The 62,528-nt window shown below is 56.4% G+C and overlaps 2 protein-coding genes across 8 annotated transcripts in view; one reads left to right on the top strand and one right to left on the bottom strand.

The window, feature by feature from the left end:
- The first annotated feature begins 2,553 nt into the window (after positions 1–2,553).
- On the top strand, positions 2,554–49,892 carry SUMF1 (sulfatase modifying factor 1). 7 transcript variants are annotated; one of them, XM_037049544.1, is made up of 10 exons: positions 2,557–2,835; positions 10,885–10,900; positions 11,475–11,632; positions 14,398–14,472; positions 26,740–26,822; positions 28,820–28,942; positions 29,619–29,733; positions 34,717–34,830; positions 38,206–38,265; positions 48,942–49,158. In XM_037049544.1, exons 1-10 carry the CDS (start codon positions 2,587–2,589, stop codon positions 49,050–49,052), a joined length of 1,104 nt encoding a protein of 367 aa, XP_036905439.1. In that variant the 5' UTR covers positions 2,557–2,586; the 3' UTR covers positions 49,053–49,158. The 7 variants fall into 7 exon arrangements, with proteins under 7 accessions (XP_036905443.1, XP_036905442.1, XP_036905440.1 ...); XM_037049547.1 differs by lacking the exon at positions 14,398–14,472 and having other exon boundaries at positions 2,556–2,835; XM_037049545.1 differs by lacking the exons at positions 11,475–11,632; positions 48,942–49,158 and adding an exon at positions 42,883–43,626 and having other exon boundaries at positions 2,556–2,835; positions 10,885–11,058.
- A 5,543-nt stretch (positions 49,893–55,435) lies between these two features.
- The window catches only part of LOC118989405 (histone-lysine N-methyltransferase SETMAR), a 9,069-nt gene continuing 1,976 nt past the window's right edge, over positions 55,436–62,528 (bottom strand). The window contains exon 3 of the mRNA XM_037049542.1: positions 55,436–59,614. Within this exon, the coding sequence (XP_036905437.1) occupies positions 58,742–59,614 (873 nt within the window). The 3' untranslated portion in view covers positions 55,436–58,741. The remainder of the gene's footprint in view (positions 59,615–62,528) is intronic.

Below are 62,528 nucleotides of genomic sequence, written 5' to 3'. Positions count from 1 at the left end.
CTGTTATTGTTATGTAACAATCTCTATAAAAACAAAGCTTAAATCAAACTGGGAGTTGGGTCAGACCCACAGAGGCTGGCTGTTCTCGGGCATCCAGTTGGGTGTCTGACTCTTCATTCGTCCCCTTCACCGTCCATCCTTCGGGGACCCTGAGACCTGCCGAGGCTGGCCCCTGGCAGTTCTGCATTACATGGGCCCTAATTTGTGTGGAGTCGAGTGCTGAGCTGTACCTTTCATTCCTACCACAGGCCTCCTCACTTAGGAATTTCTCATAGATTTGTTTCTCTGTACGCACTGATTGGTGACCCATAAGAATCTATGTAGTGGACTGAGAGAGAAGGCTGAGGCTTCCTGGAGAATTGACAATTGCTAATAACAGCAGGCATTTTTGAGGTATTGTGAAATGCTAAGCCCTGCACATACTTTATCTCATTTAATCCTCATAAAATCTCTAGGCAGGTGCTATTATCATCTTTATTTCACACACGAAGAAATAGAGGCTCAGAAGGTGAAGTGATATGCCCAGGTCATACCTCTTGTAAGTGGTCAGATTTGAACACAGCTCTTTCTGTATTATTTTCTCAACAATTTGCTTCCCTTTATGAGAAAGAGATCATGATTACTGCCATTCATTCATTTACCCATTAACTCAATCATCACACACTGAGCGTTGATTACGTCTCAGGTCTCGACCTAAGTTTGCTGATTTGGGGTGAACAAACAGGCAGGGGCCTTGGGTTCACCGAGCTTACTGTTTAACAGTGTAGCAGGGCCACACATCAGAGGAGTTCGGGTCTTGGATGGGAGCAGACACAGCAGGTGCAGACACTGAACTTTTGCAGAGACTAGCGAAGATTATCTTTGACCTAGACCAGGGGTGTCAAACTCATTTTCACTCGAGGCCACGTCAGCCTCGCGGTTGCTTTCGAAGGGCTGGATGTCATTTTAGGACTGTGTGAATGTAACTACTCCTTAACAGTTAAATGAGAGCTCAGCGCTGCTGTTGGGGAGAAACAAGGTGCCGAGCTGGATAAAACAAGGCGGAGGGCGAGATTCGGCCCTTGGGCCTTGTGTTTGCTACCTGTGATGTAGACCGTAGAATCTCCAGTAAATGTGTAAAATCTGGGTTAAACCTTGGCACAGGGTTTTTGCCAAGTGCCTGTGATCTCAAATGAGAAAATATGTGAAAGTTCTTGGTGGACTATAAAATAGTCAATATGAAGGAAATGTTTACAATTTTTTTCATTTTAAAAAAATTCAGGTATAACTGATTTATAACATTGTATTAGACTAAGGTATACAAAATCATCATTATATTTGTATGTATTGCAAAATGATCACCACCAGATTTTTCTTTACATTAAAAAATTCAAACATAAAATTCAAACATAAACTAGGGAAATAGTACAATAAACGCTCGAATACCCATAAACAAGCTCCAACAATGATCAACTGATGGTCAATTGTGTCTCATTTCTAACCAATTCCCTACATCACCCATATTTCAGGAAGCAAATCCTTGAGAGCGTATATTTTATCCATATATATATATATATTTCGATTCCTATATCCCAAAGAAAGAGATTCCTATTAAAAAACCGTAATAACACAATCATTCTTAAAAAATTAAAATCGAAATTGACAGTAATTCCTCAATCTTATCAAATATCTTAATTTGAATCAGTTTCCCTGGTTATCCTAAAAATGTTGAGGTCGATAGGTTTGAATCAGTGTTAAATAAGGTTCATATATTGCAGGTGACTGAGATGTTTTTAATCTATACATTTCTGCCTTTTTCTTTTTGCTTTCATCTTGCTTTCTTCCCCCTGAAGAAACTGGATTCTATAAAGCAGCAGTTCTCAGACTTCAGTGAGCACGGGTGTGATTAGAGTCACCTGTAGAACTCGTTGAAGGCCCTGTCCCGGGGATTCTGATGGAGAATTGCATTTCCAACAAGCTCCCAAGTGCTCCAGCTGGTCTGAGACCACGCCTTGCAAGTCCCTGCCCTCACGTCCCATAGTCTGGATTCCTCAAACTGTATCCCTCGGTGACATGCCCTTCAACGTGGTCATCTTCCATTCTCCTGCTCAGGGAAGTTCATTTAATTGCTAACAGTATACAGCACGATGGTTACAACTCAGGGCTTGGAGCTTTATGTTAGAGACGCCGAGACCGTAGTTTAAACCTCGTTTTTGATACTTCTTTGCCATGTGACCTTGGGCAAGTCACTTAATTGCTCTGTGTAAGATGTCAGGGTCGTTGTGGGGATTACATGCGTTTTCAAAAAGTGAAGGGCTTACTTGGCATGATGCCTGGCACATAGCAAATGCTAAATTAAAGTCATGGCAGTGTTTTCAACCAAGAAATAATCATGGGCTCATAGTCAGTGGAAGGCCAGGAGTTTGTAGGGTTTTGTCAGGTTGTTAACATCGGCAGAGCCAGGGAGGAGAGCAGCCAAAGTGAAGTCCCTGGAGAGAGGCGGAGAGAGGGTGAGAAAGTCACGTCCAAGGCGTGTCCGTGCGGGGCTCGGCCCCTTTAAGGAGGGCGGCCACGTGACCCATAAGGTCACATGGCTCGCGGGACAAGATGGCTGCGCCCAAGTTGGGGTCGCTGGGTGGGCGCCGTGCTGTGCTCGCGCTGCTAGTCTTGCTGCCGCTGCTCGTGCTGCGGGCGGCGGGCGAAGAGGCTGGCGCGGGCTCCTGCGGCTGCGGCGCCCCCCAGCGGCCCGGGGCCCCCAGCAGCTCGGCGGCCGCGCACCGGTACTCGCGAGAGGCGAACGCCCCGGACCCGGACCCAGGCCCGGGCCCCGGACATCGGCCGCAAGCGCCCGCCAAGGTGCGCTCTCCGTCCGGGGAGGCGGTGTGGAGGGGGCGCCCCGCGGTGCTGCAGGGAGGGCCTAGTCTGGGCCAGGGGTTGGCAGGAAGGCAGGTCACGGTGACAGCCACACCCCAGGGCGCGCACCAGCCGATCCGGTCTCAGGACGAGTCCTCCCTCCCCGGCCCCCTGGGTCTGGGGCGCTGGCATCCTTCTGAGCGCTGGGAAGTTTGCCTGCAGGACAGTTGTGCCCCATTCTTGCCGCTTACCTGCCACTTCTCCCCCTTCACCCTATCCTGTTAATGCGTTCTCAGACTTTCAAGTCACGTCGGTGGGGATTTAAACCAGCGTTCCACGTCTCTCTCAGCTCCTCCCGTGTGCTTATGGGGAGCCTCTTCCAGAAGATTGGGCTTCTAGAGGGCAAGGACGTGTCGCGTCCTCCCGTGGGCTCTGGCGCTGCAGCACAGGGGCAGGGTTCTGTCAATGGCAGGTTCTTTCTCACTGCTCCTGGTGGGTGACTTGCGCAGGGCCCACACGTGTTAGGTGCTACTAGGAGACAGAAGTGACATTAACGACGATTACTTCCTTCCTGCCGTCTGCCAGTTACTTCGCGCAAGGGCAAGGTTGTGGAGGCAGCTTCAGGGACTAGGACCAGGCCCTCTGACTCCGGAGGAAGGGCGCCTTCCTGTGTTTACCCAGGGCCACACCCTTTCTCCGTTTTCCATCCCACTGTTCTTTCCTCCCGGCTCATTTGGACCGATTTGCAGGCCTTACTCGACCGTCTCCCCTTCCTGCTACAGCGGCACGGGCTTACTCTGAGCTAACAGTTAGTAACTCAAGGTGCTTGTCTGTCAGTGTCTCTCCCCAGCCAGGCAGTGAGGGCGCTGGGATCAGGACCGTATTCGGGTCTCAGGTATAGAGTGCTAGGAGGCTGGTAGCTTCTCCTTGTTCTCCGTCCTGTATATTTATTGGCCTTTTAAGTTTTTCTTCCCGTTCCTCAGAGGATGACCTGCTTTGTTAGTGTTTAGCTTTTGAGCGGTGGGGAGCCCTGGCTTCTGCCAAGGGTGTGGCTATAATTGACTTCAGTTCCTCTCTCGCTTGCATGCTACGTCATCACCAATTTCTCCCTCCTAAGGAAAAAGCCCTGTGTCTGTTTATCTGCCTTGCCACTAACAGCGGCTGTCTTATTTGCAGGTGCCCATTGGTCTGTCTTGAAATTTCCCTTAGAGCCTCTGGCCAGTACTGAACATGGCTCTCATTTAAGTGCTCCATCTCCCTATCAGTTCCACACTTACAAGATGCACGACTTTCATCTCTCTAGGGTGGTTTCGTGTCCCGGCTGGGTATTGCGTGGGTCATCTTTGGCTACTTCTTGCATTCACTTTCCATACCCTGCAGGCATCTCAAGCTGTTAATGTACTCGAGGTTGCCGATAACACAGTGCGCGAGCCTTCAAGGATGTGCGACCTAACGATTGTACCTGAAGCAGCCTCCTCATCAGGACAGGGTTCCACAGGTGGCAGTGCTTCGTGTCTCTGTTTCCCTCGGGTTTGGATATTTTAGTTTGTGTGCAGATGACATGGGTCTCATTCCGACTCTTAGCCATTTTTTCTAAATTCAGAAAGTGCAGCGTTGTGGGACAGGTGCTGGTTGTCTTGATGGCCCTTTTTTCTTTTCCTTTTTTAAAAAAGACTTTAAAAAAACAGTTTTAGGTTCACAACAAAATCGAAAGGAAGGCACAACAATTTCCCACATACACCCTGTCCACACACGTGCTCCCCCACGGTCAGCATCCGCCACCAGAATGGTGCATGTCCCCACTGACGACTCTACATCGACACATAGTCATCACCCAAGGCCCACAGTTGTCTGTAGGGTTCGCTCTTGGCGTTTCACATTCGGTGGGTTTGGACGATGTGTCTCAGTCATCGTAGTGTCCTACAGAGTCTCTTCGTTGCCCTAAAAATCTCCCGTGACCCACCTGGCTACCCCTCCCTCTTCTCCCCGTTGGCAACTACGTGGATCTTTCTGTCATCGTCGTTCTGCCTTTTCCAAGGTGTTGTATGGTGGGAATCACACAGTGTGCAGGCTTTTCACCTTGGTTTCTTTCACTCAATAATATGAATTTAAAGTTCTACCATGTCATATTATTATTATTCATAATAATATGAATTTAAAGTTCATATGTTTCTTTGCTGAATACTATTCCATTGTATTATGTACCACAGCTCATTCATTTGCTCCCTGAAGGCATCTTGCTTCTGAGTTCTGCCGGTTATGAGTAAAGCTGCTGTAAACACTCGTCATACGCAGGTTTTTGTGTGGATGGACTTGAGTTTTCAGCTCCGCAGGGTAAATGCCAAGGAGCCTGGTTGCTGGATCAAATGGCATGAGTGCGCTTCATTGGCGAGGAGGCTGCTGACCTGACTCGCGAAGGGGCTGAGCAGGTGCGTTCCTAGAGCCGCCTGTGAGAGCTCCTGGCGCCTGGCGCCTCGCGCCTCGCTGCTCACGCCTCGCTGTTCGGTGGTGTCGGCGCTCCGCACTTGGCACCGCTAGTGGGCAACCGTGAAGTGATATGTCGTTTGAATTTGCTCTCTTTTTTTGGTTGACATATGATGTGGAGTCCTTTGCCATCTGTAAGGGGAGGTGTTTATTAAGGTCTTTGGCCCTTTTCAAAATTGGGTCACGTGCTTCCTTACGGTTGCATTTTAAGAGCTCTTTGTGTATTTTGGTAATGGCCTTTATTGGGTGTGTCTTCAGCAAATGTTTTTTCCCCAGTCTGTGACTTGCCTTCTCACTCTCTTGTCATTATCTTTTAAAGAGAAGTGTTAAATTTTAGCGAGGTCCAGCTGAGCAATTTCTTTGGTGGATGGTGCCTTTGGTGCGTTATCTATAAACATTGCCGGTTTTCTCCTGTGGTATCTTCTGGGAGTTTTGCAGTCCTGCGTTGTGTATTTAGGTCTGCGAGTCAACTTCTGTGGAGGGCGTAAGGGCTGTGTCTGGATTCAGGTTTTTGCGTGGGGTGTTCCACCCCCGCGGTTGTGGAGACGGTCTTTGCACCATCGCATTGCCTGTTTGCCGTTGTTGTCGTTTTGTCAAAGACCAGCTGACTGTACTTCTGCGGGTCCGTTTCCGGGCTCTCCGCTCCGTTCCCTCGGTCTCCGGTCTCTTTTCGACACCACGCCGTTTTGGTTGCCATGGTTTGACAGCAGGTTTTGAGGCTGGGCTGTGTCCGTCCTCTGAAGTTCTTACTCTTCTTCAGTGCTGCATTGGCTCTTCGCCGTCATGTAAATTTTAGAATCGGTTTGTCGATAACCATACATAACTTTGTGGAATTTTGATTTAGATCATATTGAATTTATTTTTTTCTTTGTTTTCTGTTTACTACTTTAATTCAGCAGGTGTGTATTTGGCATGCATGAAGGTGTCCCATGTCCTGGGCATAAAGGCAATGAAAAGACCCTTGCCCTGCCCTCCAGGTCCCTGCCCTCTGGTGGACCTGTCCCCCCCACCCCCGACCCCCGTCCCCAGCTGTCATGGAACCCCGCTTTCCTGCGGTGGTGAAGTAGGAGGTGAGTGCACAGAGCGCTTGGAGGGGGGGACGCCTGCATTTCTTCCTGGAACTGCCAGGAAACGCCTCAGGGAAGAGGTCACTTTGGAGCTAGGCCTTGGAGGAGCTGTGTCCTGGGGCTGGGGATGGCCGAGCAGGTTGAAGGATGTTCCTAGAGGGAGACGGGATGGGCCCGAAGCAGGTGCCCAGTGTGCTCTGGCGGAGGCCAGTGTGGTATTGGGGGGTGTGGGGGGGAGGGGGAGAGATTTGTCACGCTTTCAATGTAACACTTTTCAGGTGTGTCTTTTTTTTGTAGGTTAATTTAATGAGCTTTTGGCAAGTTGAGGGACACAAGGAAATGAATAGACTTGGCTTTATCCTCGGGGGATTTACAGATCGACCTCAGAGTCAGGGCCGTACCAGTTGTCTGGGAAACAATGTAGGTGTTTTCAAATTTTAATTAAGTTCCCTGTGGTTAAAAAGTATACAGTTCCCTTTGAGAAAATGATCCTAACAATTTTCTACACAGCTTGTTTTGTGACAAGGTGTCAGAATGTTTCAATCTCCATGTATTTTTCTAAACAGTTGTTCGAAGGACATTAGGCTGTGATGATACGTGTGTGGGGTCTGTCTGTTTGGCCGAGCTCTGGCCCGGCTGCCTTAGAGGCGTCGGTGTGGGACTGAACACCCTCTCTGGGTGAAACCCTCCCTCCAGGAGGAAGAACTGGCTTTGCCACCCCACACATCCTGCAGCATCTGGTTGGCGTGCGATGGCACCTCGAGTCTTTGATGTGTGTTTGTGTGGCTGTGTGACATCTTCTTCTGCCTGGGGGGCGGGGCGCTTTCAGACCTGTTTTCATCTCTGCTCTCCAAGTGCCTTACACTTTTAGGCATTCCGTAACAATCCTCAAATGATCTGTTCCCTTTTTTGATGGATACACTATCAGGCACTTTTAAAAGAAACCTTTGCAAAATATTCTTTTGCTGTAGCTCACCCTCCCAAGATTCCAGTGAGAGATTATTCCCCCTTCACCGTAGAGGCAAGTGCGCCTTCCTGGGATTAGAAGTCCTGGGCTAGAGGAGAGTGTAAAGCCGTTCGGTGCCGTGAGGATGTGCGCAGGCGAGGAGGAGGGGCGCCTGCGTGGGCAGGTGGGCCGAGTTCCCCACGTTACCCACCGGCTGTCTCCTGAGCCTCCAGTGTTTAGGTTCCAGTTTGAGGAGAGGAGGGATGGGGCTGGGAGAGGAGCTACACAAGGGAGTCGCAGATAAATTCTCTCCGTTTCTGTGCCTAAGACAAAAGTCTGAGGAGCAAGTGCAAGGAAATACAGAAGGACTTTCTCAGAAACCAAGGTGGCGGAGGAGGGCACCCTGGGGGGCTCTGGTTGTTGGCAGTTCAGGAGTGGGGGGGTGGGGGGGTGCGGGGGGTGGTGGGGGTGGATCTGGACCTGGCCCCAGGCAGGTGTGGCCGGGGAGTCGGGGACTTGGGGCAGGGCCTCTCCAGCCTCCCTGGGCTCTCATCCTGCTGGCTTTGTTTTCAGGTGATGTCCCCCCTCCTACGGATTAAACATCTGGAAGGGGGAGAGGTCCCCTCCCCCAGTAGCTCCAGCAGAGGTGCTGAGACTACCCTTGGTTGGGTTTGGGCCTGGCCTCGTCACAGCTCTGGTGAGGACACTGTGATGGGCCAGGCCTCTGTCCCATGAGGTGGCCTCGAGCCACCGGCCTGAGCTGAGAGCCGTAGTTGGAGACGTGGTTCCCAGGGGGTGTCAGGGGCTGTGCAAAGGGAACACGTGCCAGGTGGGGAGGAACAATAGGTGCCCACTGCACCTGGCCAGAGTGTGCGGCCCAATATGGTTGTCGTTATTCTTGACGTCCCCTGAGCCTCTGGCCTCAGTGACAATGGCAGAAACCCGGAAACTGGGGCAGCAGTGGGCAGGGTTAACTGGCTCTCGGGGAGCAAAGGACCGTCTGAATGTGGCCCTTCAAGGCAGACCTGGTGCTGGTGGTTCGGCTTTGGGGCCGGTGAGAGAGTGGCCTCCTGGTGCTCCGGGTTCACCAGAAGGATGCTCTGCGTCTGCAGCATGGAACGCTTCGTCGGTGTGCCCTGGGGTTGCGGCCACGCAGAGCACCAGGCTCTTTTTATCTGTAGCCTCCAAAACAGAAATGTGGCCTGTTCATGGCCAGCGGCCTCTGACGGCGGATGGAGGAAGGGAGAGCGAGGCCGGGGTCCACAGCAGGAGTCGTGGCTGGCTCTGCACGGGGGTGCTCCCCTTGAGGGTGGAGAGGACAGAAACGAGGTTGCAGTCTGGCTTCATCAGGGACGTGCACTCAGGGCCACCTTGGGCTTGTCTGTGCACCGAGGGATGGCTGTCTGTCCCTGGACAGGACCTGCCTGTGTGCGGTGGGAAGCTCTCCTCCCGCCCAGCCCTCTATGAAACCTCTCGTCAGATTGTTTAAATAATCACTGTAGCCACACTGGAAGCTTTGGTGTGAAGCTTTCTGTCTGTCTGTCTGTCTGTCTCTCGCTCTGCAGGCCTGTGTACAGCTCTGGCCTCCATTCTGAGGACACAGCGGTCCTGGGTCCCGGGTGCCTGCGGAGGTGGTGAGCGGGCGGCGTGAGCCTGGTGCAGGCTCTGCGCCGGGTCTGGCGGACAGACCCCCTGTGCAGACGGGCTGTCGTGTTGGGGGCGGTGCTGCAGAAGAACGGGATTTTCAGATCATCATGTTGAATCATTCAGATGATAAGGTCTTTGTTATGTTCACATTGCTCTCAGTCAGTCGACAAAGAGGGTTTTTTGTTTTGTTTTGTTCTGTTTTCGGTGTCTGCCATGAACTGTGCACTGCCACGGGTCTGGAGGGAGAGACCTGAAAACTGCGTTTCTGGTTCCCAGGGGCCGGGCGCTAGGGAAGGTGAAAACACGTTGTTAAAGTGCCGTGTGCATGGTCCTTGTTAGGACAGACAGAGGGGTTTCTCAGAGGAGCCCACGTGGGGCCTCAGTCGCAGCTGGGAGGGAGGTGCTCGTGTTCACAGACGCTGGTTGCGGAAATGCTGGGGCTCAGTGGCCTTTCTTTGGGTGTGAGGGCGAGAGGGCAGGGGTGACGACTGTGTGTGACTTGCTCCAAGAGGCGGTGGGGTGCTTGGGGCATTTAGGTGGGAAGGTATTGATAGTATGACCACAGTGACCCTTAATCCATTGTTCCTTTTTGAATGGTCAGGGCACCTACCTGGCTTGGACAGAAAGCCCAGTGATAAGGGCGGGGGGATGGCGTGGCGTTTTCTGCTTATCTAACGACAGTTAGATAAGGGTCCCCTCGAATGACAGTGCGAGAGTTGCTCGTGTGTCTTCCCAGGCCTGAGTCTGCAGACCGAGGCAGATACAAAACGCGTGGCCGTGGCTCTGTGTCCCCCTCGCGCTCTGCCTGGGCGGGCTCGCTCCAGGTCGGCGTGTTAAACGCGTCACTTCCCTTGTTTTCTCACGGCCGCTTGCTCTTCCATTCCATGGATCGTGGGCGGCCCGCAGTTTCCTAAACCAGTCCACGACTGACGGACGTTCAGGTTACTTCTAATCTTTTCTGTTACAAACGGAGCTGCTGTCAGTTGTACTGGGTGCCGCAGACTGGAGTTGCAGAAAGTCCAGGAGGGCTTCTCTGTTGGGGGGGAGTAGTTGGGGGTTGATGGCTCAGGAGCAGGGAGTGGGCTGGGTGGGGGGGCCAGGCCACTGCAGCGTCTGGGACCAGAGGAGAGGGGCCGGCTGGAGGGGGGACGTCTGGGAGATCCCGTGGGCCTGGGTGCCCTCCGTCATGTTGGGATTAGGGGACAGGAGCGGTCAGGCACTGCCTCTCAGGACAAGTGATAGGACATTTGTACCCACATGTCGGTGAACGCAGCTCTGTGTCCATTGGGAAACGCAGGCGCGGCCTTGGAGGCAAAGACGGTGGAAGCACAGACGGGCTGTTGAAGGGACCCAAGGAATGGCAGTTAGAGTCCTAGAGAGGAATTAATTAGGGACAAGGACATAACAAGGACAAGACGTGGTCCCTTAGTATTTGCTTTAGATCATCTGTGGCGTTGATTTAAGACTTTTCCATTCCCCCTGGAGGCCCACGTTGATTCAGTGGGTTTTAAAAGAGGCTGCACGGGCGTTCCTTACTTTGGCTTTTAACCATAACCCAGAGAAGCGCGGTAACCGGCGCGCGCACGTGTGAAGCGGCGAGCCCTCCCTGCCCCTTCCCCGTCGGCAGGACCCGGCTGTCGGTGGGCTGGCGCATGTCACCAGGCCTGTTTCCACGGCAGGCTCTTGTGGGTCATGTAGGGTTTTGACCAAAGACGCCCCTTTTCTAAAGACTCTGCGCTTCCTCTTGTGACCGGTCCCTCACGCCCTGGGGGAGGACGCGGCTCCCTGGACAGGGAGTCCCATGTGGGGGCTTGCTGTCTCCTGGGTGCTGGCTGTGTGCTCGGCACTCCGCCCGTCACGCAGGGTCACACTGATGGCTGGACGCCCGCATGTCGCCTCTCACTGCAGATGGTCCTCGTTCCTGCCGGTGTTTTCACGATGGGCACAGACGACCCTCAGATTAAGCAGGACGGGGAGGCGCCCGCGCGGAGAGTCACCCTGGACGCCTTTTACATGGACGCCTACGAAGTCAGTAACGCGGACTTTGAGAAGTTCGTGAACGCCACTGGCTACCTGACCGAGGTAACGGGTCAGGTCAGGGTGGGGCGGGGGGGGGCCCTTTGTACCACTTCCTGCCACTCACCTGCATGTGCTGAGTCAGCACTTCGCATGCAGAACATCTAATTTAGGTCTCCCGGCACCTCCGTGCGGCAGGCTACTGTTTAGGTGGCAAACTGAGGCTTGGAGAGGTGGCGTGGCCTGAGGCGCAGGGCTGCGGAGCGGGGCGCGGGACCCCTGCCTGGCAGTGTGACTGACCCGTGTTGCTCACCGTTCCGCTCTGCTGTGTTGGTGCTTTAACGGGCCTGATGGTGCCACTGTCAGAGGCAGAGACACAGCTTCTTGGTTTTCTGCACCGGTGACTGGTGGGCTGCCGGGGGCAGGCAGTGTGGGCCTCCTGTGGCGGTCAGGGACCCAGGAGCCCAGCTCTCGGGGGGGGNCCGGTGTTTTCACGATGGGCACAGACGACCCTCAGATTAAGCAGGACGGGGAGGCGCCCGCGCGGAGAGTCACCCTGGACGCCTTTTACATGGACGCCTACGAAGTCAGTAACGCGGACTTTGAGAAGTTCGTGAACGCCACTGGCTACCTGACCGAGGTAACGGGTCAGGTCAGGGTGGGGCGGGGGGGGGCCCTTTGTACCACTTCCTGCCACTCACCTGCATGTGCTGAGTCAGCACTTCGCATGCAGAACATCTAATTTAGGTCTCCCGGCACCTCCGTGCGGCAGGCTACTGTTTAGGTGGCAAACTGAGGCTTGGAGAGGTGGCGTGGCCTGAGGCGCAGGGCTGCCGAGCGGGGCGCGGGACCCCTGCCTGGCAGTGTGACCGACCCGTGTTGCTCACCGTTCCGCTCTGCTGTGTTGGTGCTTTAACGGGCCCGATGGTGCCACTGTCAGAGGCAGAGACACAGCTTCTTGGTTTTCTGCACCGGTGACTGGTGGGCTGCTGGGGGCAGGCAGTGTGGGCCTCCTGTGGCGGTCAGGGACCCAGGAGCCCAGCTCTCGGGGCGGGGGGGGGGTGTTTGTTCTCCCCGGGCACAGGACGAGGGAGGCTGCGCGGTTGGAGCGTTCGGCGAGGGTCCGAACCACGCCTGTGCTGTAGGCTGCTGCTCTCCTCTTGCCAAAGGACTTTGCACGGCCCTCGGTCTGGGGAGTCCCTGGCCCTTCCCTCCCCCAAACCCAAAACATCTTTTTATTTTAATGGAAAAAGTAGCTGAGAGTGAGTGCTGGGGGCAGACAGCCTTCAGAGGGGGTCTTGTGCTGCCGCACTCCTCGGGGTTCCCCAACATGTGCGAGGTGGCTGTCTTTCTGTGCCTGTTTGTCCAACAGCGAGCAGAGTGGTCCCTCTTCTTTCTGTTTCCTAAGGATGCTCTCAGGTCAAGTTCATCCAAACTCTGATGAAGTCAGCAGATGGCTTCTGAGGACAGAAGCTCAGACCAGGGACCCCACGAAGATTGGGTGCACGGAGTGCAGGGCACCCAGGGGTGCGGGCGGGAGGATCGCATCCGGGCTCTTCTGCTCGCCCTCTACCTGGGGTTTGTGCTTGGGCTGCGAGGCAGACAGCCAGTGACAGGACCCGGGTCTCCTCACCGGCAGAGCCAGGCTCTCTGTCTCGGTGCTGCTGCCTTTGGGAGGGAGCGAAGCCGGAGGTCTGCCGCCAGCCGCCAGAGCAGCGTTAATGAGGTGCACGTGCCTGCCGCGCCGGCACACGTCGGTTTAACGTTTGACGTTGCAGTTGTGCCGATTTCGTTTGGTTCTGAGTAGGCGGGCCTCTCGGTGTCGCCACCTGCCAGAAGGCCCCGGGCACAGCGAGGGCAGCAGCCCTGGTCTGGGTGACGCGCCTCCTCTGCGTGCCACCTCACAGTGTCCCCGTTCCTCCGCCTCCCTTTACGCTGCTCTGCTTTTGTTCCCGAGTCGCTGCCCTGCTGCTCGGGCCTCTTTCCCCCGAAACCGCGATGCTCTCTCTTCTGTGGGCCCACGTTTCCCCTCTTCTTGGGATGTCCCAGCCCCTGCTGGTCCCTCGTTGTGCACAGTTGGTCCCCTCCGTGTGTCATCTCAGCTCCAGTGTCCTCGTTGCTCAGAGGCGTCCTCTGCTCGCGCTGCCCGAGGGGCCTTTTCTCTACCCTCTTTGCCTGACAAGGTCAAGTGAAGGTGTAGTTATTTCCTGTCTTTGTTTGCGTTGGTCTTTGTGTCCCCGTGTGAGCACTGTGAGGACGGGGACCATGTCTGTCTAGTGCTGACCCTGTGTCCCCCTCGTTGAGCTCAAAGCCAGCACGCGGTAGGACTCGGAAGGGTGGCGGTGAGTGAAGGTTTAGGCAGGCGTGGGGGCCCGGGGACCCAGGAGGAGGAACAGGGGGCAGGGAAACGGTGACCTCGCCCAGAAGGAGGCGTTGGGGGTGCTCATGAGGCCTGAAACACAGGGGCCCAGGGGCGGGCAGTGCCCCTCAGGGACGGGGCTGGCCTGGAGGTGGAGACCTGGAGTCAGTGCACAGGCGTTCATTTTAGGGCCGTGAGACGGAGAGGTTGTCCCAAGGTCCCTGTGGTGTCCCACGAGGTGGCCTCCTGGAGACAGTCGGTAGAATCACCTGTTGGGGGACCATTTTTGAATGTGGGTTCCTGGGCTCACCCCAGTCTCTAGAGCTGGGGGATGGGGGCAGTGACCTGTAACAAGCCAGCCAGGTCAGCTTGTGCACCAAGCTGGGGGGCTGTGGGGCACAGCAGGAAGAGCAGGGCTGGGGCATGTTTGGGGGGCTGTGGGGGAGCCTGCGCATATCAGGAGGTGAGCGGCAGAGTCAGATGTCGGGGGAGCCAGGCGGGGGTGCCCCGGAGAGCCAGTCTGCGCCCCATGGAGAGCCGGGGCTGAGGGCTCGAGGCAGTGACGTCGAATGGAGATAATGGGAACGCAGGTGTCCGCCTGGGGCTTGGCATTGGTGGGCCCAGCAGACACCTTCGTGGGGCCGGGAGGGGTCAGTGGCAGTGGGCAGTACGGTTTAACCCTTTCAGCAGGCTGTGGGCCGGGACGAGGGCAGCGGCCGGTCACGGAGTTGCATGTGCACAGATGCTGCTATGTGGCAGAGTCCCCATGGTGCTGGGGGGGGGGGTGTCTTTCCTTCCTTCTCAAAAGTGACTGTTGTCCCGTGGGCAGGTGCGTCGGCCAGATGTGTGGACGTGGTCCCTGTTGAGTGACTGTCCCTCCCTCTGCGGAAGCTGGACGCCTCCGAGGAATTTCTGCGTCCTCTGGGCAGCCAGCAGAGGGACTTGGGCATCTCTGGGCAGGAAGAGTCACTGAGGATGCAGAGACAGTGGCACCTGCGGAGCATGGCCCTGCAGCCTCTGCTGGACGCTGCCCCTTTTCCTTGCAGGCCGAGAAGTTTGGCGACTCCTTCGTCTTCGAGGGCATGCTGAGCAAGCAGGTGAAGACCGGCGTCCAGCAGGCAGTAAGTGGCGCCTCGCAGGCTCTCCTGGCCCTTCACGCCCCCACGCAAGGGGTTGGGTGAAGAGCCTTGGGCGAGTCCCCCCCTCCCCCGCACTGTGGACGTGCCCAGAAGGACCCGGGGCCCTGGGTGGTAGCGGGCGTGCTGGGTCTGACTGGGGGACCGCCCCGCGCACCTGAGCAGTTCCCTGTGGTGCAGAGGGGGGCCCAGCTGGGCTTGAGACAGGCCTGGGTGTCTTTTGCTCATGGTCTTGTCTGGAGTGGAGGGTTCATGTGGCCCTTTTGTAACCCTGTCCGGTAAAGTCGTGAGGTCGTCGGGTGCGGGGTGGAGAGAGCTCCCTGTGTGGTTGTGAGCTCCTGTGCACACAGCGTCACTCTTCCTGGGAGCTGAGCCCTGGACCTGGCCCTTCCCGGGCAAGCCCTGGGGGCAAGGGGTTGTCCGGAACCGGGGTTCTGTGTGTGTCCTCAAGGTCACCGTGGCAGCAGTAAGCCACACCTCTGCCAGTTCCTGCGTGGGAGCAGGCCCTGGGTTTCTGTGGAGGCAGTTGGCAGGGCTGTGCATGCATGTGGGTTCTCCCACTTCTCTCGAGGAGGTGAGACCGGGAGGGAGAGTGGGTGAGCTGGACGGCGAGCGCTCACGAGGCAGAGGCCCAGAGTGCCGGCAAGGGCGGGGCTGGGGACGGGGTGCCGTGGGTCAGCCACTCTCGGGCGAGGATGGCGACTCGGGCACCAGAGACGGGAACCCGGCCCATCTCCCTGGGCGGGGGTCTCCCTCTGGCCCGCAGCAGTGTCCTGACACTGTGTCCTGACGCACAGGCCCTTTCTCTTCGGATGAATGCAGTGCAGCATGGGGGGCGGGGCGGGGGGCAGCCAGGTGAACCCAGACCCGTTCTCCAGCCACGTATGGGGCAGTCTGGCCACCCCTTGTGTGCGCTGCACGCTGCAGAGAGATGTCTAAAAGCGTGCCGGGTTCCGTTCGAATGTCACAGTTTTCGTGACCTGCTGCAAACTCCTGTTACGAGTCTCTTACGTGATCTGACACACAGGGTTCTTATTTTGAAGGGCTTTGAGATTGGCCTCGTGCCATTGGGTCAGCGACTCGGGATGCGCTCCCTCGTTGTCAGTGGGATGCGGGGTCTGGGCCGGGGCTGTGCCTGCAGCTCTGTGCGCGAGCTCTCAGACACAGGCCTCTCGTCACTGAGAACCTCGGAGCGCGTCCTGTGCAGGGGCGGAGGCAGAGCTCCGCTGGGCTGAGTGTGCCGCCCCCAGGGCAAGGACGAGCAGCTGCCGCTGACCGCTGACCACAGACCGCAGTTGGCCCCTTGCTTCGCTGCTCAGGATGGAAATGCAGACCCTGAAGTCTGCTCCGGAAGGGCGGAGCAAGTACAATGGCGCTGCTGATAAGGGCGGGGGCGGGGCGGGGGTGCTGAGGGTCTGTTTTCTCGGTGCCCCCCAAGGTCTGATGTGCCCTTGTGCTCCAGGCCTGCCCTGCCCCTGCATTCCAGGGTGGGGGACGCCAGAGGGCCCCGTGATGACTCATAGAGAAACAGGGGTCGGGCTGGTGTGGCCTGTGGCCCAGGCATTCGACGGGCCCGCGTTGCCTAGCGAAGACGTTGCTCCCGCCTCCGGTGTCCCTCAGACCCATGATGAAGTCAGAACCTAAGTCTCCTTTGGGTGCTGGCACGTCCTGGACACCTGGAAACATGTGCTGGCCTCCTCGTCAACACGGAAAACAGGCCTCCGGGCCCACGGCAGCCCGCAGAAGCAAGCTAGCATTCAGTAGTGTTGTTTACTTTCACGTAATCGTTTTAAATGTAGTTATCTCATTGCTTTCATGTAACTATTTTAAATGTAATTATCTTATAGTATTGCTTTCATGTAATTATTTTAAATGTTTTGTGTAACTACATTATAATCATGTTATAATTATGTTAAATGGTATTTATGGTGATGTTCTATTTATGACAGTTTACACTAGTGATGTAAATTATCCCTTAAAAAAGCCCCTTTTCATTGTAAAATAAAACACAGGACACAGCTGTCACACAAAGCAAACGCGCAGCTCACTGAGTTGTCCCAACACGAACCTGCTGGCAGCTGTCTCCGGGGTCAGGAGTTAGGGCTGCGCCCCCTTCCTGGGGTGCCCGGTCCATGTGTCCCCGCCCTGTCCCCAAAGTAGCTTTCTTAAAAAAAATTATATATATATATATATTAAAGATTTTATTTATTTATCTTTAGAGGGGAAGGGAAGGAAAAAGGGAGAGAAACATCAATGTATGGTTGCCTCTCGTGCGTCCCCAGCTGGGAACTGGCCTGCAACCCAGGCATGTGCCCTGACTGGGAATCGAACCGCGATCCTGTGGTTCACAGGCCCGTGCTCAATCCACTGAGCTACGCCAGCCAGGGCCCCAAAGTAGCTTTTAAAGGTGACACCTCCCCACATTTCTTCGTATGTGCTTTGTCACCAGCTGCATATCCCAAGACTTCTGTGGTTTTGTCTCGCCTGATTAAAGGGATCGGTGTCTTTTCAGTCTCTTAACCTACAGGTTTCCCCTCCTATTGCCCTCCCCCATTTTCCTGCTAATGGTTTGTCCCTGGAAGAGTTGGAGCCTTGGCCGGGGATTCCCCACACTGCGCACTCTGCTGCCTGCCCGTCACAGCCTGCGCCCTCTGCATCCCTGCACTCGGGCGGCCAGCCCCGCAGGCCCGGCCCGACTTGAGCCAGAGGCCCCCCAAACCCTCACATCAGGGCAGCTTTTGCCCCAGCAGGCTCCCAGACTCTGCCACACTCTTTCCAGGGTGTTATCTGTCCCTTGCACTCAGTGCCTGGATCTGTTCCCTCACTGGGGGCTGAAGAGGCTGGTCGTCAATAGTCTTTCTTGTTATTAATCGAGGAACTTTATGCAGACGTGGTTCCCTCCATCTGCTGTTTTCTAACCCGTGGGCACCGTTCCTGCAGGAAGGACAGTGTCTGGCAGAAGGAAGCCCTGCCTGGGTGTGGCCGGGAGGGTGATGACACCGGTGTGGTGACTTAGAGTGTTAACGTGAACAGTTCACCTAAAAGGCCCTGCGCTGTGCGTGAGTGTGATGTGGTTACCGAATGACATGCTTATGACTTTGTAATGAAAAGGGGGCATCATTTGGGCCAGACCCTGTATTTCCCAGCTTTTATGATCATGAGTTAGTTCCCTACCACTCTCCAGAAGTGACCAATTAGATATATTTTAATGAACATTTGGTAGCCCCGGCTGGTGTGGCTCAGTGGATTGAGTACCAGCCTGCAAGCCAAAAGGTCGCCGCCGGTTTGATTCCCAGTCAGGGCGCGTGCCTGGGTTGTGGGCCAGGTCCCCAGTAGGGGGCACTTGAGAGGCAACCACGCACTGATGCTTCTCTCCCTCTCTTTCTCCCTTTTCCTCTCTCTAAACATAAATAAGTAACATCTTAAACAAATAAAGATAATTGTAGGTTTATGGGTACTTAGGAGAAGTAGTACAGCGACCCCATGAGCCTCTCCCGTCTCCTCCAGTGCTGAGAACCCCTTGTGAGCTGCAGTGGTCTCCCAGCCAGGAAGGGGACCGGCGAGGGGCCCACCTGTCTTTGTCTGATTTCACAGGTTCTATGTGTGATTTGTACAGTCACCGTATTATTCATATTATTCAAAAATATTGTTATGAATTTATGGGTTTAGAAATACTTTATGGACCTCTTGATGGTCAGATTTTGCTATTTCTGGGGGAGTGCCTCTTCAAGTTCTTGTCTTTTTCACTTTATTAATGATATTCATACTCTTTTTTCCACCGTCTCCCGTGACAACCATTAGCTTGTTTTCTGTGACTGTGTGTTTGTCAATGCTTTGTTCATTCATTTATTTTGTTTTCTCAGATTCCACATACAAATGGCATCAGGGTATTTGTCTTCGCCGTCTGACTCTCTTTACTGAGCACAGTGCCCTGTAGGCAGCACGATGTTATATTGTCCGTGTTGCTGCAAACGGCCAGACTGCATCCTTCCTGCGGCTGAGTAGTGTTTCGCTGGGCCTGTGTGGGGCCCCGGCTTCCTCCTCTGGTCGTCTGTGGGCGGGAGCCTGAGCCACGCCCCAGCCTCGGTGGCTGTCCATCACGCTGCCGTGAGCACGGGGGTGCGCACGTGTTTCCGAATGAGCGTTTGGGTTTCTTCGGACACCTTCCTAGAAGTGGTGTTGCTGGCTCATGAGGCCGCTCTGTTTCCCATGTTCTCGGGGACCTGCACGCTGTTTCCACGGGGCTGCAGCTGTTGCACCCCCGCGCTGCTCTCCCAGCCTGCACCGCACCAGCGCTTGTGTTCGTGGACTTTTGAGTGACAGACGTTTTGGCTGGTGGGAGGTGGGTCTGCACTCACACTGCGTATGTGCAGTTCACCGCAGAGGTATCATTTTAGCCCCTCCAGGAACCACGGACACCTTGTAGCCACCTGTGGGTTCCTCCCCTGCTCGCGGGGTTACACTTGTCTGGACAGTGCATCTACAGCCACCACAGAGACCCAGGACAGTGTCACCTGTTTCGCTCGTCTCATTCATACTTTCTTTATATATAATTTAAAGACGGAAACGGTTTCCTCACACTCACCGGCGCCATTGCTGTTGCTCTGTTTGTCCCTGAGGTCCCCTGTCGCCCTCTGGTGTCCTTCCTCTTCAGCCTCAGACTCCCGCCTCCCAGCAAGTCTCGTGTCAGTGCGTTCCCGAAGTTTCTCTTCCCCCGAGACGGTCTCTCCATCACCCACCTCCCCGAGTAGCATTCGCAGGGGACAGTTTGGGATGACAGCTTTTCTGTCACTGCTCGGATGCGTCCTTGGCCTTTTTCTGCTCTGGTGGTGCCCGCGGATCACTGTCCTCTCCTGTGCGTCGTGTCACTTCTGTCCGGCTTCTCTCCAGGTTCAAGAACAGTCTTTCATCTTTTGAATTTCATTTCAGCAGTTTAATTTTGATGCGTTGGGTGGTGGTTTCTTTTTTTTAAATTAATTAATTAATTTTTTTTGGGGGGGGAGTCGTTGTTTTCTTAGAGATGATCTTTTCAGGGCTCGCTGAGGCTCTCGTGTCTGTAAATTTGTGCCCGGGGCCGTATTCGGGGGTTTTCAGCCCTCATTCAGGTGTCCCCTTCCACACCTGTCTCTCCTCCCTTTGGGGGCCCCAGTGCGTGGATGTCACGTTTCACCGGAAGCCCCTAAGCCTGTGCTCACTGTGCTGTAGCTCTTTCTCCCGTCCGCCCGCTGATTGTCTCCTCTCTGTTGATGCGTCTTCAAGTTCCCGACTTTGCTCTGTCGTCTTCGTTCTGCTCTGGAGCCTGGCTAGTGGATTTTATTTCAGATGGGGCGCTTTGCAGCTCTCGTGCTTTCTTTTCAAAAACCGCTTGTGTTTCTCTGCCGAGGACTCCTGCCTTCTCTCCACCCTCCCCAGCCACCGTGTGGTCAGAGCCCAGCCAGCCTCCCTCTGGCAGCCCTTCTGGTGTCCCAGGGTCCGGGTCTAGGTGGTCCCGTCTGTCCCTTCCTAGGCTCTCCTGCCTTCCTCCCGAGAATGTGGCGTGCTTACAGTTACTTGTTGCCTTTACCAGATCTGCTCCACAGAGGGGGGTGGGCTTGTGTGTGTCATTCCTCGGTGTCCCCAGCAGAGGACCTGTCACCTCATGATCACTTCATGAGTATTTGTCCGAAAATGAAAGGGTGCCGGTCGGTGTCACCTGCTAGAGTGCTTAGTTTCTGAAGCTGCGGGGCTCAGACCTGGCGTGACCCGCCCGTGCTGGGAAGCCAGCTCTTCCCTGGCACGAAGGTTCTGGCCGGCATCGGGTCGGGCCCGGTGAGAAGGGGGTGGCAGTGAGCGAGCAACTGGGGAAGGGCAGTCCAGGGCTGGCTGATGGGATCGGATAAGAAGGGGGCACGCTGACAGCTCCGTATCTCGAGCCTGCATTTGAAAGGAGACGTTGTTTGCCTGACTCAGGAGCCGGCATGCGGCGCGGGCCCAGGAAGCCAGAGCACGATAACCCTGGTCGGCGAGAAGCCAGGAGGCCTGCTTGTGCCTGCCCGCGCCCAGTGAGTGAAGGGAGTCCGCCCTCTGGCCCCGAGGCTCAGAGCCACAGGATCTGCCTGGGTGGCCTGGAGTTCCTTTTTACGTCCCGGGTCTCCTGAGGTCTGACTTGGATTGAGAAATAACAACGATTCCTACATTGCTCCCTCCAGAGGACGGCATGGGCATCGTGAGCCCCTGTGGGGAGTCAGAGGCAGACCGTGGAGTCGGGGTCATGCCAGTGGGTGGCCAGCTTTAGGAGAGACTCATACAAAGATGGTAATTTGGAAGGATGGGCCTTTCACCTGGCATGGGGCCTGCCTCTCACAGAAGGGGCAGCCACGGCCCTGCAGGAGGCACACCTCAGGGGCACACCTTTGCTCCCTGGGGACCTGCCCCACCACAGAGCTGTGGGAAACTCACCAGCCAGGCCAACTCTCTCTATACCATGGGGATCCTCCTCCGAGACTCTGTTAAAGTGCAGTTTGTCCAGAAGAGGGTCCCCAGGGTGGGAAGGGGCTGGGACACGTGGAGACCCCAGGGACAGCTGCACCGTTTCTTTCACAAACGCTTCTCCAGGGCGTGCTTCGGGCAGCAGCGGGTGCTGTGGGGAGCTGGACTCGCGGCCCGCCTCTCCCAGGGGTTTGCTCTACGGTGCTTGGAGGCCCCGGGCAGGCAAGCTGGCCATCCATCTGCCATGGCCTGAGAGGGAAGCAGAGGAACAGGGTGCAAAGTACTCGGGGTGCGCTGCGCTGGGTCTCTTGGTTCTTTTGTTTGTGGGGTCTGGGTGACTTCTCTGAGTAAGTGACCCGGGGCTGGAGCCTAAATGAGGGGTAGGAGCCTGTGTGACTGTGATGCGGGAGTGGGGACTGGGGGTTTGTGGGGTCAGGGCAGGCTGGAGGAGCAGGTGGCGGGCGGGGACTCAGGGCTCTGCAGGCCCTGGGGGTTCGGGTCTCAGTTGCATGGTAAAGAGCCCACTCAGGCTTCTTTGAGGTTGGTCACTGTGAGACAGAAGGGGCCTCGGCCCAGGGTGGTGGGAGGAGAGACGCTCCCTGCGGTCGGACACTTGGAAATTCACCTGGGAGCCCGTGGGGGGAGGGGGGAGGAGTCGAGCGTGCCTGTGGGCTCTGGGCTGGGCAGGCAGCGTGGGACATGGGAGGGCCCCGGGAAGGTCCATGAGACCCTGCGCCTCGGGGAGACTCAGTGGTGGGCGCATCACCGAGTTCCGTAGAGGTCAGGAAGGCGACCCAGGAGGGGTTGGGTTTATTCCCTGATCCTTGGGAGCAGATCGGTGCTGGCTGGGCGTCTGGGTGCCCTGCAGTGTGGGGACTAGGAGCTTCCTCTGTGCAGGCGGCTGTCCCTGCAAACAGGCAGGAAGCAGGTCGCCCGACTGAGGGCCCAGCCTGGGTTTGAGGCAGGAGGGCGTGTCTCCTCCAGAGTGAGGCCACGCCTCCTCTTCCTTTGTCTCAGAGATGTCAGACAGGTGGGCTTATTCCTGTGTGGGCCCCCCTCCCTGGATGGCAGGTGGGAGAGGACTGACCCTTCTCAGGGCCTCTTTTTGGTGCTCTGTCTTCTGTCTGACCCTTTCTTGTCAGAAGCTTCGGAGCTTGTAATGGGTGGAGAAAGCACGGGGTCCATCTGATGGCACCAGACCTTCTGTAACCTGCCCCCGTCCTACCTGTGGACACAGAGCGACTGAGAGTTGTAGCCGACACTCTCCGTGACGGGCTGTGGTGTGTGCACAGGCTCGCCTCCTGTGGGGGTTGGCAGCGGGGGGCTCACACACCATCCATCAACACTGTAGGGTTTTAAAGGGACGGTTTCAGCAGGCGCTGTGGAGACCACCTCTCGGATACGGGGCCGCTCCTGGGGGGTTCGCAGAAGCCACGGGTGGAAGCAAAGGTGTTGGAAGGTGCTCGCTGCAGTGCCACCTGCGCAGCCAGAGAGACCCCGAGGTGCACCCACCCTGAGAGGCGGGACAGAGCTGGGTGAGTGACAGTGCAACCACGTGGCCAGGTGTGTGCGTGCAGCCGTGAAAGCATCTGTTGTGGAGTCCAGATGGGACTTAGGGAAGCAACGAGCGCAATCAGTGCAAACAGTATATAATCCGAAAAAGCTGTGCAACGATGTGGGTGTTTATTGACGAACCTGGAAGGCGAATATAAAACTAAAATTTGCAGTAGAATGGGGCATATAAGTCATTTACAGGTAAAGTAATAAATACTTAATGTATGCACGGTTGCTTACTTTTATTTTTCCAATGTGCGGTCTCTTAGCTCTGTTAAGAGAAAAGACGTCAGACACGTGTGTAAAAAGTGCTCCCTGTAGGTAACTGAGAAAATAAAAATGGCCTCAGAAAGACCACCGCATGTCCCCCATAGTCCCACGACCAGGGCACCCACAGCAGACACCCCCGGGCGCCCACGCCTGCTCACCTCTCCTGGGGGCGGGAGTGCGTGTGCGCCTGCGCGCAGTCAGCCTCGTAACTGGCGCTTCCCACTTTCGGTGGAGGGTGACCATCTCTTGAAGTCATCATACTTTTTCTTGCACGTGATTTTCGGTGGCTGTTGTGTTCCCTCGCAGGGGCTCATCGTGCCCCCGACTGGGCACGCAGCGCTGTGGCTGGTTGCCAAGTGCTGTCTGGGCGCTCTCACGGTAGCTGCACCCAGGTGCACGGCCTCNTAGTCCCACGACCAGGGCACCCACAGCAGACACCCCCGGGCGCCCACGCCTGCTCACCTCTCCTGGGGGCGGGAGTGCGTGTGCGCCTGCGCGCAGTCAGCCTCGTAACTGGCGCTTCCCACTTTCGGTGGAGGGTGACCATCTCTTGAAGTCATCATACTTTTTCTTGCACGTGATTTTCGGTGGCTGTTGTGTTCCCTCGCAGGGGCTCAGCGTGCCCCCGACTGGGCACGCAGCGCTGTGGCTGGTTGCCGAGTGCTGTCTGGGCGCTCTCACGGTAGCTGCACCCAGGTGCACGGCTGCCTCTTTGCCTGAAGAAGGGAAAGATGATTTTTAAACGGTGAAGTGTCCCCAAAAGCCTGCATCAACTCTGCGCATGTTTATGCCGCTCTCTTCTGAGAACGCGAGAACAAGGTCACCTGGAGGGGTCCCCTGTGTGCAGCGGTCCCTTGGCCGGAGCGCAGCCTCTCGCAGCCTCTCGCAGCCTCTCGCAGCCTCTCGCAGCCTCTCGCAGCCTCTCGCAGCCTCTCGCAGCCTCTCGCAGCCTCTCGCAGCCTCTCGCAGCCTCTCCCAGCCTCTCCCAGCCTCTCCCAGCCTCTCCCAGCCTCTCCCAGCCTCTCCCAGCCTCTCCCAGCCGCCTGTCTGAGCGTTCCACCTGCCTCCTTGGAGGCGTGTCGTAATCCAGCGAGAGCTGTTTCACTAGGAGCAGGAGCCAAAAGTATTGGGAAGTTTCATATTTGCCTTGAGTTCTGTAAATGTTTATACTGTATTTGAAAAGACTTGTGTTTTTCTCTCTCACCCATTGCACTGAGTAGTCCAGACACCTGATTTGGGGTGGGTGTGAAGTGAGCCGTCGGACCCCTGCCTGCCTGTTCTGACGTTGGGTGTGTTTGCACTCTGTGGAGCCTCGCTGCCTGCTCTCCACACTTGTGCCGGGTGCTGCAAAGGGCTGCCCTGCCTGCTCGCTGTTCTGTTTGGTTCTGTCGGTTGCTCGATCCTCCTCCTGTTTCTCTTAAATGTCATGGATTTGAACAGGTCTGCAGTTTCTCCTTGTTCACTGGTGCCCGCTGAAAAATTGGCCTGGGCTCTTTTTATGGGCGTAACTGGTGTGTGTGCACTGCGTTTCAGGAAATGTCCGTCTTCTTCATCGACTTCTCCCAGCACATTTGACTCCTAAGGGAAGGTGGTCAGGCCGTGAACTTGCCGTCTCTGCCTGTGCAAGTGCGCAGCTACTCAGCACTCTGTCCTCGGCCTGCGCCCACCTGCCTCTAGACCCCTGTAGAATAAGGGCCCCCACCACCTCCCGGGGAATAGGGGCACCTCGCCCTCCTCCCCTTTTCTTGAAGTTGTTACTGCGGGGCTGGCTGTGTCCCCAGGGAGGGGGAGCTCCCCAGTCCAGCCCCTTTCTCTCGGGGACAGCGCTGCTCACCGGGATCCTATTTACATTATAATTGGCCGCTGGCCGTCTGGTGCAGCTGGTTCAACTTAAACCCAAGACAGTTGCTATGGAGATGGGCGACTAAAAATAAGCCGCCACAGTCCTTCCCCCCTGATGAGCCACATTCTGGACATGGCTCAGTTGAACAGAAAGTGTGGGGGTGAGCAACCACAGCCCCCAAATTTCCCTCTGGGGCGAGGCTTATCACAGAGGCCAGGCACTCGAGTTGCTGCCAGGGCCCCGCACGCACACACGCACCCAAAGACTGTTCCCATGCAGAAAAGGGGAGAGAGCCGTCGGAGCTGGCAACGTGACCTCCATGACCTGGCGGCTCCTGTGCGACTCTCAGAGGTTGTCTCTCGGTTCCTAAACGCAGTCGGGTAGCACTTATTTTCAGGGCACGGCCAGAAGGTCAAGAACAAGTTCGTAGAGACACACAGTTGGCAGCGGCACATGGGAGCGGAAGGCGCCTCCCGACAGATGCACCATCAGTTTGGCCAGAAAACCTGATGTCTGTCCCAGGGCGCCTGGCGGGGACGAGGGAAACCCCGTGGTTTCATCCGTCCGCCGTGGTGGGGGGACTCCAGGTTCGTGTGTCACCTGGGGAAATGGCTCCTGACCTGCGTCTGTTACCACAGGGACGTGTGGCAGCTCGCAGATGTGCGCTGTGTGGCACTCCTCCAGGCCGTGGGCTCGGCTGACGGGTGCCTCCTGCCTGCGTTCACCCCCCCCCCCACTTCTCCCTCTCGGTGCTGCCTGCTTTGGGGGGGCTTTACTTCCCATGCAGGCTGCTTCTCACGCCACGACAGTGATGCAAGGTGACGAGCAAGTGCCCATCTTGAGGACCCTTTGGGAGCGTCTGTCCTGGATGCTTGATCTGGACGCGTGTTCCCCATGTTCTGACCCCTCGGCCATCAGCCTCCAGAAAAGGCTGCGCTGGCGGCTGGCCAAGGCTCCTGCTGAGGGGCGTCGCGTGGATTTTCACTAATTAGATGGCGCCTCCTCTGAGGTTTCTGGGAGGTTGCTGCAGCCAGCGATGGCGGCTCACTCTGATGTCGCTCTTACCGCGTGCCAGGGACTGCTCTAAGCGCTAATTTGTCTACCAGGTTGGCCAAAAAGTTCATTTTTTCCTGGAAGATGGCTCTCATAGTGCTTAGTGTCTTTAACTTCATTGGAAACAACTTCATTAGATTATATTGTGACAGCTGTCATATCAGCATGCATTTTTTATAAAACATCAAAATTGGTGATTTTTGTGCATTTTAATGTGGAAGATGGAAGGAAATACGCAACAGTTTCAGCGTGTTATGTGTATTTTGTTAACGCCAGCGTTAGCGGCCCTGCTGGAACCGATTTTCAGTGGCTCTCCTTCCGCGGGCGAGCCCTGGGCCTTCTTCACCAAGGGCTCGCTCCGAGCTGGGTGTTGGCATGTTACTGCCCCGCTGTGTAAGTGCCCGGGAGGTGGGCGAGCTCCATCCCTGTCTCTGAAATTGAGGAAGCAGGTTCGGGCAGGGTGTTGGGTGGCCAAGGGTCACGCTGTGGGTAGCAGAGCCGTGACTCAGATCTTTGGCTCCAAGGCCAGTTGCTGGCGGGGGACCGCTTGCTGCCGTGGGCTTCAGGCGTGGGAGCTGCTGCCGGCACTTCAGGGCTGTCCGCCGTCGCGGACAGGGCTCTGTGGGCTGGACAGTGGGTGCCGGGCTGGGCACTGACCTGGGCTCTTTTGAAAACACGCCCCAGCCTTCTGCCCTGTGCTTCACCTTGGACTCTGCCCACCTTGGTTGGCCTTCAGCCTGGCACCAGTTGTCAGGTCAACTGTCCCCACGGTCACCAAGCAGCGGTGCTGCCTGGCTGCCACCTGTCGAATGTGGAGGACGGCCTCGGAGCGCCTCTCCTACCGAGTCTTGGAGACGCACCCATTTAAACGCACATGTACTTGGCCATGACAGTGCTTGATGATGGGAGAAATACCTTCCTGTTAAGGGTTGTTGGCACGTGAGCCTTTAGTTCTAGTCTCCCGGCCAGGACGTCTGTCTGGTGGCAGAATTGGAGCCCTGGGTGGCACATCCGGATGCCAGTGTCACCGGCCACTAATGTCAGCGTGTTCTGCTTACTCTGAGGTGGCGGCCGCTCCCTGGTGGTTACCCGTGAAAGGCGCCAACTGGAGACACCCCGAAGGGCCCGACTCGACTGTCGCCTACAGGTGAGTGGCTGGTTCCTTCCCCAGGGGTTTCGTTTCATTCCAGGACAGACACTGTGCCTCTGGGAGGGAGCTCGGCGGCATCCTCACCTGTAACGGGGTGAGAATGGTCAACTCTGCCCTAGCGTCTGACCTTTGGCGTCTCTGTGCCACACTGGGAGGAGGAGAAGAGGTGTCTTGGGCCATACGTTAAATGCTCTGCGGCACGTAATCACACACACAGAATCTCATAATGTTCTAAGTAAGTTTAGGATCCTGTGTCGGGCCCCATTCACGGCCGTCCTGGGGCGCAGATGGGATACCCCTGTGACTGGTGGGTAGGAAAATAGACTGGCAGGAAGTGACACGTTTGCGGAAGGGCCTGCACGCCGCACCTGGCTCGGAGAGGGCTCGTCTCAGTGGGCTCGTGCCTCCTCGTTCGTCCATTGAAGAGCTGCCTCTCGGGGGTGCTCCTCCCCGGTGATGGGCCAGCCACCGGTCTCATGACATGCTCAGTCACCGCCACCTGTCCCAGGCTCCTCATGTGATTGGTCAGTGAGGGACTGCCTGCAGACAAGCAGCGTGTCTGGCCCGGTGGCCTCCATGGAAGCTCGGCTGGGGCCTGGGGCCCTGTCCCCTCCAGCCCTGTGCCGACACACTTCAGAGCTGCCTCCCACCTGCACTCCCGCGGAGCAGCAAGTTGTCAGCGAGGCTCGGAGCGGCGGGGAGATAATTAGCTGGAGCAGGGCTGGAGGGGCACTCTGGCCAGGGGACAGGCAGGCGGGGGACGGGCACGGCGTCTCCGCAGCCCAGGAAGCTGCTCCGCTGACCTACTTCTTCAGGCGGGGCTCTAAGCCCCTCCCTGCTTTGGCCGACGCCCCAGGCTCTGGCCTCCTTGGCAGACAGCTGGGCATTCGTGGAGCTCCGCTGCACCCTGAAGCCCCTGGGCGGCAGCCCTTCAGGGCCGGTGGTGCCTGTACGGTGGGATCGGACTGGGAGGCAGAATGCCTCGGGGGCCCCGGGGAGCCTCAGGGTGGGGTTGGGCCTCTGGGCTCCCAATGAACATCGTTCTCGAATTTATCAGGAGACAAAGCTGAGAGGGGAAGGGAGACCCAGAGGGGGTGCATTTTAGCCACTGAGTCCATCTCTGAGAGAGCGCACATCCTCTCGGTCCCCGAACAGGCACTTGGGGGCCTTGCTGGACGAGCGCAGCCGTGGTCTGGGACCCATGGGGGAGGCAGAGCCCCCTGGAGCCGAGTGGACAGGGGTCGAGGTTATCTGGTGCTGGGTAAATGCCTGTGTCCTCTTCATCTCAAACTCTCCCAGCTTTTTCCGCCCCACCCCACACCCGTAGAAAACAAAGACTTGCATGGACTCGACTGGAGTGAGGAAGAGTAGATGCTAAAGTGTAGCACAAAGACACACAGTCAAGGCCAAGTGTCACAGGCTGGGCTCTGGACACAGGTGCTGGGATAGCTCGGTGTGCAGAACGCTTGTCGAGGGGATGCCTACGAGGGGTTCAGGTTGGGGGGTAGGGTTGGGCAGAGGGGGAAGCCAGGGCTGTGTGGTGGGCCCAGGGGGTCCCAGCCATTTTCATAGGGACTCTGGGGACCCCTGGCCCATGGCATTAGCCCACAGGTGGCTGGTCGTGGTTGATTAGCCCTTGGTGGCTCCCAGCTGGCCCAGGGCTGCTGTGGGTGCCCGGAGGGGTCGACACCCCAGCAGCGGGAGCCCTGTTTCCTTCACGGGGGGCGGGGCACCTCCACGCCCACCGCCCAGTGTGGTCTGCGGTGTGCGGCCCACCAGGTGAGGAGTGTTTGGAGTGTATGTCTAAAAAGGCTTGTCACCCCTTTGGGGGCCTGGGGTGTCAGGATCCCGGGGTGGAGGGTGACAGGTGTGGCTCGGCTGGGGGTGGGGACCAGGACCACACCAGTGTCACTGAGGGAGCTGAGGTGACCGGGTGTCTTGCCCAAGCTGGTTCCCACACCCTGACCCTGTCCCCCTCACTCCGCTGTCCCCAGGCCAGACCACCCGGTGCTCCACGTCTCCTGGAACGACGCCGTGGCCTACTGCGCGTGGGCCGGGAAGCGCCTGCCCACGGAGGCCGAGTGGGAGCACAGCTGCCGGGGGGGCCTGCGTGACAGGTACTGGGGGCCCGCCCTGCCTCGCCCTGTGCGGACTTTTCCCCGTGGGCTTGTGCTGGAGAGTCGGCCTGGCAGCCATTGCTCTTGTGTCCAGCCTTCCCTCCGGCCACCGAGTCACTCGGCAAAGGACCAGTGGTCACCACGTGTCAGGTGGGGTGGCCTCCTGGTGGTCCCGAGGCGCCCCCAGCAGGTCAGGCCTGGGTGTAGCGTGGCCTCCGTGGAGCTCTTGGCCGGGGTCTTGCTCCCCAGTCGGTGGTACTTCTCCACCTCAGGGGCCATGAGGGGAAGACTGGCGTTTGGGCCACGCCCAGGAAAGGCTCCTTATAATAGCGAAGCCTTTGTCATTGTACTTCTGTGGCGTGACAGTGGCCCATCCCGCTGGCAGGTGAGTCTGGCCGAGGCTGAGGCCCCGACCTCTCGGAAGCCCTTGTGAGCCCTGCGGCTTCTTCCGCGAGCTCTCCAGAGACTGGGGCCCAGGGGGACGAGACATGAGCTTGCTGCGCAGACGGTACAACATCCCAGTGAAAGCTTTGATTTTTACATGTCTGTAGTTTAAAGCCACAGAGCTCACTGAGGGCCAGCGAGCAGCGTGCCCGCCTCCACTAGGTCGCTGTCCTCTTCCTCGGTCCGGAGGCCTGGGCCTGGGGGTCGGGCTGACCTGCGTCCCCTCCCACAGGCTGTTCCCCTGGGGCAACAAGCTGCAGCCCAAAGGCCAGCATTACGCCAACATTTGGCAGGGCGAGTTTCCCGTGACCGACACCGGTGAGGACGGCTTCCGCGGCACCGCGCCCGTGAGTAGTGTGGCTTCGCGCGCTGCTGGCAGCTCTGGGGACCGGGACGAGGAGGGATGGACGGCCGCCTGGCTCCCCCTCCTCTCTGTGCCGCTCCCCCTCCGCCCTCCACTGTGCACAAGGAGAGGATGAGGGAGAAAATCCAAAGGCCCTGGATTCGCCCCTCACCCTGTTGGCGTCTGGGGCGTCTCCTCCCAATCTTGTTAGCGGTGCTGACAGTGGCTGGCGGTCAGGGAGTGCCGCCGGGTGCTGGGCGCGGTGCTGAGCCGTTGGCACGGATGGTCTTGTTTGGTGTGGACGCAGCTCTGGGAGGTGGGCGTTGTTGCCCCGACTTCCAGGTGGGCCCCTGGCAGGTGCACGGGGCAGTTTGAGTCTGAAGCCCGTGCCCTTCCCCGCTGTAGGGGCTGGCGAAGGCGCCGCACCCTCCCCCTGCTGCTCCTGGGTCAGACTGGGTACCGTCCTCAGAGCCCCGTCCCTCCCTGGTCGTCAGCAGGGATGTTGCATCGGGCGTGAGTGGTTCTTCACCCGCACATGGGCTTTCAGTGCCCACAGGAGAGCTGGCCACCTGAACGGGCCTCGGTTGGTCACCACTCGCTGCGGCGAACCCAGCCCTGCCTGTTCTTTCCGCTGAGTGTGGGAACAACGAGTATCCGGTTTGCACGTGTTCAGTTGCGTCTCTGGTCACACTTTTAAGATGGGTCGCCAGCAGGGAAACTAGTGAGTCGGAGACTGGAGCCCTTTCTCCATGAGGCTCTGGGGTCTGCGGCCAAAGCACTCCCCTGGGTGCGTGGGTGCGGCTCCCTCGGGGCCTGGGTGCACCGGGCTGCTCTCACTGCTGCTCCTTTGCCGGTAGCGTCATGCGCTGCGGAGGCAGGGTTGGGACTGTCCCTCTTCCCCCCACGCAGTGAGGACAGCAGCCTCGCGGTGGGGACAGCTGCTCCTGGGCTCCTTGTTACCAAGAACAATGTTCTTTCACTGATCTTCCAAGTACTTTTCACTTCTTAATATTTGTATTTTTGTTTCACACAAAAATAACTCTTCCTACATTTCTTTATGAATGTGACCCAGATACATTATTTGGAACACGACCAAATGATTCCAAAATTGCAACTGAAGCAATAAACAAATAATAAATATATATTTTCTGTGTTTTATTATACACAAGACATTTTGGAAAATGTGAAGAGTGACAAGACCCTTGACCTACCAGAAATTTAAAAATATTTTGTGCTGTAGTACTTAAAACATTACAGCTTTATTTTGGGCAGAATAAACATAAAAAATAAATCGCACGGGAATGTGCAGCCCTAACGAGGTGTAGGAGTGCACATGCGTGTTTACATGAAGTTCTGTGCGGAGCCAGCACAGGCCGTAGGGGGGCTCCGTCGTCAGGGAAGGCCAAGGCCCCTCAGGCCGTGCAGCAGCAGGGTGGGGGCGATGTGGCCCTGCTGTGGCCTCGCAGCTGCGTGAGTTCACTGTGCAACGTACGGCACAGGTCCTGGGGACAGGACCCCCTCTCAGACTCTGCCTGGACGAGAAGCTGGACAGTGCCTCCTGGCGTTGCAGGTGCGGGCTGAGGGTGCTCACGGGACCCCAGGGGTGGGCAGCGGGACAGTGGCCATCGCCTGTCACCCATGTGCAGGAGCAGGCTGCGGCTCCCTGCGGCGCCCCACCCCGTGTTGGGGGGTGCCAGCCCGTCTGGCCTGTGCCCAGCTTCCTGTGGCGGGGCGCACCACCTAGAGTGTGGTGTGAGAAAGGCCCTAGCAGCCTGGACGCCCCTTGGGGGTGCTGGGCTGTGAGGAGGAGGCCGCTGCAGGTGGCCTTGAAGTTCAGGGACCAATCTAACACCTGTCCGTGTTAGCAGAGGCCCCCAGCTGGCTGTTCGGATGGGTCTGACATTTGATAGCATTCACGGCCACGGGATTTTATGTCTCTAAGTGCGTGAGCCTCCGAGGAAAGCAGTTGCGGAGTCTCAGGTCAGGGCCCCTTTTCAGAAAACGCAACATTGCCTGTGAGGTAAGGACGCTGTGCTGGCATTCAGAGCTGGAACATTCACCTGGAGCCCAGCCGAAGTCCCCCGGGAACGCAGGGCTCCCGAGACAGAATGAGAGCGGCACCCAGGAGCCCTTGAGGACCGGCTTGTAGAACAGGACGTGAGGAGAAAGAAGTCAGCCAGCCTGAGCAGCAATGTCACCTGGGTTTGGAATGACCCTGACTGGATCTGTGTCTTCCTCTGGGACTGTTTTCAGAGAAGAACCCCAGTGCCACACCTGCTGTCCTGGGGTGCCCATCTGCTCAGGTCACTGAGGACAGGACTCGGCGGACCCCAGCAAGGGTGCTCCCCCGGCTGCAGTTTCATGAACTTCCTTGGTTCCCATCCGCTTTTCAAACTGTCCTGGCCACAGTGGCCCCGAGACGCGGGCTTGCATTCTGAGAGGCACCTGCTGTACAGCCGTTACCATGTGTGGTTTATGCTGCCTCTGGGCCCACTCTCCCCCAAGCAGGCTTGCGTGGAGCATTTCTCATGTTCGCTTGTTTTCTTCTGAGGCCCCTGGAAGGAAGCTCAGTTAATGTGATTAATTTGATGAGCAGCTAAAATTTGTATGCTTCTTGGTGGCACATCCCATACGGTAATTTTGGGGGTGGGGATGACCAGATTTTACCTCGCTCAAGTATCCAGTTATTTGGAGGGGAACCAGCACACACCTTTGCACAGATGCCCCCATCTCCCCCCTGAGTGGTTAGCTTACTGGGTGGACTGAATTGCGGGCCAGCTGCTAAGCGTGGGCCCGTGGCAAGGCGCTGGCTGGCTGCCGGGAGCTTCTGCGCTGTGCGTTCTCTAGCCCCAGAACCGCGCCCTTCCTCCACGATTTCTCATCTCTCATGGCCCAGGGCTGGCTTCCTCCCTGCTCTCCCTGAATAAATTAATTTCTCTTTTCCTTCCTACACCTTCCAGCTATTATCTTTTACTCTCTCTGATCGTCTTCACGTCCCTGAAAGAACGGTCTGTGCCAGTGGCCTCCCTTCCTTTACTTCCCTGTGACCTTTGAACTCTGACCCCAATTCCAGGTCTGCCTAGATACTCACCCAGGTAGAGGAGGGCATACCGGCAGCCAGGAACCGCTCCTCCTGGGCATTCTGTGGCCTTCCCTTTCATTCTCTTCCCATTTGTTTTTCCCTGCTTGTCCCACTCTGCCTTTTAGAATCGAGTTTTAAAAAAAACTTTGGGCCCTGGCTGGTGCAGCTCAGTGGATTGAGCATGGGCCTGTGAAGTGGGGGGGGTCGCTGGTTCGATTCCCAGTCAGGGCATGTGCCTGGGTTGCAGGCCAGTTCCTTAGTAGGGGACACGTGAGAGGCAACCACACACTGGTGTTTCTCTCCCACTCTTTCTCCTTTCCTTCCCCTCTCTCTAAAAATAAATAAAATATTTAAAAAAAAACTTTGGTGTAGTCTTCTTTTCTCCCTCATTAAGCTGTCTGAGGTCTATGTCACTGAGCTCCTTCCTGCCTCCAGTGGACATGAATGGGGTTGGCAAACGCACCGCTGAGCAGGCCCGACCCCGTCCCCGGCGAGGGCTGAGAACCTGGCCTGGCGCGCGCTCCTGCAGCCCCCACCTCACGGGCCGAGTCCCCGGAGCAGCTTCCCACCTCGAATCGCCCGTGTTTCCCACGCTTCCACCGTCACGTGCGGACCCGGACCCTGAGGCCACACAGAAAGGAATTTCACTTATTCCTTCCTCTAGTCCTACTTCATTAGTATAGTAAGAAGATTTAGGGGGGAAAAAAGGACAACTTGATGTTTCTAAGTTAAAAAATGAAACTCTTTGAGCTTTTTCTTCTAAAACATTGAAACATTGAAGTCACTGAAAGAGAAAAACTGTCCTGCACTTACTGTTCGGTCAAGGTGTTTCTCGCGCCCCTCGCTTCCTCTTCTTACAGAAGTGTCACGTCCTGGCTCTGAGCCTGTGACGGGTGTGGCCGGCTTCCGGCCCCCCTTTCTGGGTGGTGTCGCCCCTGGCTGCAGAACCTGGACCGTTTGCCCGTAGTTCCAGAGACGGTGAACTCACAGTTTCCTTGTCAGAGGGAGTCCCCTCAGTGTGTGGACGATGATGGCCTAGGCTAAGAATTAGCATCAGGGGCGTCCAACCCCGAGGTGTCTCGGGGCCACACAGGAAGAAGAGTTGTCTTGGGCCACATGTTTCGTGCCACATGATACCCCGTGACACGTAATCGCAGAAATTTCATGTCGTTTAATTTAAGGTTTTGTGTTGGGCCGCATTCACAGCCGTCCTGGGCCGCGGGTCGGACACCCCTGGATTAGATGCTGAGTTGTGGGGCGGGGCGGTGGAGAGGACGGTGTCGGCGTGGGGTCTCTCGGGGCTGAACAGCCTCGTGTGGCCAGGGCGGCTCCCCTGCGGCGGCCAACGCGCGTTGGTCTAACACAGCGCTCCGTCAGGCTTTCCAAGGTCTCTGTGTCACCCGCTCCATCGGACGTGGCGGCCCGTGAGCTGCCTTTCCTGCACGAGCCAACGGGGCACTAAATTCTGCGGCACACCGACAGATGTGGTGTTTGCCAGTCTGACAGAAACACCCAGTGGATTCTGATTCATTCACACCTACGGGCCAGAGTTGTGTTGGCCCTTGTCCCTTTGTCGTCTGACGACCTAAGGGGAGGAGGTCAGTGCCCCTGACTCAGCGGTCAGGCATTGCGCCTGGGGCCCAGATTGAGTTTATGGTCAGCATTTCTTGATTCCTAGGGAGTTGGCCTACCACGTGGTATGTAGAAACTCTCCCTAGATTTGTAATGTGCCTCGAGAGCCCAAAGCCGAAAACGTCTCGTCTGTGTTTTCTGACTTTCACGCGGGCCAAACTGTGTGGACTGCAGGGTGAGAAGTAGCACTCAGAAGCTGCGGCTCTTCCTGCTTTTCTGCGCCGACGAGGCCTCCCAGCCAGGTCCCCACAGCGCTTTCCCGTGTGCTTTCAGGTCGCCTCCTTCCCCCCGAATGGTTTCGGCTTGTACGACATGGTGGGCAACGTGTGGGAGTGGACTTCCGACTGGTGGGCGGTTCACCATTCCACCCAGGACGCCCGCAACCCGGTGAGTAGCGTCCTCGGCGCGACCGGTGCCACGGCGAGGACTTCTGTGTTCCTCGGGGGTATTTCTGTGCTCTTGGAACTAAGCTTGGACTGTCCCCGGAGGCTCGCCGAGTACGTGTGTCTCAGTTCTGCCCGAAAGCGTCGGGGGCGTCCTGTGCTGCTGGACTGTGATGTGGCGACATGGTGAGGGGCTCTGCCCGTGGGGACGTCTGTTCCATCTGCTAACGGTGCAGCGCTCGTCGGTGTTTTGTTGGTGCCTGGTGGGGTCTGCTGGGGGTGTTCGTCGTGGGGCAGGCCGCCTGGGGTTTGGCCCACGGAGGTAGTGAGTCAGGAGCCTGCTCTGCAGAACTGACTGAGAACAGGTGCTTCCTGGGTGGAGGCCAAGTCACCCGGGGACAGTCTCCCCAGCGAGGCAGGGTGTCAGCTCAGTTCTGCGTGTACCTGGGGAATCTGAGACGCCAGCGTGTCGGAGTTGTGCGGGGAGTGCTGGGTGCGGGGAGTGCTGGGTGTCCTACTTCCGAAGCCGGGGTCTCTCAGTAGGACCCACACGGAAAGTGAGACCCTGCGTGGCTGGGGGGGGGGGAGCACCTCTTTGAAAAAGAACACATCTGCTGTTCTTTTGCTGTGTGAGCAGACTGAGGGGAAATACCGTGTAAAGATCCTGTCTCTAGCAAACTAGATATTCATAAGTTGGGTTGAAGAATGTATATTTATACCAAAGCCAGCTCATCTGGGAACTCGATGTGCTTAGTTTAAGCCTTACCCTTTTGAAAAGAGGCACAAGAGAGAATGATAAAGAAAATGGATTGTTTCATCCCTTCTCATCGAAGGGAGTGAAACGGCTCAGAGGGACCGAGGCCTCTGTCCGGCTCTGAGCCTCAGGCCGTGGTTCAGAGTGGGGAGACTTCGCTTGGCTTCCTCCTCGCTGCGTAACCGTGGGCTGCACGTGAGTAGCCGGGGGCTCAGGCCTCTTCTCCTGGGAGCAGCTTAAAATATGGGCTCTTCCCAAACTGTCATTTCTCCCCCATTTTCCTGCTTCCTCCAGCAGGGCCAGTAGAAAGAGTGGGCAAAGATCACTCCCGGCTTCAAAAGGAAAACAGGTTGTGAAAATCTGGGGGGGCGTGTGGCTGGGAGAGGCTGCTCTCACCTGGCGCCGAGTGGTTTGGCCTCTTGGGCTGTTGGGATCAGAAACAGAGGCCCCCCGCCCCCCGCCGGGCCCCGATAAAGCATCTGCCTGTTTGGAGGGCGTGCCAGGCCCCGGCGCTGGCAGCCTGGGAACGCCACTATCCGACCATCTGGTGTGGAGTGCAGGGCTCTCGGCTTCGTAACTGCTCACGTTTCTTCTAGGGACTTACGGGAAAACTCACGCCGTGTTCCCCAGCTCAGGCTCTCTCTTGGATGTTGCTCTTGCTCTGGAGCTTGTCCCCGTGTGAGTCTCTCTTTGTCACGGTGGCCTCACTTGCTTCCTGATCTGACTCGGATGAAACTCAGCCGTGTTGAGAACTCAGCCCCAGCTCCCTGGGAAGCGCATGCCCATCACTCAGCTCTTTGCAGCTTCTTGTTTCTGTCACCGCTGCCAGCAGACAGGCCATGGGCCACCATCACCCTGGGCGGGGTCGACTCCCCAGCCTCCAGGTCGGCCCTGCCTTCCCGCTCTCTGCTGTGTTGCAGCCTGAACCACCTTCCCGAGGGCAGGCCCGACCCGTCCTGCCTCCGTGTGGAAGCTTCACAGGCTTCTTGTCTGAAGCAGCAAGTGCAAACTCTTGAACGTGACTTCTGAAGGCCACAGTTATTTGGCCCTTGCTGATTTTTCTTCTCCCCCTAATGTTTAGTTATCGAATGTTCTAAAAATTCAGAAGAGTACAGAAAATAGTGTAACGTACCTGTGTACCTACCATTTAGATTTCAGGTATCTTAACAGTTTACTGCATTTCTTTTAACCAAAGAAGGAAAACTAAAAAACCCTTCTGGTCAACCCTGGGCGTTGTCAGAGTTTTCCCTTCAAACTCCTCCGGTCAGCACACCTTGCTGCGGTTTCCTGCCGCCGGATCGCCCTCGCACCGGGTGGGGGCAGGGGGCAGTGAGTCGTGCCTGCAGCTTCCTAGGTTGTGAGGTTTAAATTAGTTTCCTGCCCTTCCCACCTCGCCAGCCTTTTATTTTTACCAGATTGTTCTCAGAAGTTACTGGTTTGTCCGGTCTTGTACGGAGCCTTTGCCCTGCGAATGACCTGTGTGCTTGGGCCTTGTCCGACTCTGTGGCTTTTCCTCTCCTGCCCCCGTCCTGGTGGGGCCCGTCTGTTCTTCCCCCGAGGGTCTGGGAGTAACGCCGTGCTCCTGAGAAGAGAAAAACAGAACAGTGAGCTCGTCTCCATGTGCCGGGTTATTCTGGGGTTCTTTAATGTGGAGAGGTGGGCAGATTTGTACCGGGTGCACCCTGTCCACACGTGTGATTTCCCTGTGAATACGTTCTTTTTCACCCAGGCAGCTGCCTTTTTCATCTCCCAGTGCCTCCTGGGCTTGGGCCCCTGGGCCTCCTGGGCTGGCGGCCGCACCAGCCCAGCTGCTGCCTCCCCCTCACCCGGCTCCTCCGTGTGTCTCTGGGCCCCTCCCTGGTACGCAGACACCGGCCACCAGATTGGAGCTCACAGTGGTTCAGTGTGACTGCATCTTAGCCCAAAAGTACTAACCTGCCATGCCCCCATTTCCAAATAAGGTCACCTTCTGAGGCTGTGGGTGAATGTGAATGTGGGGGGACCCTCTCTGATCTGCTACACCCTCCCAGTAATTTTCCTGTCCTTGGCAAAGTGGTGGCTACTCCTGCCTCGTGGTGTTTTCTGGCAAATGCAGCTTTCCTGCCAGGCCAGGCGCACAGCCCTGTGGGCAGAGGACTGGGGGGGCCCTGTGCTTGGAGTCTCTGCTCTGGTGGGGGTCACGTGACCTTCCGTTTGTCCAAACGCACCAGAAATATGCCTCGAGGAAGGTTAGAAAGTTTACTGTGTATAAATTATCTCGGTGAACCTGACCTAAAATTCTCCTGAGGACACACAGCAAATCCCTTCCTGCCCTCGGCAAAGGGCTTACAGGCGCACGCAGTAGGGTGGCGAGCACGTAGTCATGTGATTCCGAACTGCTGGCCAGTGCGGCGGGGTGCAGGCTAGGATGCAGGGTAACTGCGGGCCAGTGGGATCCGCAGGAGAGGGGGGTGAGGGGGCAAGGAAGGCTGTGGGGGCCAGGGGCGGGGCTGGACCTCGGAGGATGGTTGGGAGCTGGGAGGGGGAGGGGGTGCAGGCGTGCGGCCTGGGAGGGAATGCAGGTGGGCGTGGGGCCAGCACGGGCTGCTCTTGGTGTAGTGGACTCACGGCTCTCTCCCCCTGCAGAAAGGGCCCCCCTCCGGGAAGGACCGGGTGAAGAAAGGCGGCTCCTACATGTGCCACAAGGTAAGCCAGTCCCCGGCTGTGTGGCCGTTTGTTTGGGCAGCGGCTGTGGGTCCCCGCACCTGCTTCTGCGCATTCACACCCAACCCCGTCGGGCCCGGGGGCGGGGGAGGGGAGAGTCTGGGCACCAGAGGCAGACGCTGGGAACGACCCCTCCTCAGCCTGGCCTCGTGTGTCGAATCCGGACCCTTCGAGAGGCCGGCCCCATGAACCAGCCTGAGCCTGGGAGCGCAGCCCTGACCCGTGCGGGGCTCCCGTGGCTGTCTGCTTCCTGCGGAGGTGGGGGGACGGCTGTGACTGGGGGGGCCTGGTTTCTGGGTGGAAGCCTCCTCAGGTCCCAGGCTGGAGTGTGGGCGTTGTGAAATGCGCACCAGCCCCTCATCGCCAGAGCGGGCTGTTCTCCGTTAGGCGGAGCGACTTGGAGGTTTTTCAACAACCGCTTCAAGGACTTTGGAAACCAAACAGCATTTCTTTCCCTTTTCTTTAAATTACGTGTTTTAGCATCTCCAGCACTGACCTTCTGTCTTTCTGCCCCCGTGCAAGACGACACTCGAAACTGTTGTTACGGGAAGCTTCCCCGGGTAACTTGGTCAGTCCAGGCCGTGGGAGCCTTAAAACCACCCACAAAGGCGCCAACTTAAGTTACTTACTCATCTGGTGATGGCAGCATCGACCATCCCCGCCCGAACACAGTGGCCCTCAGACTTCACTCTAGAATCATCTAGAATCTATAAAAAGTCCGACACCTGGTTTCCCTCCTCCCTCCTTCCGATTTGGTTTCTCGGGAGCGTGCTCGGGGCACCAGGGCCTTTACGTTGTCAAGGCGACACCAACACGGAGCCACGTCCGGCCCCACCACGTGAGGGACTTGATGGGGTGGGTCTTCTCTGTGTCTTTAATCCACTTACTTAGGTGGGAGTTCGTGGAGTTGAGCTCCTCACTTTCTGCTTTACACCTGCATTTATAAGATGTGGACAAATTTATCTTTGAAATTCTCATTTTAAGTTAAAAATGTTGTCCCAGGTCCCCTCAGTACTGTTAAGTGGTTGTGTATGCATCAGTCTTTAGTCCCAGATTGCTTCTCTAACTCACACTGTTACCGCAAGAATATTGGACTCCTCTTGTTGGGGGCGCAGACTTCCCCGAAAACGGGATGAATCTCTCTCTGCACCACAGTATCTCCAAACCTTAATTGCCACCCCTTCTCCCTCTGACACATGGTACTTTTCTTAATTGGGAACCAAGTTACTCTGTACAAACTGAGGGCTGGAAGGTTTTTTTCTCAAGAAACAGTAGAGAGATGAGGCTCGTGCAGACAGTTTAAGCGTGAGCACTGGAGCATCCCAGTGCCCCGTGTCGGGGGTGTGTCTGCTTTCACGTCTCAGTTTCTGTGCTTACTTTAAATTTGTATTTTATAGGCTTCGTAGTTTATTTCTTTAAAATATATTTTAACTTAATATTTGTTTTTATTTTAATTTTCATATATTTTTAGAGAGGGGAAGGGAGGGAGAAAGAGAGGAAGGGAAACGTCAGTGTGTGGTTGCCTCTCATGCTCCCCCTACTGGGGACCTGGCCCACAACCCAGGCATGTTCCCTGACGGGGAATCGAACCAGCGACCTTTTGATTCAGAGTTTGGCGCTCAACCATTAAGCCACACCAGCCAGGGGAAACAGTATTTGTTTTTAATAAGTACACTTACATGGTACAGTTGGTTTTTGTATGTTTATCTTGTGTCCTGGAACCTTGTTTTGTTTTAATTTTAATTTTTAAATATATTTTATTGATTATGCCATTACAGTTGTCCCATTTCCCACCTTCATTCCCCTCCACCCTGCACACCCCCCCACCCACATTCCCACCTTTTATTTCATGTCCATGTGTCATAAGTTCTTTAGCTTCTACATTTCCCATACTATTTTTACCCCCGCCCCTGTCTATTTTCTGCCTACCACCTATGTTATTTATTCTCTGTACCTTTTCTCCCCCTTTCCTCCTTCTCCCACTCCTCTGTTGCTAACCCTCCATGGGATCTCCATTTCTGTGGTTCTGTTTCTGTTCTAGTTGTTTGCTTAGTTTGCTTTTGTTTTAGGTGTGGTTGTCAATAACTGTGAGTTTCCTGTCATTTCACTGTTCATATTTTTTATCTTCTTTTTCTTAGATAAGTCCCTTGAACATTTCATATAAGGGCTTGGTGATGATGAACTCCTTTAACTTGACCTTATCTGAGAAGTGTTTTATCTGCCCTTCCATTCTAAATGAAAGCTTTGCTGGATAGAGCAATCTTGGCTGTAGGTCCTTGCATTTCATAACTTGGAATAGCCTCTTCTTGCTTATAAGGTCTCTTTGGAGAAATCCGCTGACAGTCTGTTGGGAACTCCTTTGTAGGTGACTGTCCCCTTATCTCTTGTTGCTTCTAGGATTCTCTCCTTCATTTTAATTTTGGCTAATGTAATTACGATGTGCCTTGGTGTGTTCCTTCTTGGGTCCAACTTCTTTGGGACTCTCTGAGCTTCCTGGAAGTCTACTTTCTTTGCCAGATTGGGGAAGTTCTTTTTTTATTATTTGTTCAAATAAGTTTTCCACTTGTTGCTCTTCTTCTTCCCCTTCTGGTACCCCTATAATCCAGATGTTGGAACGTTTAAAGATGTCCTGGAGGTTCCTAAGCCTCTCGTGATTTTGTTGAATTCTTGTTCCTTCATTCTTTTCTGTTTGGTTGTTTCTTTCTTCCTTCTGGTCCACTCCCTTGATTTGAATCCCAGTTTTCTTTCCATCACTGTTGGTTCCCTGTGCATTTCACTTAGTTTAGCCTTCATATGTTCCTCTAATTTGTGACCCAAGTCAACCAGTTCTGTGAGCATCCTGATCACCAATGCTTTGAACTGTGCATCTGATAGGTTGGCTATCTCTTGGTCACTTAGATGTATTGGGTCTGGGGCTCTCTCGTTTGAGCCATTTTTTTTTAATCTGGTAGTGCCTGTTACATATGAGGGGCAGAGCCTTAGGTGTTCACCAGGGCAGGGCAACCCAGTCATTGGGTTGTGACGCTGTATGTGGTGGGGGCGGGGCCAGAGAGGGAACAATGGCGCTTGCTCTGCTCTCTTGGATTTCAGCTGGTTCCTGGTGGGTGGGCTTGTGTATGTTCCAGGACCCTGTGGGTCTCTCCAACGAACTCTCCTGTGAGGCTGGGAGCCTCTCCCAGCCCCTCAACCCCCACAGGTGTTTTCAATCAGTGCTTTTAGGCTTTATTTCCCAGCACTGGGGCTCTGGGTTGTGCGGTCTGTCTTGCTGCCCATTTTCCCCTGGTTTATCTGCACACGAATGTGTGACCGCCGTCATCCAGCTGCCTTGTGCCCCGCACTGGGTCTGCCCGTTCCCTCTCCGCGCCCGGGGCTGCTGGCTGCAGCTCTTCCCACCCTGACCTCGCTCCGCCAGCCGCCGACTCCGCCCCTCTTACTGGTCCGGATGAACGTTGTCGGACTTCCGCACAGTTCAATTTCCTGTCAGTTCTGGATGCTTTTTTGTTTCTGAATCTTTGTTGCCCTTCATTTTGGTTGTGTGAGAAGGCACAGTGTGTCTACCTACACCTCCATCTTGGCCGGAAGTCCCCCTGAAACCTGTTAAACTCATCTATACTCCTAATGTTTTGTAGATTCTTTAGGCTTTGTAAATAGGTGGTGAATATTGGCAATTTTGCCTCTTCCTTTTTAACCTGGACATCTTTTATGATTTTTCTTGCTATATTGTGTTGACCCTCCTTTGTAGTGATGAATAGAAGTAGTGAGAATAGACATTCTTACCTACTTTTTGGGGCAAGAATCTTAGGAGGCTAACATTCAGCTTATAAATTAAATTTGATACTAGCTGTAGTGTTTTCAAAGATGCCCTTTATGAGTGTGAAGAAATTTCTTTCTATTCCTAGTTTTTTGAACAGTTTTTCTCAGAAATGATGTGTGTTTTATTTGGCCAGATGCTTTTCCTGTAGCTCCTGAGGTGTTTCTTTCTCAGTCTGTTAATATGATGAATTGCACTCACTGGTCTTAAATTTTCAGATGTTAAACCATCTTTGCCTTCCTGGAATACATCCACTTAGTTGTGGTGTGTTATCCTTTCCATGTGTTTTGGGTTGTTTTCTAAAATGCTAGGCATTTTTGCTGTTGTGTTCATGACGGGTGCCGGCCTGTTGTTTCGTTTTCTTGTCTGGTTTGGTACTCATGTGTTGCTGGGTTCATGGGGTGAATGGGAAAATATTTCCTCATCTTAAATTTTCTGGAGGGGTTTATGTAGAATTATGTTTCTTTCTTAAATACAAGATGGCACAAAAGTAGGTCCACAGTTGTTAGAGTGGAAAATAACACAATAATTAATTAGTACAAGACCAAACCCTCTGTTCTGCGCACTCACAATGGGAAACCTACTTTTCTTTTAAAAAAATTTTATTTATTTTTAGAGAGAGGGGATGGGAAGGAGAAAGAATGGGAGAGAAACATCAGTGTGTGGTTGCCTCTCATGTGTCCCCTACTGGGGACCTGGCCTGCAACCCAGGCATGTGCCCTGACTGGGAATCGAACCGGCGACCCTTTGCTTCGCAGGCGCGTGCTCAATCCACTGAGACACACCAGCCGAGGCAGAAACCTGCTCTTCTATTGGATAGAATTCCCCGAGGGAAAGGCCTCAAGTGACAGCTCTTGGTTGCATTTAGTTGACAGCTGCAGGTTATGCAGAGCATCCGTTTCTTCCCGATTCACGTCCGGGAGCCCCTGTCCTCCAGGGGCTGCGTTCGCTTCCTCCGAGTCACCGAACTCAGTGGCGTCTTTCCCTCTCCACTGGCCGTCCAGACCTCTCCCAGTAGGTGCGGTTGTTGGCGTGGCTGGGTCTCATTTCCACGTGTTGACATTATTTTTCCTTTTGTCTCATCTGTTTTTTCCTATCCCCGCCCCCTTTTTGACTTTGGGGGAATTAAGTATTTTTATCACTTGATTTCTCTCCTTTGGCATATAAGCTGTACCTCTTTGTTTTACAGCTCTAGTGATTTATTGCGAGTGTTGATTTAGTCAGGCTGAAGGGATGGAGAGGGGGACATTCCAGGAGGGAGGGCACCAGGAGGAGGTCACAGCTGGATGTGAGCTAGCCCCGGAGCCCTGGCCCCCGCCACTGGATCGAAAGTGGAGGCCCTAGCTCCTTGATGGAGCTGCAGACCCTGGAACGAGGTCTGGGCCAGGGGTCTTGATTGCTCCCTGCTCTCTGGGACCCCTGGACCAGACCGAGCCTTTCTGAGTCTCAGTCCTCACGTCTGCCAGGTGCACGTGCAGCTGCACCTGTGGGAGGTTCTGAGCGGGGTGGGCAGATGAAGCACCTGGGGAGGTGCTCCTCGGGGGGAGGGTCTCAGTGAGAGGTGCTGCAGACGCCGGTGTCCTGGCCGCCGCCGTCTCTGTTACAGTCAGGCTGTGTCCCCTCCTTCTTGTGAATGTGGATGCAACGAATGAATTCCTGGCTAGGTGGGGGACCGTGGAAATGATTCTTAAGGCACAGGTGAAAATCACTAAAAGAAAAAAAATTTTACAAAAAGGAAATAGTGTTGTAGTTCATTTAGAAAAAATCACCTTGCTTTGAAGGTGGCTGAGGTTTGGCCAGAGCCCGGTGCCCCCACGTGACTGTGTCAGTCTGCTGGTGACCGGTGACTGGTGAGAGGCCCCCTGACATGACGGAGGCGGTGAGGCCCTGGAGGGAAAACGAGGCCACGTGGCCTCCGGGCTGGGGCCAGGCTCTGGGGTGGGGCCTAAAGGCCTCTGGTTCTGCATCATCGGCCGCAGGGCCTGGGCACCCCGGGCCTCAGTCTCTCTGCAGGTGTACCAGTCAGACACTGGCCATGCAGTGCCCCCGCCCGGTCCCTGGGAGGGTGCCGTGAGTGCGTGCCCGGCGCCGCTCCCCCGGTGAGCTCTCAGAAATACTCGTCGTCGTCGTCACTCTCGAGTGGGTTCAGTTCATCCTGCTGTGGGGGGACCCCCACCCTCCCCTGCCCTTTACACCGGGCTCTGGAGTCAGTCAGCGGCACCGGGAGACCTGGCGGCCATGGGCGGTTTCTGTGCTGGTGTTTGAAATGAGCTGCAGTCACTGTACACTTTCCTGTGTCCTGGAAACTGCCCCCCACAGGAGCCCTGCTGTGTCCCACTTGCCTTCAGAGCCCCACGGCGAGTAAGTCATTGTCCCAGGTGGATTGCCCCTGAGTCCAGGACGACGTTCTTAGCTCAGGTATTGAGATCAGTTTCACACAGCAATTAGCCACTTTGATGAAATGTTCTTAATTAGTAAAATGACCCATATTTCAGCCGCTCGAAGATCTAACCTCACTAATAATAACTGTTTTCGGTGCTAAACGTGGACTTGGGATAAAGGAGCAGCGAGGACGTTCAAACCAGGCCGCTTCCTCCTCGAGAGCGTGTCCCTTCCCGGCCCAGCGCGGGGGTTCAGACAGGCTGCTCCTTGGGGAGTGTCGCTCAGGGGGCGCGTGCGGGAAATGGGGCCGCGGGGGTGGGGTGGTCCGGCCCCGGAGCCCTGGCCCCCAGCGTTGCCGCCAGGGCTCAGCGCTTCCTCCCCGCCCTGGTGATGGCAGGTCTGAGGGGCTGCTGAGGTCCAGCAACGGACCAGGGCTTCCTGTTCTCGCTCATTTTAAGCTTTCCTGTCGTGCAAACAGTTTTCATCACATTAAAAATCATAAAGTAAATAATACACGTAAAATGAAAATAAAAGAATGATTTTCTCTGCTTCATACAGAGCACTGCTGTTGGTATTCTACCAGGGTTTGGGGGGAACTTTTATTTTTTTCTTCCCAAAATGGAATTACCTGTGTGTGCCTGGGGGCTTCAGGTGGCTGGGGTGAAATCGCCCCCTGCTGGGCACCGCGGGCCTCTCTGCTGCTGTCTGCGTGTCCCAGCCTCGGGCAGCCGGGCCATTAGAGTCATCACAGCTGTGTGGTATGGCCCATGAACAGCACCTGACTTAAAACAGTGTGTGACATCACCGGGGAAAGACGGTGCACGCGGAGACGCGGCAGCCAGCAAGCCCCCAGCCCTCGCCTTGCGGCTGGGGGTCCCTCAGCTTCCCGTCTGTGTAGCTTCCCGTGTAGGCAGCGACCTCTGTCCACTCGCCCAGTCTCGGGCGGAGGCGCTGCCTCAGAGCCAGGCTGCTGAGGCCCACGGGGGCCGGCCAGTGCTCCTGGTCAGTGAGGAGGCAGGTGGACTGGGGGGCCCAGGTGAGATTGAGTCCCGTTCTGCAAAGGTGAGCGCTCTGCTTGTGGCAGCCATGACAGTGGCTTCCGTGGGGCTGGCGCTTTACTCTTCGTGTGAAGATGAGGTGCAGCATTTTGATGTTAGTCCACCAGCGGCCCCCGGTGCCTGTTAGGGAGCAGGTTGGGAGAGGCCTTGCCTGGCGTGGGGAGCTGCGGGCCCAGGGCTCTGCGTGTGCTGGTGAGCCAGTTGGCCAGGCCCTGGCTGCAGTCTCCCTCTGCAGCGAGCCGTGCCCGCTCACTGCCGGGGCGCCTGCTGTGCTGTGCCACGTGCCGTGCTGCGCTGCACTGCGCTGGTTCCTGTCGTTCCGCATCTGCTGCTCGTCATCCTTCCTCTGCTTTGGGCTGGTCTTTTGGTCATCACGTTAGCCCAGAATGCCCGTTCTCCTGGCCTCTGGGCAGCCCGATTCCCTCCTCAGTGCCTCCGAAGAGAGGCCTTCTCTATGGTGGTCTCGCTGGCCCACCTCCCTGCTGACTGCCTCCCAGGCTGCCCTGCCAGAAACCACCCAGTCCCCGGATGCAGGGCCTCCTCTGGCTCATCCACGTGTGTCCCAGCACCCAGGACAGCAGCACGCAGTGTGCGGTGTGTGGCCTCTGAAACGGTGGAGGAGTGGACCAGGCTCCAGCAGCACCTGGCCATGGCCTCGCCGCCCTCTCCCCGGCCCAAACTTTCCCACTTTCCTGCCCCTGCTGTCGTCCTCCCCCCCTCCCCCCTGACACGCCTCCTCTCGTCCTCGGACGTCCTGTCACTTGGTGCTGCCGCCGCAGCACCCTGGCGCTTGTTAGGGAGGCCGCGTTCTGGACCCTGCTCCAGACCGCTGGCACCTCTGTGCAGGGGGTCCAGGACCAGCTGTTTAAACCAGCTGCCGCGGCCTCTGTCGTCACGTGGGAGTCAGAAGACCCCACCACCCCTGGTCCTGCAGACCCGCTGTGGCCGAGCCTTCCCGAGTCTTTCCCGGAGCCCTTGCTGCTCTGCAAGGGCAGTCCCCTCGCCTGAGCCAGCGGCCACCGCAGGCCCTCCCAACGCTGCACCATTTGACGTGTTGGCTCATTGGCCCGCCAGCCTGTGCCCTCCCGCAGGGCAGGACCCTGCCCGGGCTTGGTGTCCCCCTGGGTGTGGTCAGGACCCCTGATTGCTTGGGGTCGTGTGCCTCTCACTCCCACGAGGCATTCACTGCACGGGTCTGGGGCTGGGCCCAGGATCACCCCGCGGGCGTGGTTGATCCTGGGAGGGAAGGGCTGTTGCCTCCCTGAAGCCCTGGGGGCAGGCCCTGCAGGGTGCGACTCCTGCTGCTCCTGGCTGCCCCCGGTTGCTCCTGCAGATGCGGCCTGTGCCCATGGCTTCAGGCATGTTTTACCTGCACCTCACCCCCTGCCTGGGTGCCCACACTGTGCCACGCCCTCCCCGCCGCAGGGAGTATGGGCTAGCTGGGCGCCGCCCCTCTGAGTGCGGGAGGCAGGCCACTCCGACTGTCTCTGATGGTGGGATCAGCGGCTTCAGAGAATTCCCGTGTCAGCTTTGGAGATCAGTGCCATAAACAAGGGAAACCGTCAACTTCTGTGAGAGAAAGAAGAAGAATAACTCAGGAAAAGCCACCCTCTTCAGCGCCGACCTGTTTTCCCCCCACTGACCTTTCCCCTCCTGCATCCCAGAGTTGTGCCCCGAGGGTCGGTGCAGCTGCGTCCACCAGCCGCGGGGACTCCACAGCCGTGGGGCGGCTCAGCAGTCACACAGCACACAGGACAGCTGTTTCGTTGTTGTTCTCTGTCACTTTGGACTGAAGAGTCAGCTGAGCACCTGAGAGTTCCATGAGTGGTTAGCTTTGCAGAGTGCAAGCTTTTGAAGTGTTCCAGTCCAGTCTCGTGTGCTTATTCACCGAGCCCCGTCGGGGGCTGGGGGTGCACGTGCCAGGCCCTGTTCACACCGGCGAGGGTCCTGTCAGGCAGCCCGCATCCAGGCGGGGCGCCTCCGCCCAGGAGTGGGATCCTGCCAGGGAGGCAAGCGCACCCATTCGACCTGGGTTCGAATTCTACTCTCTCTCGAAAACTGTCCTCTAGGGTAGCGTTTAGCGCCCCGGGGCTGGGAGGATCAAATGAAACACCAGTGACTGTGCCCCGCTCCTGCCTGGCCTGCCAGGGGCTCCGAGTCTGCACGCGAGGGCTCCAAGTCTGCTCCGAGTCTGCACCCTGCACACTTGTCCTTGGCTCCTGTGAGGGAGGCGTGCAGGACAAGCGCCCCGGCATCTGCGAGCAGTGTTACGAGTTACTGTGATTTAAACTCCAAAAGCGAAGTACTGAGCAGGTTTCCCACCTCCCTTCCTGCTCTGCGTGGCCCTGGGCTGGATCGTCACGGATCCGCCGGATGTTAAATAACGTCTTCATGTTGTTCTGGATGTTTTCTCAAGTGCCATTCAGCTTTATCACTTGGTTAAATGTCAGATACGACTAACGGTACAAGTAACTTCTCAGATGATAATGGTGACATATACGAGGGAAGACTGCAGGTGGCAGGTGGCATGATGGTGTTTCACCAAGCTGCTAAAATGGGTAACAAGGCGCAGGTCGAGGCAGGAGGCAAGACTCCATACTTGCCCCGGCTTGAGTCTGGAGAGGCAGACGTCTTTCAGCTTCCCCTTCCTGGGCCGGGCCTGCATGCACGCCTGCACCCGGGGTGGCGCTCTGATCGCCCCGCAGGACTCACGCACCCCTCCAAGCTGGTGTCCATCATCCAGGCCTGGACTGGCCAGGCCCCCGCATCCCCCCTCCCACGGCCTGACGCGTGACTGACTGGTGACCGTCCTGCACCAGTCTGGAGGCAGAGAGTTCGGGACCGTTGATTCTTAAGAATGTGCTTTTCACTGTTAGAACTTCTAACATTTTCTCTTGTTCGAAACGCTTCTGGGTTTTTGCCCGACCCTGTTCCCCGCCTGCAAACTCCGAGACCCTTCTCTGATGTCCTTGTAGCGAGGACTCTCCGTGAGGGCGTGCCCCGCGCCTGGAGCGCTCCTCCAGGGAGATCGTAGCGCACATCCGGTTTTGTATTCCGGCTTTTTCATTTGCCATTGCGTCACGGGGATTTCCTGCTGTTAAATGTTACATGAAAATGTGGCTTTGCTCACCGATGCGACGGATGGAGGCGCCTTCGGCGTGTAGCCCGTGCCCGTTCGCGGCTCGTTCTCAGCCCCACTTGTCTCGGTCAGGTGGCGGCGTCCTGTGTGTGGGGTGTTGGCCCCTGGCTGGTCCTCACTGAACTCGGGGGTGCCACATGCGTGCTGCGTGTGCAGGGGGGCTGCTGGTGAGGGCCGCCCTGCCTGGGGGCGGAGCACTCACCTCCCCCCTCCCCCCCCGCCTCTCCCCCCTCCCCCCCCGCCTCTCCCCCCTCCCCCCTGCACACAGTCCTACTGCTACAGGTACCGCTGCGCCGCCCGGAGCCAGAACACGCCGGACAGCTCCGCCTCCAACCTGGGGTTCCGCTGCGCCGCCGACCGCCTGCCCACCGCCAGCTAAGCGCCAGGAGCCGCCTTCCCGGGCCCCAGGAGAAGTCGTGGCTGACCCGCACTCAGCTTCCTGCGACAGGACGGGCCACGGGTGCGCAGGTTCCCACCCGAGGTGGGGCGGTGCCTGCTCACCCTCCAAAGGAACCACCTGCGAGACCAAATCGCGCACCCGCATCAGCGCGTCGGCCGTGCGCTTTGCTTCCAGAGCCCCGTGTCCTGTTTGACTTTGAGGGGTGGAGGGACTCACCGCGAGGCTTCGGAGGCTGCCTGCGACCCAGGGCCCTCCGGGCTGCCAGCTCTGTGAACATATCAGAGTTTGTTGTGATTTCCCAGTGAGAATTTACGACAGGCTACTTTTGAGCTATTTTTTCTCATGGGTGAACCTCTGGTAATTGTAATCATGTAAAGTAAGAGTTCTCTTAAGTATTTTCAGAAAAGGACGGGGTGGTAGTGGCCCTGCCAGTCTTTATAGTCACGTGCACTTTGTCTTTCCAAAGAAACGCGTGTCCTTCTCATCGTTATGGGGACTCCCACTGGGCGGTGGCTGTGGGCTCCAGTTCAGCCTGTGAACGTGCTGGGCCGTCGTTGGGTGTGTCCCCTGTGCTTTATCCTTTAACGTGAAGTGCCTTGGGTTCAGGGGGCCGTTCCCAACCCCGACTCCCTCTCTCCCCACAGCTCCTGTGCATGTGAGGCCCAGGGAGACCTGCCAAACTCCAGGGGCGGGGCGAGGGGGCTGTGGATGGACTGTATCCCTGCGGCCACGGTCTGTGAAGGGAGGGAGGGGCCGGCGGCTGGGCGCTCAGACGCTTTGAATCATGCACCCCATGGAATAAACCAGTGTCTGCGCTCAGCCTTCGCTGTCTTGTTCCCCCTGCCCCCTTGTGTTTTATGGTAAGGAAATAACCGGGGATGTGATGTGTTTGCTGGAAAACCTCCCTGTCCGTTGGCTACGTGATAGCTTCGACAGTGAGCCGTTTGTGGGGATTTTTATTCCAAAGAGCAGTCTCTCCTGCCGGGGGCCTCCCTGCGCCCCAGGGCAGGAGGGGACATCAAGGGCGGTCCTGTAAACCCTTGCTGCAGGAGAGCCCCCTGTGTTAGAGGGATGGCTTTCCAGCAGGGGTCCCCGTTGTCAGGGTCTCGTCCTGGCCCCCCAGGCCCCCGGAGACATGCCTACCTGTCATTGGAAAGAAGTGGCCTGCCTTTGTGTTGGTCGTGGAGAAAGTCAGTCCGTGTCATTCAGCACGTGATTGCCACCTGGCGCCTGGCCTCCCAGCGTCCCGGTCCCGGCTGTCTTGATAAATGGCCGTGCTCCTGGGCGGTTTCATGTTTATTAATCTGCCAGTTGGTGGATGCAGACTGTTTCCCTACAAACTTCCGCCAATTGATGATTCATTCCAAGCAAAACAAACAAAAGAAGCACTTGCTTATTTGCAAAACTAATGTAGGAATAGGTGTTTTATCCTTCAAGCCCCCACTCGTCGAGCGGAGCTTCTGTCTCTCTCGTTCCTTCCCACCTGCTTACATTTGTACAGTTTTATTTTGCTGTGCATATTTCGGGTCCTCCTGTTAATGAAGGTGATGTAACACAAACATTTTGGAGTGTGTTCTGGCTTAGTCCTCAGAGTCGCATTTTGGGCGGCAGCACAGTGTCGGAAAGCGTGTGAGACAAAACCCCAACAAGCAGCCCCGTTGAGGAGCCTCCTGCAGGTCCCCAGCCGGAGAGCGTGCCCCACTGCAGACGCCTGTCGCCACACCACGGGCCATAGGTGCCCATGTGACAAGGGACTGACTGACAGGATGACCGTGTGGTCATTCCAGCCTCAGTGCCACCCACGCATTCCTGAAAGTCCTCCCCATCTGCAAAACTGCATGTGAGACACGGGACCCCGGGAGAAATAGGGCAGACGCTTAAGCTCAAGGAATTTTGTCAGCGGAGCAGGCACAAAAGCCACAGTGATCCCCGTGAAACCAGAAGCTCCGTTAAGTTTCCTGTGGCGCTGGTAGCCGGCCACATACGCTTCGCTGTGGTCCTGCCTGCCTTCTCCAGGGTGTAGGTCCCTGAAGGCATTTGCATCAAAAGTGAAAGTCTGAGGCTGCAGGCTTCCTCGTGGACCCTTTTCAAAGAGCTGTGGGTGGAGTCTCTGCTTTGTAGCCTCTGTATCTGGGCTCAGCTTTTTCGTTTGTTTGTTTTGTGAGGAGCTATTCCCTGGGGTCTGTGCCACCAGCCCTTCCTTCCTGCCACTGAAGCTGGGAGGGGTTGGGGGTCTGTGTCAGACCCACCTGGGTCCCCAGTCCCGAGCAGTGTGGATTTAGTGTTGGGGTGTGCAGATGGGCTGAGTGGGAAGTGAGTCCTTTTTCCCTTTTTAAAGCCTCGTACACATGATTAGACGGGGTGGGCTGGGGCGTGGAGGTGGCCATCAGGGTGACGTTTCCCTGTCGGGAAACATCTGCTCACATCAGCGCCTCAGACTGCGTGTGGTTCAGCTACAGCTCCGACTACAGTACGGGTCTGCACCTGTTCAGCCATTTTTTACTTTCTTCCTCCACCCACCTCCCTGTGCCTTTTTTTTTTTTTGGACAAGGCACCTGTGTTATTCCTGGGACCGACTCTTTGGGAAAATGGGGCCTGGAAGGTGCTGTTTGTTTCCGTACCTGTTGCTTGGGCCCGGCGTGCGAGGTCTCGGCTCCCTGCCACTGCACGGGCGGGGGGGCGTGGGTTTCCCCAAGCGTCCTCACGGAGAGTCCCGGGGTCAGCGCTCACCAGGCAGCGGGCCTTGCTCTGTGGGAGCCCCAGGCTCGTCCCCTTGCTACTCACCTTCTGAAGACAGACCACGGTTATCAGGCACCCTGGTGTCATCGTCTGTGGGAAGACCCACCGTTGCCTCAGTGAAAGGAGTATGAAAAACAGAACAAAACATGGACATACGGGTGTTTTCTGTTCCGAGACTTCAGGAGGTGCATGTGAGAGGCCCGTGTGGGGTTTAGTTTTTCTTTATAAAATGATACTTTGCACGCATTTCTTCCTCTTCCCCTCCTTCCATCACCTATGAACCTTACTGGTGGCAACTGTTTCTCCTGGGGCACCAACCTGCTGGCAGCTCTCGGGAAGAAACAGGAGGCGGGGGNGAGGTGCATGTGAGAGGCCCGTGTGGGGTTTAGTTTTTCTTTATAAAATGATACTTTGCACGCATTTCTTCCTCTTCCCCTCCTTCCATCACCTATGAACCTTACTGGTGGCAACTGTTTCTCCTGGGGCACCAACCTGCTGGCAGCTCTCGGGAAGAAACGGGAGGCAGGGGGTGTCCTGGCCTTCTGGGGGACAGGGGTAAGGGGTGGGGGCAGGACACGGGCCTGTGTGTGTGTGTGTGTGTGAGGTGCTGCTCTGCTGTCCCCTGGCTGCAGCGTGGCAGTGGGCCCAGCGTTGCTGGCTGTCCCAGGCCCCAGAGCACCTGGCGTCTGCGTTTCCATGGGAAGCCTCCTGAGTTTTCAGTGCAGGCGACCAGCTCCCACGCGCAAACGCGAGCACTGTGAAGGCCTCCGGAGCTGCCCCTGCAGCCAGGCTCGGCCTGGGGTGCCACCTTCAGCCTCAGTCTGGAAAAGCCGAGTTGGTGCAGCACAAAATCTTGAGTGTTTTTCTGGGGAAAAGTGACCGATGGGGTAAGTAATGTACCAGCTAGGAATGTCCAGTGTGGGGACGGGAAGGGGCTGCCCAGGGGCTTTGTCCTACCTGGAAATGCCCTCCCGACTCCCCCCCCCCCACCCCAACTCACTCATTCAACAGACTCGGGCACCTCTGCGACACCATCATGGTTCAGGTTCATTAACAGCGTTCACGACTGAGTTGGCAGAGAGATATCAGACAATGGCGGAAGTGTCGGTTTCTTGACTACCGGTTTCATTTCTACATTAAACTGAACTGTCTGATAAAAACTGCCCCAGAGCAGGCCGTGGTTTTATAGGCTCGCAGAACCCGTCGGGCTGTTAGGGAAACGAGGCCTTTATGGTTTCAAATGCCTAAAGCCCTGTGGAGACGATCGGCCCCGATGGCGCTGGCCAGAGCACCCTCTGCCCTCTCACTCGAGAGCGGAGACCACCAGAGCAGGGGTTTCATTCATTTTTTGATGAAGCAAAAGCCGTTCCAGATAACACCCAGGGAGGCTGTGTGGGAGCAGAGCCCCCCTGTGACTTGGGCCCTGTTTTGGGATCGGAAAGTTCAGGGGATCAGCACCAAGGGGGGGGGAAGAATTTCAGCTTCAGGAGGGTTCCCCTCGCCCCCAAATGGCCGTTGACCCTAGAGCCACCCCGCTGAGCCGGCGGCAGCCATCTGCCCCCACCATCTGCCCCCGTCATCTGTCATCTGCCCCCGTCATCCGCCCCAGCCGTGGGGCCGTCGTCTTTGCTGAGGAAGTGGAGACCCACCGGAGCGGCTCTTCCCCATCCTGCCGGCTGGGCCTCTCGTCTGAGTAACAGGAGGAGCCTGAAGGGGGGCAGGGGGGCAGGGTGGGGGTGCAGAACCAGCTCCGGGCTCTCGGCAGCGGAAGAGAGATAAGCCACCGAGAGAGATGAGTGTCCTTGTCAGGTGGCACTGATAAGAGGGTCACCTGCTTGTTTACTTTGGTCTTCGTGGGGGAAGGGCCCAGTCTGCTGCCGCTGCAGACACTTGCCAAAAACACCTCATTTGCTGTTCAGTGATGGGGAGGGAGCCCTCTCGTCTCACCAGTCGCTGGAACCGCCTGGAGCCACTTTGATAGAGGAAGACTCTGCCAGAGGGCTTCGCTGGGGGGGGGGGCACAGAGTGGGAGGTCCACTATTGTAGCCTCTGCTGGGGTGTGGGGGTGGGGAGGTGACAGGGAGGGGACCCCGCAGGTCCCCAGCCTCTGCCCCCTTGGAAGGTGGTGGAACCATTAAGCCCGTGAGGAAGGTCAGAGTTACTTTCATGCAGCTCTCTTCCTCCTGGTGGATTTTGTCTTCACTTGTGGTTTCGTTCCCCTCTTGTCTCAGGAAAGTCGGATGGAGAGTGTTCGCACGGTGCCCAGGTGACATGTCTGCGGGGGCTGAACCGGGGCTGACCATCCGGGTGACTTCCCACTGCACCAGCACATCTTCGGTGTGCCCTGAGTTTGGGGTGGGGCGGGGTGGGGGGAAGAGGGGAGAAGGGGCATGGAGGGTGGTGGTGGGGTGCATTCCAGGTCAAGAACACGGGCTCTGGGACCAGGCGGCCTCAGTCTCAGTCCTTGTCTGACCACGTGCCAGCACTGTGGCTTTGGCCACTTACTGCCCCCCGTCTGCTGCTGCGGTTTTGGGAATTATGTGGAAATACTTCTACAAAAGGCAGAATCGAGGCGGGCAGGTAGCGATCGTCAGTGTAGAACAGCCTGTGTGTAAGATGCCGGCCTGCTTCATCACGTGCATTCCGAACTTCGAAAGGCGGTGCCGCCATGAATCTGGTCGTGCTGGCGAGGCAGCCAAGGTTAGTGCTCAGGTCCTAGGCTTCTCAAAAGCCCTGCTCCGCCACCCCCGCGACCCACCCCCAACGTACCGCTTCTTTTTGTGAAATGATTGTCTTCATAAAGAGGGGGAATTCTTAGGGGCCAGGTGGGGAAGGCCTGGTAAATGGGAAATACTGAAGCTTGGAAGGCGCTTTATCGGCACATTTGCACCAGGCTCAGACCCTGGGGAAGAGGATCCCTGCCGAGCACGACTGGGTGGTGTGTGAAGAATGGGGAAAAAGTGTCCTGCACGGGGCTCGGGCTCGTTAAATAGCGTCTGAGAAGCACCGGGAGGGCCTCCCGGTCTCTGTGGAACGGGCTGCAGGTCCTCGCCCTCTGTCCCTGCCGCTCTCTGAGCGCTGCAGACTCGCTGAGAGCTGGGCGCTGCGGCGGAGGTGCCATTTAGGGCAGCTCCCCAGGCAGCCGTCGTCCCTGTTCCAGAACATTTGTGGATGTTCGGATCGGTGCGGAGGAAAACACTGCATTCCCTTTGGCGACGTTATCCTTATTACCGAGACCTTTAGCTGCAGGACATATTCTCAAGCCAGAGGCTGAGTCAGAGCGACCATCGCCTTGGGCTGCCAGCTCTGGGCAGTCTCTGCCGGAGCCGCCCTGCGCCTCCAGCCTCCGAACGGTTTTTTCCCTGAAATGGCACCTGGAATGGTTTTGTGTCCCCCTCTAGTGGCCAGGTCGCTTTTTGCGGCTCTGTACCCGTGATCCCTGGAGTTGAAGAACCCCTGTCCAGGGGCACCGCGGACTTGGGAAGGCTCCCGGAGAAAGCGGTCCCGAGTGCGTCAGCTCCAGTCCCCGGGTGTGTCAAGAGCGGGTGGAGCTGCGGATGCGACCTGCAGAGGGAGAGGAGGCCCGGGCGCGGCCTGTGTTCGCGCTCCGATTATTTTCTGCCTCTCCACCGCCTTTATTAACAGTTATTACTAACAACTGTCAAGCATCATTACCAAACCCTTGGTTTTTTAATTGTAAGAACAATGAAATACATAAGGTAAAACTAGAAACTCCAGAGTGCATGCCGACTGTCCCTGGAAGCCCTTCATTCTGGGACTTCTGTCTGCTCCCAGATCTTTGCCAGCAGGTACCGACTCTCGCCAGTTGGTGCATCGTCCCAGACTTTTCCTGTGCGTTCGCAGACATATGTTACACACGTGCATATTGATACACAATGCAGATCATGTATAAATGTACACACAGGCACACAGCCACGGAGCAAATTGCTCTTTCCAAATAGAGGAAGGAGCTGCCCGCGAGGGCCAGCAGGGGGCGGCAGTCACAGCGCCCTCTGGCGGCCCCGCCACGGCAGGCTCTCCCTCGGCCTCACGCAGCCCGCGGACGCCTCCCAGGTCGGTGCTCACACCCACAGCCCGGCCCGGTTTCTGTAACGGTTGCCCGGAGTCACCTGCATATTGCCTGGTCTGGAGGCCGGTGGATTAACGATTGTGGTCCCACAGGAATGTATATACTGATATGTATTATAGATGATGTATACATTAAAATATGCATGTGTATATGTGTGCATACTTTAGAAGCTGTGGCGGGAGTGCCTCGCTCCCAGTCGGGGCACATCTTCCCTGCGGGGACCCATCCGGAAGAAACCAGGCTGCTCCGAGAGTCAGAGAGGGAGGAGCCAGGGCCTGGGCGGACAGCAAGGTGTTTCTGCGCAGGAGCACCCGTGCGGGACTGGGGGAGGGGGCTGTCCTGCCCACCGGAAACACCCAGGGTCAGGCAGGGGAGGAAGGAGAGGGCTGAGGTCCAAACAGGCCAAGGCAACACCTTAGGAGAGAATCCTGAATGCAATGGACATGTGTTCGAAGTGATGGTCGACCGGCGTGCAGTCGCTCACCGAACTCGGGAGAGACGGACGGACACAGTGAGAACTTCAGCGGAGAGAGAAGCAGCGCAGGGAGCGTCCCACGCACGTCGCAGAGCCGAAGGCCACGGGAGCAGCACCGAGATGCACTGGCAGGTTCAATGTCCAGCTGAAGCTGAAGCGGGGATCGGTGACCTGGAGGACTGAGCAGTGGGACGCTCCCAAACAGGCTGAGAAAAGCATTTCGGACGGCGAAGGGAGCTCGAGGGACCTATCGCACAACATCGAGAGGAATGATGTGGGTTATTTTCAGATGTTATTGTTTAGGAATATTCCAGTAAACCTGTGTGTACCTACTCACATCTTTGCCAGCTTACGCAGAAGTGTCTGCAGGTAAATTCCTGGGGGTCTAACCCCTGCAGCGAAGCATATGGTCATTTTAGTTTGTGACGGATGTGGACAGCCTTCCAAAAAGGCTATGCCAATTTACATTGCTCCACAGAGCGAATTGGCAGCTTTTCAGTTTTTGATTTTAATTCTAAAATGAGTCTGAGAACAGCCATGGCAGCTTGGCACAGGGAGGCGCACTCCGGCCTCTGTGGCTGGGATACAGCCCTGGGGGTGCCAGTGGGCCCCGCCCCGATGGCACGTGACAGCAGCCGCAGGCGCGAGTCGCTGGTAAGGAAATCAGCCTTCCCGGTCGACTCTTCCCCTCCCCCGCCCTGCCCACAACCCACGGTGGCCTGGAAGCCACCTGTAATTACCACTTATTTTTGTCCTTGTGGGGAGGTCTGGAGCCCCCCCCCCCCAAGCTAAGAATTCTGACTCCCTGTGTGTGTCTTGGTTGGGGATGCTTCTGACCTCACGTGCCTGCGAAGTTTAAAAATTGTAGCCCAAAGGCCAGGAGCCCAGTGAGGCTTCAATGAGGCTTCAATGAGGCTCAGGACTGGGTGCGTCTCAAGAGTCCCCCGTCCTCCTGAGCACCGGGACCTGTTGCTGGCTGGGGCCTTCAGTGAGCTCATCTGCAAGGGCAGGGTTTGAGTGACGTGAGTTCTCTGCAGAAGAGGAGGAGAGCGGGGCTGTCAGGCCCGTTCTGCCTGCAGACGTGGGCGGGGCTGCGTGGGCTGGCGGGGCTGCTTCCGAGAGTCCCCGTGTGTCTCGGGCCATTCCTGTGGGGGCTGCTTCCGCTGCTGTGGGCTCTATTCCCTGACTCCCTTTCGGAACGGCACCCCAGCAGCTGGGCAGGAGGCGAGGCTGAAGTAGGGGCAGGCCGCCCTGGGCACAGGCCTGCGGCGGACCCTCAGTTCACATTCCTCAAGGACCCCTTCCCTCTAGGCGGCCGTCCCGGGATCCCCAGGGTCCCGGGTGAAGTGCCCAAAGGCGACGCTGGCTGAATAAAACTAAGGAGCAGCCCGTGCGCTGCTGCCCCCTTACCGCGGCAGCAGCAACAGAAGCTGACCGAGTCCCGGAACACCGAAGCCACAGCGGGTCTCTAGTTCGCCGTAACTCTTGGCCCTGTGACCTGAGCTTCTGGCGTGTGTGGGAACTGGGGACCTGAAGCCCCTGGCTTGCAGCTTCCTTGGGGCGTGTGGCCTTTGGGTTACCCTTGGCTCCTGCTTTCTCTGGTGGGACCGTGGGCTTTGCACTGGGAGCTTGGAACTTGGGAACTTCCACGTCCCACAGTGCCCGTAGGACTCTCAGAATCGGGCTGGCTTTGTAGCAAGGGCCCCATTACTACTCACTGCGTGTTTGTCCTCTGAGGGGCGCTGTGTATTTATGAGCACGCCCACGCTGCAGTGGAGGGTCCCAACTGAGTCTTCTGTGTTAAGAGAAAAGTGGGCGGAGCATTTGATGTTCCCGGGCGGTGTTGGGGGCGGGGAAGGGGGTGATAAGCAAGGTGTGTGTGATCGGCCCCCAAACCAGAGGCAGCAAGCGGGGGTGACACGAATCCGGACGATGGAACTTGAAAGCGCGGGGCCTGCTGGTGCTAGGGGCTGAGTGCACTCAAGAAGATATTAATTAATTTAACTTATTAAATAACACTGCAGTGTGGGGCCCAAAAGAGTCTTTTAGCTTTTTAAGGGTCTAACAAACCTCCATAAATAACCCGTTTTTGCAACGGCCTTGCTTTGAAGAAGGAGCCGACAGACGCCCACCCTCCAGGAGCTAGTCTGGGGCACGAAGAGCCCGTTCCCGTGGGGGCCGTGGCCGGCCTGTGGGGTGTTCACGTCACTGCCGCGGGAAGACGTGAGCTTGTGCGGAGACCCGATGTGCACCGCGAACATTCCACAGTCGCGCCCTCTTGTGACTTTAGGTTGTGTGCCTGGCGGGACCACCTAGAGTTTTCTGGGTGGAAGCGGCCACGCCCTTCCTCCATTCCTGTAGAGGTCACTGGGAGGGAACCACTGGGGCCGCCCCCTCACGCCCTCCTGCCTGGGGAGGGCAGGGGCGTGTCTCCTGCGCTTGCCCTGCCTGACCCATGCCCGGTGGTTCTGGGGCCAGGAACAGAGACCCGTCAAAGGGCAGGAGGGCGGAGCACTCTCTGGAGCCGCAGTAACAAGGTTTTCTTGGTTTCCCGGCATCGGGCCTTCCTCCGTCTTCACCATCCGTGGGGTTCAGAAATCTTCCCGAATAGTCATAAGACAGCTCTTCTCCGGGCCAGATGTCCTTGGCTGCAAACAGCGCCAGCCTTGGCACCATCGAGTCCACCCGGACAGGCACCATGAGCAGGTTGGGCTCGCAGGAGTGGTTCAGGAACCGCCCCACGTTTCCGATCCGTGCAGGGTCCACAAATGTCTCCATCACCGGCCCGCTGCAGACGTGCTCCCGGACGGCTATGATGTAATTCGCGTCGAGTGGGGTTTGCATCCGAATTCTTCTCCGTGCTTCCGAGGGCCCCAACACCTCGCCGGCGTACTCGCAGACAAAGCGGCCTCTCGCAATGAACTCCAGCGTGCGCAGCCCCCAGCCCTTGCGACGCGTCCTGAACACCTGCAGGCGGAGCTCCACGCCCCGCTGGACCACTCGGTTGGCGCAGCGCTCGGGGCAGGGGCACAGGGCGTTGCACTCGAAGACCGGCTGCGCGCACCCGGCTGCAGAGCCCAGGGCTCTGAGGCGCGCGTCCGCGTCGTAGTTCTCCGCGTGCCGGAGGCAGGAGCAGGAGCCGGGGAGGCAGGGGTGGTGCAGGCAGAGGCACCCGGGGAAGGTGATCTCAGTGGGGTCCGTGTCCGCGCCGGGCCCAGCCACGTGCTGGGGAGTGTACTGCAAAACCGGAGACAGCGTGACAGCGGGCGGGCGGCGTCCCTCCAGGACCTAACGAGCAGTGTGGGGGTCACTACTTCGTACTCTACACGGTACGAACAGACCAAAGGACTAACAGGCACAGCAGGTTAAAATACTGTCTGAAAACATGACTCTCCAATTTAAAAAGTTTTCAAATTCAGTGGTTTCATTTTAGGTATGGGAAGAACAAGAAAAACAATTTTTTAAACCAGAAACTGAACGTTTTGGAACCCATGTTGCTTCCCTGGGCCTTGGATGTCGGGAGCTCAGCTGAATTTGGGCTTTGGACGCAGTTACGCGTCTGTCCGTGGCTTTTGGTCTTTTATGTTTCTCTATAACAGATGCGTGTGTGCAGGGGTGTGTGTGTGTGTGTGTGTGTGTGTATTTCCGTTGTGAGTCACCTCATATCCTTTTTGGAGATAAAGTCAGGATGAGAAAGAAATCAATGAAAAACGGCCTTGGGAATGTCTTCAATTGATTTTTTCAAGGAACTTTTAAATTCAAAGAATGTCTAAATTCTTAGATATTCTCTGATGTTTTAAAGACACTTTACAGTTGCACTCGAATCTTCACAATGGTAGAAACAGGCACTCGGCCAAGAAATTGCAGACGGAAACCAAAGATTGTACTTGTTGCCTAGATATTAATAGACACTTAAATTTACTGTAGAATATACGTGCAAAGAAATCCACTTAGTCGGCGAGAAAGGGAGAATATGAAAGTTTCTCGGTCTTCTAAGTGCACCCGCATCTTCAGGATTCCACATTTATGAGCTGTGACAGAGACAGGAAGAGGTCCCGAGTGTCTGTGCGAAGCCTGGTCTCCGGCGACTTCCTGGGCCCAGTGGCCCTCTGTCCTCGGTGCCGGCACCTCACACTTGTCCCGCAGCAGCTGCCTTCCGTTCTGGATGCTCTGCCTAGGCTTCGTGTTCCCCAAACACTTGCCTTCTGTCTCACGGGCTGTGAAGGAGTGGAGAGGTGTACACACACCCACGCACAAAGCTCGCTCTAGCGGCCGGCCCCCGAGGGCTCACCGTGAACTGTGCAGGCTCTCTAAGGGGGGTGAAAAGCCAGGTCTGGGGTTAAACTTCTTGGATTCAGACATACACCAAAATCATGACTAGGAAACCGTACGGTTACACCCCACTTCCCAGCCTCCATCACCTGCCCAGCTCCATGGGGGGCACGGAGAGCTGGCCCAGCCCAGACTCACCTCATTCACCCACAGACACAGCCTGCTGCCCCGTATATGACATGCTGGGACTTTGGAAGAAGCACTTGGAAATGTACAAAAGGGGGCATTTTAAAAATCACCTTTAGTATCGTCGTAACATAGGTTCTACTTTTTCCTGGTTTGTGTCAAAGTGTGAAACGGATCACGTGAGAGTTGCGAACAAAGCAGAATGCTCAGTGCACAGCGAGCGATGCACTGGAAACCAGATCCTTGAAGATCTGGGTAGAGATTTCAGGTTTCTGTCAGAAGACATAAGAGGATTAAAAAAATAAACCATGGTCACCCCAGAAACCAAAATGGAGACAGGAGACAGCATGTCGAAGAGCAAATATACCCCCTTGGCTCTTCCCACACCCTATTTCTCCCTTCTCTGAACTGACCTGCTCTTAAGCATGAACTTCAGGATCCAAGTGGCATAGACTGCAGGGCTCTCTGGTTGTATTAGATGTGGGGGCCTTGACTTTCAAACAAATCTGTGTCTCAGGGAAAGGCATGGTCATGAGGCTTGGGGGGTGGCATGATCAGGGGGTCAGGCATGCAGCAGGTGACCAGGAACTATTTTTTCATTGCTTGATTGAAGCTCTTGATAACTTCTGGTCGGAGGTCTGACTTTCCTGAGTCGCATTCTGTGCTGAGACCCCCGACTACGAAGTACGACTCCACAGTACCCTGAGCTGCAAACCTGGCCTTTGCTTTGAGTTTTAAGGAAGTGCTGGGAAAATCTTCATTCCTTTTTTGGTTGTTTGAAACATCAGCTATAAGAATCTTTGTACTTGGCCTCCAGCCCCATGAGTTTGTTTTTGCTCCAAACAGCTATTAGGAGACTGTGCACCAGCCGGATAATTCTTTTCAAGGCCAAGTTAAGATCTTAAAACGGATGTTTGAAGCTGGTTTTAGGAACCCGAAAAATGGCTAGATCCAACTCTTAGTTCAAGAAAATCAATTAGTTTTTCTTCTACTTAGGTTTCGGTTCCCAATGCACTATGACATGCTTGTTTCCAATCTGAGCACTTGAATGTTCTTTTGCCTTCTCATGCAGTACTCAGAAGCAAACTAGACACAAAGTTATTTTTAACCGGAGTTTTTCATGCCTGAATTCTTATGTGTACATGTGCCTGTGAAGGCAGGGTTTGGGGCCAGCAAGCTGTCTTGACCTTTAGAAGACTGGTTTTTGTGCTCCATGAATATATGCAGGCAAACTAGTTGAAGGCGCTTTTGGGCTTGTCATTTAAATGTTTGTCATGCTTTATCTTCTTGGTGGAACTGTAAGCTCCTGGAGGAAAGGATCGTGTCTCCTTTCTGTGACTCTCAGTCTGACCAGAGCCATGCAGTGCCAGGTGGCTGGAGCACTGTGGGGCTGAGTCTGTCTCCTGATTTCCATTCATGCCCATCAGCTGCAGGTGTAAGGATAAATCACAAGGCTTGCTCCCCCCTCCCCCTGCCACCATTTATAGCAATGAAGTGCCTTCAGCTCTCTATTGTAAACTCATGGGCAAGAATTGTGTGTCAGTTTTATATGCCCAGCGTACCAGGTGCCTGGCCCCTTACAGGCACTCAGTTATCTGTTGAATGAAGAAAACACATCATCAGTGTTTCTGACTGGGCAGCCTGCATGTTTGGTTATGAATAAGCTTTTAGGGACCAGTGTTTAATATGGTGC

This window comes from Sturnira hondurensis, unplaced genomic scaffold, assembly GCF_014824575.4.
Source record: "Sturnira hondurensis isolate 20B ecotype Veracruz unplaced genomic scaffold, ASM1482457v3 Scaffold0006496, whole genome shotgun sequence".
In the NCBI taxonomy this organism is placed as follows: Eukaryota; Metazoa; Chordata; class Mammalia; order Chiroptera; family Phyllostomidae; genus Sturnira; species Sturnira hondurensis.
Note: the sequence above shows the minus strand (reverse complement) of the source record. Positions and strands in the feature narration are given on the sequence as shown.

What these genes read in the sequence shown, in the direction of transcription:
- SUMF1 (XM_037049544.1), top strand. Translation starts at nt 2,587, where the DNA reads ATGGCTGCGCCCAAGTTGGGGTCGCTGGGTGGGCGCCGTGCTGTGCTC. An exon ending in CGGGGGGGCCTGCGTGACAG is followed by an intron (nt 28,943 to 29,618) that starts GTACTGGGGGCC and finishes CCCCTCCCACAG; the next exon opens with GCTGTTCCCCTGGGGCAACA. An exon ending in GCTTCCGCGGCACCGCGCCC is followed by an intron (nt 29,734 to 34,716) that starts GTGAGTAGTGTG and finishes GTGTGCTTTCAG; the next exon opens with GTCGCCTCCTTCCCCCCGAA.